This window comes from Thalia democratica, chromosome 6 (assembly GCF_965202585.1).
Source record: "Thalia democratica chromosome 6, ktThaDemo2.hap1.1, whole genome shotgun sequence".
NCBI lineage: Eukaryota > Metazoa > Chordata > Thaliacea > Salpida > Salpidae > Thalia > Thalia democratica.
Genome location: NC_139170.1, coordinates 41413415 through 41485503, shown reverse-complemented (window position 1 = coordinate 41485503; position 72089 = coordinate 41413415). Strand labels below are relative to the sequence as shown.

Genomic DNA, 72089 nt, shown 5'->3' with positions numbered 1-72089 from the left:
TAAAGTTTATTTTTAATTTATTTAAATATTAACTAGTTTGTGTTTAGTTTATTTTAAAAATGAAGTTTGTATTATTTGTTTAACTGATATTATATAAACCAAGACTAACACTGTTCTTCTAAGTTTCTAAATTTACATGATTTTATATCCCCATTTTTGTAACGAGCGGTTATCGTAACATTAAAGTAAGCTTTTTTATCTTTGCTTTCAATAAAAAGCATCAAATAGCATTTATTCTTTTTCCTTTTAAAAATATTCACTACATACACCTCTTCAGAAAACTTTCTTTTTTCGTTATTTTTGAAGCCCATAGTAAACTCTTGATTAAAACGATCAATATTAGATTCAACTGTCCATACAGACTCGTTACGTTCTTGGTAGACATCACATAAAACTTTTTCTTGAATCAAGTGTGTCTCCGTTTTTTCATCTTGTAGATGTGTTAATCGAAAATTTCTTGTCGTTTTGCAATCATCTAAAACGTTTTACTTTTTATGATTCTAAGTTTTTTTATTTTAGAATTTTTTAGTATAAAAGTTCTAAAAAAGTATAAAGCTTAAGTTTGTTTGTGGTAAAATTAATAGTTAATATGTTAAAACAACGTAATATTTAATCAACTAAATAGTATTTTTGTTCACTGTTTGAAAGTTTTTAGTTAAAAATATTTCAAATAGTGCCAGTGGTAGTTGAATTAAACTACATACGAATAAACACTGTAGATATACAACTAATTCTTTGTAAACTTAAAAAATAAAAACCGCTGAACAGAAAAATTAAGTTTACTAAAAAATTAATTTTTACCTCGATGAAATTTTGAATTGACTTCTACAAACATAACTAAAAATATGCCTACTAGAAAGTTCATTCTCTATTAATTTTTGCTATTTTAAATTTCTCAAAATAAGCAGTTTATATTGTTATCATTTTATACAAAAGCAATAAAAAAAATTATCGTTGAAAGTAGATTAAAAGCTTTTCATAGTACAAAACAAGATTGTTAATAATTAAATTCAAAACAATGACTAGATTAGTGGCTGAAATTAATCTATAAAAGTTTGTTTGGTTTTTGTTTGCTTAATCATTCTTTTTAAACTATTCACTATTTGATTTCCTTACAACAGTCTTTTTTGTTGATTTTAACTAAACTTAATTAAAATATGATGTCTAATGAAACTTAATTTAGTTTTAGTACAGTTACATAATGTTAGAAATAAAAGCTCAACTTAAAAGGTTGATAAAAACTAAGATATTTTGTAAAGAAAAATGTTAAACCTACTAATATTTTAGTTTTATTTCATGACTTATTAAAGTAAAATTCTATGTAAAAGAAATAAAAACTTAAATTTTATAAATTTTTTCAAAAGTTAAAAGTTTTTTTGAAACATAAAGTTTATATAGAATACGTTGGTAAATACTATACTTTCCTTGGCCAATTTATTTGCAATATTGTAAAGTATACTATATTTATACGTTACTACAACCATAAAACACTTTGTTCAATTTAGCTTCGTTAACTATAAAATGTTCATAACGAAAACAAAACTACCATACAATACTTTGTATAAATAACTTAAGCACAAAAGACTATCTAATTTTTCAAAAGTTTGAAACAATTCAGTTTATGAATTCAATATGTTTTACTTTTATAACTTTCTACTCAGGGGATTTTGAAACCCTGATTGTAACTTTAGGATTTTTATTTAGTTAATAATTTTTTTGTTTTTTTCTTAACGCTTTAAACGAGGGTTTCCTAAACATTTTTTCAAATTGCCCCCTTTTAAGGAATTAAAAAGGCTATTGCCCTCTCCAACAAGACAATAAGACTTTTTTTTTTTGTTCTTCATCTGCAACTCAAGAATATCTAGTGCGAGTTTGAAAATGTTAAAATCGCCCCCCTTTACAAATTATTACCCCCCAACTTACTAAAATCGCCCCCAGGGGGCGGTACTGCCCACTTTAGATACCCTGCTTTACACCATTGTAAACTATCGATGATATTTATAGATACAATGTTGTATACGATTTTATTACAAGAACTATTAAATTATAACTCTAAATATTTGAAAACAAACTAAGAATAACAAAAAATATAAATATTAATAAAAATACTTTGGTATCAACATTTTATTAAAAAGGCTAAAGTGCATTGTTTTTATCGTGACATATTATTTAAGTTTAAAACTTAAAAGAAAATTAATTTAATATTTCATACAGCTAAACACTAAATTTAAATATAAAAAATTAAACAATATTTTGATATACACTATGTATAAACTAAATACTTTTTTAATTTTAGTTAAAAACTTAGTTCGAAACCTAAACAACTAGCTTTTTCTTAGTTTTCAAAAATCATATATAATTTAAAGAGTTGTTTTCAAGGTTTATTTGTTTTTATCTAAATCAAAGTGGTTTAAATTTTTAATTCAACATTTACAAATCTTCAATAAAATGCTATCGTGCTTGTTTTAGACTGCAATCAAGAGAAATCAAATCCTTATGAAGAAAAAGCATCATTGTTTTGAAGAAAAACGTTTTATTTATTTTCAACACTTGTTTTAATAGTTATGTTGTCTGAAACTTTCGTAAAGTTTTAGAAATTTTATAATATTAGATTGGGAGCAGGTAGCCTTATATAAGTAGTGGGAGATTTTTTTAAGGTTTTTCGTAGGCCGCAGTATTTATAAAAATTGTTTTAATCGACAAAACAAATATCATTTATAACCAAATATTAGATTAACTAAGTAAAACGAAAGCGTTTTAAGTAATTACTAATTACTGTATATAGAGCAAAACAGTAAGTTTTTACCGCAAAAACTTTGTATAACACTAGTAGAATTTATTTTAACTATCTAAGCGTAATTTAAACTTGTTTGTCTGTTATTATTATTAAAATGATAGCTTTGTTATTAAACACAAATTTACTTAGTGGCAGCTAGTAACGATAAAATGCAAACGCTATTTTTCACCGAACAAATTTAATTCAAACAAGTACATTTAAGTGTGGGTTTAACCTTAGAAAGATATGTTTTAATATGATTTTTTTGTTCATGACGTCGTAAAGTAAATATTTTATTTTATTTTTACTGAAGACGTCGAAACGATTTAGTTGCTACGAATCATAAATCTTATCAAATTAATTTAAGACTTAAAAGTTAAAACTTGATGCTTAAATAAGTTTTTATTAAAATGTAAACTCAGTATCTGTTTTTTAATCAATATGTAAGTTGTGTTATTTAACTATCTTTTTGTAAAGTTAATGTTTTAAATACAGTTTATAATAATTAATATACTATTACATTGAAAACCTAAAAGTTTAAATAGGAAGTTGACTATTAAAAACCAACTGTTAATCACACAGTATTTTTTTTTAATTTCATAAATAAAATAAGCCTTTAATATTTTTAATATCAATAAAACTAATATAAAAAAGTAAAACTTTCAAATATTTAGAAATAAAAATTATTTATGCCTACAACAATTATACTCTAACCAAATTGTAACTCAAAATTTTTTTTTTTTAGAATTTTGTTCATTAAATTTATTGAACAAAAACGAAATAAAAAAAAACGATCAAAGTATTTTTCCAAAAGAACATTTCGGTCATGGAGTCGTTCGACTTGATTTTAAAACTTTTAAAATTTAAAAACTCTGTTTTTCAGGTAAATTCACAAAATATCGATATTAATTTTTTAAACTTAAAACTTTCATATATGTTTGAATCCGAGTCGTTAAATAACTCAACAAATCAGTTTGTCTTTTATTATAAAGGATTCATTATCAAATATTCATCACTTTCTGTTTTAGAGATTTTATTATCTTCTTCTACTTTTCCATCTACTACAGTAGTTTTTAGATCTGAGTAAAGTAAATTAGTTATACTTAAAGCATTAAGGTCAACCTTAAGAAATATTATTTTATCTAAAATGTTTGTGATGTAGTTTTTATTTTATTTCTTTTTAACACAACAATAATAATTATAATTTAAATTAACTTAACGTATAATTTTTTTAATCAGTTATTTCTAAATAGTTTTAAAACGTATTTAGGCTTTAAAGATTGATTCACAAACCAAACTTACAGTTTTATACTTAAAATGTGGGATTGCCACTTAAATATTTTTCTTAAGCTTTCTCAATTTGTATTAAAAAAAAGTTTATAAGTAGCGCAGTATATTGAGTTACAAGCCTATTTTAAACCGAACTTAATTATCAAAATGATAAAATTTTTGAATCTAATATCCCTTTAGTTTATTAGCTAAAATTTCAATTACCTGAAATAATATGGTATACATTTTCTTCTTCGTAGGTATCAGCTTTTGGGATATTAGTTCCTTCATTTTTAACTAAAAACCAACACTTTTAACTATAAAAATGTTCACTATCAAATTATTTATAGTAAAATGAAACTTTAACAGTAGAATTTTTTATCAAGATAATAAACTTACAAAAGTCATTTAAATATAAAACAATTATATTTTGTTAATTAATTTAGTTTTATACAAAATGTACAATTATACTTAGTTAAAAAAAGAAGTTAATAACATATCATTAAAATCTAAACTGCAATTTTTTTTTTAACTTTGAAAGACAAATAATGTGAAATTAAATTACATTTAAACTGAAAGTGAGCATCATAAAACTTATTCACTGAGCACATGAATGTTATAACAGAAAAACATGACTGGAAGTAATTACTTATAAAGTTTAAAATTTTAAATAGACCATTAAATAAAGTTTTAAACGACGATGCGTTAGAACGTTGATCATCAAACAATTTATATAATAAATAGATTTTAGAGCCTATTTAAAACTTATTTTACAGCAAAAACTTAATGGTTAATGTTTGAAAGTTTTACGATTAGAAAAGTTCAAAACAACATTCTGTACTAGCTCAATAATAAAAATTTCTACAAGGTCGTAAAATTTAAGTCATAGTTAGTATGCTATACCTTTTATTTATGATTTTTACATGATATAAAAAGTTCAAAGTATAAAATTCTAGAAATATATACATTTTTTATGCTTTTTGAAAAATACAAGTATTTATTATTGTTTTCAAACCATATTAACTATTGTAAACTGAACAGTTGATTTGTAATTTAAAGAGCTTTTTTAAAGTATAATAATTACTTTTTTTGTCAAAAAAAAAACTAATTCAACGTTTTACCTGGTACCTTGCTGTACATATGTTGATTTTCGTATCTTTTAGATTGTATATCATTTTTATAAGGATCTAATAAGATAATAGTTAAAATAAGACAAAGAGCTTTAAATTTAGTTTATTTTGAACTACCTTGGTCATTTTGCTACTATTTGATAGATTTTTATTTTAGTTTTTAGCTCATAATAAAAGACACAACACTCTTTATAAAAAGTCTTTGTTTTTTTTGTTTATCAATACAAGTAAGACTTCAAAATGTTGAAGAAAGTTTCAGAATGATTAGTAAAACAATTTTTTTTAAATATATAATTGATTTGCACTATTTAATTTACAAAAATTTTAATCTTTTGCTTAACTTTTTATCCTAAATATAGCTTTTTAAGTGTCATTTCAAAACCATATTTTACAGAAAATTAAATAATTAAACTTTAAATAATCAAATTTTAAACAGTTTTTTATCAAGTTGTGATAAAAATTAATAAATGATTTTCCTAGCATTTTAACAAGTAACAAATTTAAAATTATTAAACAAAATTTTGATGATATAGACATACACAAACCTATTTTTAGTAACTTTTTTCTTTCAGGCACCAAAACAAATTTTCTTTTGAAGTTTTCAAAACGGAAGCAAAAGAAAATTAAAAACACCAAACAGCAAACAAAGAGTACGCCGAACGCTATTGTCAGACCAATGCACATCATTTTAACTTCGGACAACTGTTTCGCTAATAAGTCTTCATTACTTCTTAAATTGGTTACACGACTACTGTTATTTGCTGTTAAAAAGTCTTCCTTATTTGTTACATTGGCATCTGGACTACTATAGCTGTTTACTGTTAGAAAACTACTAGATAATAATTCATTATAAGTACTTTAAACTTCTTTAAAAAAAAATCCATATTAGAACAATAGAAAAATAACAGTTGAAAAAAAAGAGCCTAAAAAGTGTATATTAAAAAAACATTTATAACAGTTTAAGAAATATAGATTTCATATAAAAATTTTGTACCAAACAACATACACTTACTTTACTCTAATTTCTAGTAAAATAATATTGTTTTTTTGTCACATTTTTCAAAGTTAAAAACAAAATTGAAAGTTCATTCAAAACATTTATATTGTATTTAAACTTAAAAAATATCTATCAATGTAGGTATTTTTAATTTACATATTTTGTACTGTATAAAAAACTTTTAAACATTCTCATAAAATCTGAATAAAAAAAAGTTTGTTTAAGGCTTTAAGAGGTAAAAAAAAGATAAACTAATAAACACAATAAATACTTTATCTAAAATTTTTTTAAACTGATATTATAAAAAAGCAAGACTAACACCGATTGCTTAAGTTTCTAAATTGGCATGACCTTATTTTTCCATTTTGGTAATAAGCAGTTATTGTAACATTGAAGCGGGCTGTTTTATCTTTGCTTTCAATAAAAAGCATGGAAAAGCATTTATCCCTTTTTGTTTTAATATTTATTACATAAAGCTCTTCAGAATATTTTATTTTGTTGGTATTTTTAAAACCCATGGTAAACTGTTGATTGAACCGACCAATGTTAGATTTAACTGTCCATATAAAATCTTTACGTTTATTGATAACATCACATGAACTTTTTTCTTGAAGAAAATGAACCCCAGTTTTTTTGTTTTGTAGGTGAGTCAAATTAAAGTTGCTCGTCGTTTCACAGTCATCTAAAAGTTAAAGTAATAAAGTTTATAGTTTTCTTGCTTGGCTGATAGGTTAATTAATGTAGGATGTTCTGTTAAGTATAATAAAACTTTAAACTCTTTTATGGTAAAACTTACATTTAAAATGTAAAAAAAGCAAATACGTATTCAATGTTGGCTATTTTTATCACATTTGTTTTTTTTTTTTTGTTTTAGAAAAATAAATACTTTATTAATATATTTTTTATTATTCATTAAGCAAACTAAATAAGATAAACAAAAAAAAATAAAATAAAAACAAAATACTTTACCTCGATAAAACTGTGAGTTAACTTCTAAATTAAAAACGAACAAAACTAAAAATGCACAGACTATGAGTTTCATTGTATAAAAGTTTTATTGTTGTTTTTTTTAAATAGCTCAAAATAAAAATTTATGTAACTACAAAGCATCAATTCTTACTTGAAAGCTTAAAAGTAGATTAAAGTCTTTTTCGAATACAAAACAAGACTATTATTAATTAATCCAAAACAATGGTATGATTAACTGCTGACATTAGCTTAATTTTGTTTGAATTTTATTGTTTTTTTTACCGTTTTTAAGTCAGTCGATTATTGATATTCCTTACAACGACTTATTAAGCTATTTGTAATTATACTAATTAAAGTTTGCTGTTTAATGTAACTTAAATTATTTTTAGCTCAGTTTTATTGTGTTAATTATAAAAGCTAAGCTTAAAATATTACTAATGCTAAATTAGTTTAAAAGTAGTTATGCTAAACCTTTTTCTCTTAATATTTCATGACTTTTTTTGAATGGTAGACTTTATTTAAATAAAGAATAATGTAATACCTTCAGAATAAAAATCTTTTGAAAAACTTATGGAAATTGTTTGAGTTTTAAAAGCAAACAGATAATGTAAATCTCGTTACTACATTCTTGGTGAATAAATTGTGTAATAATAAAAAATTGTGTAATAATAAATATAAACATATATGATATAAACAAAGCTGTTATGGTTTTAATTATGTTTATAGTAAAATTGTGGATATGATAATCAACTATGGTTTTGTTAGTATAAATATACATAAGTAAAACAAGACTAGCATGTAGTTCTTTATAGAAGTAATACTAAAACACGGGCTTGAAAACAAGAATGTTTTTTACATATTGTTTTTTCATTTAGACATAAACAATTTTTTTATGCTATTTAGTTCATATAAAAATTAACGTACAACTTTTAACATTCAAATTAAACTACAAACATTTCTTTATCACTTACTTTTTAACATTTTAAACTATTTTTACTCTCGTTTTTTTTTTGCTCAACATATTAAGAGAAGAAGTTTTAAATGTATTTTTTATTTATCTATACTTTATACAATCTTAATTTTTGTTATTTAACTTTATAGCTGTTTAACTAAGAAAAAGCTTATTACTTTAGCAATTACAGAATAAATTTTAATTAAGAGTTTTGTAGGTCTAAGCACTTTAATAGTATTTTGTACAATTAAGGAAAACTCATAACAAAGTTCTCTATTAGACGTACATTGATCAACAATAGGTGCATAAATTAAGTTTGTTTTTATTGTTAAATTTCAGCTAAAAATGTTCAAAGAAACTAAAAACTCTTTATTGTTGCAAATGTGGGAAAGTAATAATCTAAAGTTGCGTCTTCAAGGCTTGTACTTCTTTGTATAACTTTAAAGTCTAAGATCAATAATTTTACAAATCCTCGATAAATGCAATACACTGTTTCGCATGTTGCAAATTTTGAACCAATAGTTTAAATAAAACAGCTGATATCTTACTTATTAGTGTTAAATTGTTTTATGTACAGGAACTTATCGTTGTACACACAAACGTTTGTTTTAATTTATGTCGTTTAAATTTGTCCGAAAATGCTTACAGTTTTGTAATTTATTTTTTGTACTTTTTGTTTTAGATTATATATAAAATGTTTTATCGAATCATTTAACTCTAAATTTCTAAAGTTATTTAATTGAAAAATCTTAGAGCAATTTGAAATAACTTTTTAAGATTTTAACGATTTTAATATCATTTTTAACAGTTGCTAAACGTCAATATCTACAAACAAACTACAAGTTTTAACTTATTTTACGCATGTAACCAATGCCATTAATATATGTGTTCTTAATTACAGTACTTTTTAACACCTACAAACTGTATTGCTTGGTTGGTTTAAAATAAGTTGAATATTATACAACCAAATGAAACATCGGCGAAAGTCCAACAGAGCCTAGACGTGGTCTTTCGTATGCAATGAGACAAGCTCAAGTTAACAAAAAAGTTTGATCATACCACTTTGATCATCAGACCTGAATGTTTTTGTAGACTGAGACCCGGGTTTCGATACACTGCAATTTAGGCTTTTACCATGAAAAAATTGACTATAATAAACTTAGTCTGTATTAAACAGTTTTAAAAAGGTTTAAGGAAACACAATTTAAAAAAAATATTGAATTGAGTCCTACTTTATTATTACAGAAAAAAAAACCTATTTTTTTGTTGTGTGCAAAAAACTAGGAATATTATTTTTATTTTTAGCTATTTTTAGTTTTATACTAAGCAAACCAATAAAACTTGAACAGCTTTCGACCTTTTTGAAGTATCTAAAACAGCTCGATTTATAAGTGTTAATTCTAGATTTGGTACATGTAAACTAATGAATTTTTTTGACTTCTATCAAGTTTATAGTTGTAATTTCTTAGTCATTAACTTTTGCTTATTAGCCTTTATCAAAGATATACTACAACTACAATTATAATTTGACATGGTTGTGAAAACCTAGTTTCGAAACTTTTTTTTGCTTTAGAACATACTAATAAGTAGTACTAAAAATCTTAAAACAAAACTACTTTAAGAGAACTTTAAAGAACTAGATACAGTATTAGAATCATTACAGCATTACAATAAAGATAGATTTTACTCTCAATTGTTATATAACAAATGTTTCTGCTGCAAAATTCTTTTTTCTAGCTGATAATGTAAAAAATAAATACGTACTAAAATGTTTTTTTTTTCCATATAAAATCTACCGGTATGTGTATCATATTTTTTGAATACAGTTTATATATTATAACTTTTGTTTCAAAATGTACTTTTTCATCCTCTGTTTCTTACATGTTCATCTTCAATACTAAACATCTTCCTCCACTCATACAATGAGTGTGAATTGCAATGACCAATAGTATTTGCACTATCTCTACGCACCACATACACTGGCCGCATAATTCTCTGAGCTTCTTCTCCAAAAGACCGCATGTTTTTGTTATTGTTTTCGATTGAGTTATTAAAACTCGTACGAGAGTTGTAACAGTTTTTCCGATCTGTAGCCATTATTGTTTATCTACTCAAATTAATTTCTAATATACTTGTAAGACTTAAACTTGATGTTTATAGTATAAATGTTTAAAGTTAACAAGTGAGTTTTTAAAAAGTACATTATTCGTTCTTTGTGTACCAGCAAAGCAAAAAATAAGCTTGAGTATAAAACAACTTAAAGTATAGCTAGAAAAACTTTTTTTTTTACTAGTTAGTAAAAGTTTTAACTGCTGTAAAAGTTTTAAACAAGAAAAAACTTTGTTTTCGAGTTTTTCGTAAAGATTAAAAAAATCACTTAATCTTTTTCTCACAGTAGGAGTAGCTCAGCATTTATATTGTGTATATATTTTGTTTGGGAATTACTACATACTTATCAAATGCTAATTTAACAAATAATAGTGTTAAAAAAAAATTATAATACAATTTGAAATCTTAAAAATTGCATTTATATTAAAAAAAACAGCTAGGATTTGTGATTAGTATACTGAAAAATAAATTTTATCGAAAATACAAGTGTAAGAAAATTAAAAATAATCCTAGCTAATATTTTTAGCCGGTTATTTGAGACTAGAACAACTTTTCTAGTTGGAAACTAGTGTATTTATTTATAACGCTTAAGCACATAGTTAAAAAAATGTCGAAAACAAACACAAAACCTGAAAAGTACTTAACATTTTTTGAAATTAGTTAATTTTTAAATACTAAAAATGTTTAAAAGTCATTAACTAAAACTTGTCATTTTTTTTGCAGCACAAAAATAATAAGCTTTACATGAATACTACAAAATTATATCTTAATTTCTGTTTTGTGTTCTTATTTACAAAATTTACAGCATAATAACTATGTACAATGTTGACATATTTTATTTTTAAAACTAAAATACACAGAGCTACTAAACTTGCAAAATTAAAAAAAAAAAGTTACTTATTGTTTTATAAACTCTTTGGTTGTTTGTTTAAAGTTTATTTTTGCCGGTATTTTTGTTAACCATAAAAATTTTATTTGTTTGTAATTGCTTTTGATACTGTAAGATAAATCTAAGTTTTAAAACTATTGTTTATGAAAAACAAACAAACTTTAACGAACTTAACTTGTTTATATTATATGAGAAAGCAAACCTTAAACGGTTTTAATCTTAACCTATTTTAACACAGACCATATATTGACCTATTTTTTCCTTTTAAAACTATATAAATAAAGTGAACAAATATTTTAATAAGTAAGTTAAATATTTTAAGTAAAAGTTAATAATTTTTAAAAATTTTGGAAACTTAAAAAAAAAGTTGAAATCATCAAGCTAAAAAATTGTTAAACAAATTTGTTACAGTTTTTATTTATATTTTTTAAATTATTTATCAGTTATGTAAAAGAACTTTTAACATTCATTTAAATCAATAAGTAGCTGCAATTAGATAACAAAGCTACAACCTTATACTTTAAAATTATTATAAATCCGTATATTGCTTACCATAAGGAAAAAAGAATATCTATTTCAAAGAATAAAAAAAATAAGCTTAAAGTCACTATTAGATGCATTAAAAAAAAAGTTAGAGGATATTGGACTTTTGAAAATAATATATTAATAGTTTCTAAACAAAGTTGTTGATATTTTTTTTCAAATGCGCTGTTTATCGTTTATTATTTTATTTTAAATGAATTTGTGTTTAGATTTAAGAAGTTATAAATTAATATGTTAAGTTTTTTTAAGCTTTTAAAACTTTTAACGATTTTTGAAACTTTTGAAAATAATTAAAAATTTTTTTTTTACATATACAGTTGTAGCTAACCAATATTTTAAATATACTTTTTATATGCTAAATTTATTAATTTAGGTTTTTCGACTTACCTTTTTATTGTAAGTCTGACGTAGATGCATACTAAACAATAAACCAAATTGTCTTTTGTTTACAAAGTTACACATGAAAACTTTTAAAGAAATTAAATAAATGCAATTGATATCATGTAAAGCCTTATAAGTTCATTCAATGAATTTGATAGTATTTGATGTGATTTCATTTCTAAGTTGTTCTATATTTTACTCATGGTAATTTCAAAGCTGTCCATAGGTCCCTACACCATCAGTCCACACTTGCTTTATAAGTGTTTTTAAGTAAAGATAAGTCACAATTTTGACTAAAAACACTAATCTTTTTGTGAAAGCATTTAGTTTGCTGTACAATGCACACAATAATAAAACCTTAATGAGTAATGGCAGTGTATCCTAATGATGTAGGGGTCCTAATAAAGTGTTCGCAAACTCTCTGAGTTGAATGTTGCTAGATTAAAACTTATCCGTCAACAAATATACAAAAAAGTGTTATTGTAATATACCTGCTTCATATATTTTTATCAAATGTCTGTCTTAGTGGCGTATAAATCACAATGACTCCACTGAAAATTGCAAAAATAAACCTTTGATAGATTCAAAGCTGCAACACATAGAAAACAAACTTACAAATATGCTTAGCAAAATAGTTTTTCTAGTTTTAGTAGTAAAAAATTATTATCTACAATAAAGCATCAGTTTTATACACTCAGCTTTGAAGAAATGAAACTGCTGGGTTAGTAAATTATAATAAAATAAGTAAAATAAAAGCATCTAAGTTACTTTAAAATATTTAGGCTGATTAGCCATTTTACATTGAAACCTAAAAGTTGAAAATTTTCGAAAAAAAGAACATATAATTTTTAACAAAAACAGGGTTTCTAAAAAACCTTCAATCCCAGAAAAACTTAGACTGTGAGAACTTTTTAGAAAAGACTGGAAAAACTTGGAATTTTGAACAAAAATTGTTAAAAAACCTAAATTTCAAATAACTTATACATGTAAAGTAATGAAATTTTGATTTTAAACAAAAAATTTTTCTTAAAGATATTTTTTAAAATCATTAATTTTTTTGGTTAAAAACATATTTAAAATAGCTTAACAGTATATTTTCAATGTTTTTACACAATTGTAGTCAGTCTTTAACTAATCTTAATTTATACTAAAAGTAAACCAAAAAACTGGTAGTTTCAAAAACCTAGAAGAAATTCAGAAACCTGGAAGAAGTTTCACAAATACTTTTAGCAACTGCAAAAAGCATGGAAAAACTTGAAAATTTAAATATCTTTAATGGAAATTAATTAACTGAACTAAGGCAATAAAGAACTATACATATAACTAATAGCTTTATAACTTTCAGAGATGTATTTAATATTAAACAAATTTTAATTAGCATTACAGTATCTTTGCCTTATTTTTCTACTAAATATTTTTTTTCACTTTAGGATCAATCAGTTAGTACTAAAAACCTTGAAAAATAGTAAAATACCTAGGCTACCCTGTAACAAGTAAATAAATGTTTTATAGTCAAGGGGACTCAAGCAATAACTTTGAAAAATAAACATTATAAACTTTAATAAGAGTAATAAATAGTTTTATAAGTGCTCAAGTTATAATTATAATTGACAGTAGTAGAAACAAAGGACCTTGTATTAATGGCATAAGGGGTAAAACACTTTTTTCACAATTTGATCTTATTTTATATAGTTTTTACTAAGCTACAAAATGCTGTTTATGGATTTTAAAAATTCAGAATTATTTTTGAGATATAGCCGGTCAAAGTTGAAGGCAACAATCAGTTCCTTATGGGAGTCACAAACTAAAATGGCGAATATCTAGAAATCACTAAACACCTATCTTCTAAGCTTTTTGAGATAACTACCTCCAAATTTCAGGAAATCTTCTTTGCAATATTTAGAAAATTCTATCTGAACAAAATTTTAATAAATAAAAATATTATAACTAAAAAATCCCTTAAAGCTTAAAGTATAAAGTATTTTGATTTTTGTTGAAAATAAAAGTTTCAATTAGCTTTTTAGATAGTTTGTATTTATGGATAGTTAAGAAAATTTCTTAAATTAAACAATCATTAAAAATCTATATACCTTAATGTTTTTGGTCTTAAGATCTCAAATATTCAGAAAACTTTTCACAAATAGTTGGAAAAAAATGTTGATATTTTAAACAAATCATAAACACATGTACTTGCGATAAATAAGGTTGTTTAAATTTTTTTAATTTAACATATCTTTTTTTTAGTTATTTAAATATTAAAAGTGGAAATAATATGACAAAAAGGTTGAAAAACAAAGAAGAATATTTTTAAGATTCGTTATTAAATGAGATAGTCTTTTTTGCCCTCTTAGTTTGTCCCTTCATTAAAGATTTTATTGAACTCACTGATTTTAATTGCTTAGATCTCAAAACTAATTTTAATAGTATCTAATTGTAAAGAACAAGGTTGACCCCTACATCTTAAATTTCACAAGTTTTAAATATAAACATGGTAAAAGATTGTATTACTAACAAAACCTTATGTAGCATCAATTCATATAGTATCAATTCATTAAGTAATTTTCTTTAAGCATGTTTATAATTTTAGTTTTAAAATTACCATTGTAGCTTAACATTAAATTCACTGGAGTCTTAAACAGGGCATTGGGGGAAGGGGTAAATCACTTTTTTACAACTTGATCTTTTTTGTAGAGTTTTAACCAAGCTGCATGTTGCATATTACAGATTTTTAACATTCAAAATCATTTTTGAGATTTGGTTAGTTAGTAGTTTTCTTATAGGTGCCATAAACTAAAAATACAATAAAAACTTAATATATAGAAAATTAATTATAAATGAGCTAAAAATGATAATGAGCTAAAAACTATAAACAACTATTAGGGCATAGGGTGTAATATTATACAATATCTGTCATAACAATTTTTTTTACTTGAAAAATAAGTATGACAAAAAAAGTTGCATGTTTTAGTCATAAAACTTAAATTTTTATTTCAAGTTTGTTACAACAGATCTTATACCATATGCCTATTACACCCTATACCCTTAGCTGTTTTTTTTTAGTTTTTAGCTCATTATTTTATTATTAAGGACATAAGGGGGTAAACACCCTTTTTTGGTTTTTGATCTTATTTTATATAGTTTTTACTTTGCTACAAGATACTTTTTACAGATTTTGAAAATTCAAAATTAATTTTGAGATATAGCCGGTCGAATTTGGAGCCAACAATAGGTTCCTTATGGGAGGCGCAAACTAAAACGGCAAAAATAGACTATTTCACTAAAAATCTATCATCTCCTACGTTTTTTGAGATAACTACCTCAAACTTTCAGGAAATCTTCCTTGATATATTTAGAAAATTCTGTTGGAAGGAATTAAAAAAAAAAAAATATATATATAAAAAATAAACAAAAAAACAGTTTTTTTTTTTTGTTTATTTGTTATAAAATTTTTACTTTTTAATTTTTTTAAATTCTCTTCTGACAGAATTTTCTAAATACTGCAAGGAACACTTCCTGAAAATTTGAGGTAGTTATCTCAAAAAATGTAGGAGGAGATAAATTTTTAGTGATTTCTAGTTATTTGCCGTTTTAGTTTGCGCCTCCCATAAGGATCCTATTGTTGCCTCTGACTTTGACCGGCTATATCTCAAAAGTTATTTTGAATTTATAAAATCTGTAAAAAGCATCTTGTAGCTTAGTAAAAACTATATAAAACAAGATCAAAAACCAAAAAAGGGTGTTTTACTCCCCCCTCCCTATGCCCTTAATATTTTCTAGCTTTTGTAAATCAGATTGGTTTATAGTCTTTCACACTGATGGCAACTCTTGTATAAATTATTTTGTAATGTCACTATGTATGTCTTAAAGTAGTTTTGAAAATGTTTACAAAGTTTCATAGCTACAGTTCAAGTAGGCTTGTTTTAATAACAAAAATGCTACTTTTAGTTTGAAGTCATAGTTGCTATGTATATGGAATGTTTTGAAATTTTACATATTATGTTTTCTGGTTTTGGGGCTAGTTACAAATACTTGTAACATATAGGTATTTTTTTATATATTTACACCATAGAAGATGCCTAAAGGACAAATATTTTTATTTATTAATTGTTGGCTCTTGTAATTTAAATCTTGTAATAAATTACAAGAATATTTTGTTCATTGATTTAGTTATATAAGCTTATTAATTTATTAAGGAAAAGTTGATGTTTTAATTTTTGTATTATATAGTTATTTGTCTTAACTAAAAAAGATTGCTCAATTTACTGGAATGTATAGAGCTTATTTAAATAGAGGTGTGCAAATTAAATATTTTATTTGCACACCTCTATTTATATTATGAGACTTAAATAATAATTTTTTTTGATAAATTTTATAATTTTTGCATAGCCAATTTGATAATAATAAATATATATATTTAGTTTTTGGTTTTAAAATTGCTTTAAATTATTTTAACTTGAATTAAGATTGAAAGGTGGCAGAAAAATTTTCAATTTGTGTACTTATAAATAAATTAAAAAGTTTTCCATAATACTTAATACAATTAATGATAAAATATGTGGCCAAATTCTACAAATTTTAAGGTAATAGGGGGGTAAGCCATGTTTTTTACAAGTTGATCTTATTTTATAGAGTTTTTTTTAAGCTTCAAGATGCTTTTTATCGTTTTAAAAAGCTCAAATTATTTTTTGAGATATGACCAGTCAAAGTCGGGCCGCATTATAGGTTCCCAATTTGAAGGGAAAACTAAAACAACAAATAAAGACTATTTTATTTAAATTATATCTCCTCCTACATTTTTCATGCAATCTTCTTCAAAATTTGACAGTCTAATATTTATTAAATAACAAAAAACGTTACTTTGGACTTTAAAATTTTTTTTTTTTTTTCAAAAAAAAAAATTTTTTTTTAAATTTTGGTCGTATTTATTTTTTTATTATTAAAATTCATAAGTAAAGGTTTTTATTATTTTAATATAAGGCATTTCCTTATATTAAAATTTCCTTAAAATTTAAAGAAGATTGCTTGAAAAATGAAGGATATAGATTTTTAGTTATTTTTAAAATTTCTGTGAAAAATAGACCCCAAAAAATTTGCAGTCCATACGTTGGTATGTCAAACTTTTTGCAAAAAATAAAATATCTCAAAAGTTAAATGACATTTTAAATTCTATAAAAAGTTGCTTGTAGGTTGTACTTGAAGCTTTTATAAAAACGCTTAAGTTAATTTTTGTAAAAAAATTGTTGGACCCCCCTATGACGTTAAAAAAAAGAGATTAAGCTAAAAACAGTTAAAGTTTTTTACATAATGTATTACTATTTTTTACAGATATTAGTTTAAAATGTGGAAGTTTTGTATAGCACTTTTGTGCTTAGCTCTTCTAGTTAATGGCAAGACTAAACAGGTTTGATTTAATTTAGTACAATAACTTTTTAGCGCATTAAGCTTTTCGTTTTAATTTCAAATTTTCTTACTTTACACACTAGTATGTTGATTTTAAAGGTTTTAAATTTTATTTTGCTTTTAATGAAAAGTGTTATAAAAATAGGTTTTGTTACTTATATTGTTCAAAAAGGTTTGAATATTCTTAATAAAATTTGAAATTTTTAATTCCTCAGTATTATTTATTAGATTATATTATGACTAAGATGATGTATTTTATTTGATTAAAAGAATACTTTTGTTTGTACTAGGTTTTATTTGAAACTGTTCTTACTATAACTATATCAGTTGCTTAAATTATTTCAAGTTTTTCATAAAGTTGTTTTTATACACAAATGTTATATTCTAAAAAAGCTTCTATTATTGTTTTCCAGTTACAATTTATGAACTATTTTACCTATCATCAATTTTTATATGTATAATATTTTAATTTTTAGGAGATTTCAAATTGAAGTTAGTCATTATTTTCAAGTCAATTATTTTATAAGTTTAAGATATAGTTAGTGTTATTTACTAATAATTAAGTTCATATTTATTGCAAACTGAAAATATTGCTATATATAGTATTTATTTAGGATGTATTGGAAGAAAAAGTGGCTCAATTGTCTGCGTGGGCACAGAGAAAGCATGTTATCAAACTATCAGCTGCAAAGTTCATGACCTATGTCAAGTTAGATTTTTGTTGTTTATTTTCAAATAGTTGTTGGGGTACATGTGTAGTGTAAGACTTTGTCTGTTAATATGCCTTCATATTTTTACTTTAATTTATTCATTACTTTTGTCATGCTAATTATTCTTGTGATTTCTGAAATTACTGTATTTTGCTATTTTTTCTAACATGTTCTTGTATTTTACTTTTGAATAGTTTTAGAGCAAAGTGTTATTTTTGTTCAAAAGTGTTTATAAAATTTATTTATTTATCTGGAACGGGTCAAGTTTACTCAAAGACATTTTTGCATCAATAGTCAAATATACACAAAGGGTCAAATATGAACAAAGAGACACTTTTGCACAAAGTGTCATTTTTATTTAAAAGTTAGAAATAAGTAATAAATAAAAATAAAAGTTTAAAGATACCAAAAACTAAAAAAAAAACTAAGTTACTTACTAAGGGTAAGGGTTAGGAGTAAAAGTGATAATAAAGATAAAAAATATCTAATACAAATTATTAACAAAAAAATAAATTAAAAATCAAAAAAGGAGAAAACCAAAGTTATCTACCAAGGGTAGGGGGTAACATTGGTAGTAAAAAAAAACTTATAAAGATTAATAATGAAAAAAAGTATATATGTAAAAAATAAATTAATAAAAAAGCAAAAAAGAATTTTAAAAAAGTTACTGACTGAGGGTTAGGGATAATAGGAAAAGTGAAAAAAAATATTTATTAATAATATTAAATTATTAAAAAAAAAATTATACCTGTGCAAAAGTGTCTTTGAGCAAAAGTGATCCTTTGTGCATATTTGAAACCCACCCGTATTTACCAAGTGCAAGTCACTTCAAAATCTGAAATTTCAAATTCAATTATTTCAAACTTATATGAATTTTAGTTGTGTCTTCTTTCCCTTTTCTTTTTTTTACCATCATATGTTTATAAATTATTATTTTTTAAGTAATATTGTGAGGTTTGACCACTTAAAGTAATTAGGTGCTTGTAATGTTGTAGTTTTAATGGTCATGTAGCAATATTTGTTTGTCACTTGTTTTTAAAGGCATTTTTATTAAGTTTTTAGGATTATTATTCCTACTATTTGCATTATAAATACAATGTTTCTCCAAAATAGTGAAATTAAAAATTACTGATGCTCAGATATCATTAAAATTTTAATTTTTAGAGAAAAGTTAAACATTCTTAGAAATAAAAAGTTGTTTAAAGAATATATTTGAGAGCTTATATAAACTTGTATTTTGTTGACCTTTTTTGTTAAGACTAAACGCAGGACAATGTAAATGTGATCATAATGCTATCATGAAATTTACAACAGCTAAAAACTAACTTAATTTGTAAGCGCAGTGCCTATAAGTAAGTACTACTGTACTTTGCAGCTTAGTTTATAATGCCCTAAAATTAATTGCATTTTTTGACCTATAAAACTGTCTGGTAATATAAAAAACTCTTAAATCTTACAGTTGCAACTGTCTCAAAAACTAAATATATAGTTAGTTGTTATAAATAGTGAACATTTTTTATACAGTACTTAAGTTCCTTTTCAAGCCTTATGGAAGTTAATAGTTTGATAAAAAGTGTATTGGATTTTGTATAATATTTTTGCTCAAGTAGAAGCAAAATATATATTGTAATGAAATAACTATAACAAAAAAGTTTTATGTTACAAAAAAGATTTTATGTTGAATAATGTTATTAAATTATTTACTGTAGCAATTAAAAAAAACCTTTTAAAACCAATCATTCATTAGCTGAAAACATGTATTTAAAATAACTATCATAATTTTATAATCAAATTAACTTAAAGTTGGTATTAAAATTTAAATCTGTGAAATAACAAAAGAAACTTAATACAAATTATGCTATAAACGTAAAACAAAAAATTAATAAAATAATTTCAATTTTAATAATTTTAACAGCTCTTCCTAAATTTTCGCACAATTACACAAAATCAATAATGAAAAAATATTTATAAGAAAACTTACTGTACTGTTTAAAATACTCAGTGATCTTCTCACCACACAAACCCGCCCTAATAAAATAAATTGGTACTTATCTTATTAACATTTAAGTATCTTCACATCCTCAACACAGGAGCCAGTCACGCAACTACTTGATGATGACATAACTAACGAAGATAGTTACTTGTTATAAAATAAATAAAAACAACTGATAGAATTTTTAAAACTATTTAATCAATCAATTACATGTAAAACAAAATTAATTAAGACAAACCGTTTATTAATATGTAAAATTAACAAATCCAACCTCACCACAGAAGACTCCCCTGGTAAAATTAATTGGTAGCTATTTTATTGATACACAAGCATCTTCAAATATCCTCCTTCACAGGAGCCAGCCACGCAACTACTCGATGATAGTTCAGTTCACTGCGCTCAACCCGCAACGAAGGTGCACGGTGTGCCACGAAGCAAACGAGGAGTACAACATACTGGCCAGGAGTTACAGGTACTCCTCGAGTTACTCCAACAAGCTGTTCTTCGCCACCGTCGACTACGATGATGGCCAGGAAGCTTTTCAGAAGGTTCGCTTGTTTGATATTTATAAAATTGTGCAAAACCAATTTTGCATACTTTTTAATGTTTTGACACTTTGTATCAACTTAATCAACTATTTTTGATATGTCAGGCACAAAGTGATTTTCTGACTTTTATAAAAAATGGCATAAACAATTATGATTCAATGTAGAGAAAAAAAAATAATGGCCAGTTTTTAAATTTTAGTTTATGCAATTAATCATCACAAAAATCTAAATCAAATGTATATGTATGAATTTTTTTTTGAATAAAATAATGTGAATTTAAGAGTATAATTCAGGAGATTATACAAAAACGTTTTTGAAACCACGTTTAATTTACTTTACTAAAAGTTGTGTTCCAAATTAGATTTTAGATTATTTATTTAGAAACAATTACTTAGTAAAACTAAATATTTTACTACAGTAACATATCAAAAGTACTAAATATATATATATATATATTCAATTAAAGTTATCGTATATTTGATGTTTATTAGCGTAAATACAATTGTTTTATATGTTTTTTTGTGTCAACTTAATTTAGGTTTATTATGTACAACCATTATTTTAAAACTTTTGTAGCTGAAATTTACTTACAACAAGATTTTAGAAAAACATGCGTTTCTTTGAGCTTGCCTCCCAATGCGTTCATAATTTATAAGTGGTTTCCCAACACCAAATTTGTACATTAATCCAACATCAAGTTTGTACTTTGTCTCGATAATAGTACCCGACGTGATGTCGAATGTAGCCAATCTAAATTGCTAGGGGTAATTAAATGGGGATAGATATGGTTAGATAAGATAAATACATTTAAGATACTTAAAAGTCAACAAAAGTTTATTTACAAATATAAAATAATCACACGACACACTAAAACTACAATTGAACACAAGTAACAAGAAGTATCTTAAACTAAAGAAAACGAAGCATTTTAAACTTAAACTTAAACATTCTATAATACAACATTTCGAGCTCTACCAAGCACCAATGATACTGCTACTGAAAGTAAATGCAAGTAAAATTCCGTTTTAAAATTCTGAAACAAATGTAACTCCTAACAATAAAACATGTTTGTTTTTTCAATACTGGAAGCACGTCACGAAATCTGCATAAAACAATTTACAACATCCGCTTTTAAATGAATTTGGAAAAGCTTGTTTTGAGAATAATGAAAAATGTTTTGGAAAAGCTTTTATTGTTACAAAAAATTACGTATTTATTCACGAGCTTTAAAAAATTATAATGAAATGTTAGTTTCATAACACATTAACCCAACACCAATTTTGTACAGTACATAAAAAAACAGTTAGGTCTGAACTCGGCACCGGCTTACATCCACTTTCCGGCCAAGGGTAAGATAAAGAAGGCTGACACGTACGAAATACAGAGGAAGGGATTTTCAACCGAACAAGTTGCCAAGTGGGTGCAGGAAAGAACTGATGTGCAGGTTTGTAACTTTGTTTTTGTTGCCTGATTAGGCTTCGAATTATTTGAATGTTTTCATTAAGTTAAAGCCTGGTAAGGTTGTTTTTATTAAAATTTAAAACTTAATGAAAACAGTGACATATGGCTTTAAATTGAAAAGTTTTATTAGAAAGGTTTTTCAACATCTACACTTTGTTGATAAAAAATTAATTGTCCTCCATACCTGTTTTTTTCCTTTATGATAATTTTTAAACTATAATTCTAAACGTCATTTTAAATTTTAAAACTGATATGAGATCAAAGAGTTGGTATTTTTAAATATTCAGTTAAATACGCGCTAAAACCGTGTACTATACAGGGTTGCCACTAGGTCAGGAAATCAGAAAAGTCAGGAAATTTTATAAAATTTAAAATAAAGTCAGATTTTGTCAGTTTAAATTTACAAAATTCCTTGTTTTCCAAAGCCTTCAAATGGTAACAATTAATTAAAAGTACTTTAAAGTCAGAAAAAAATTCCAACATTTTCCTAGAAATTTACAAAAATATTTAATTTTATTGCCAATGTCTTCATCTTGTATAGATTAGTAAAATATCCTTTATTAAATTGAAAAAATTTTCTATTAACATATTAACAAGTACCCTACTTGAACAAGCAGATTTTATAAGCTTTTTAGTATTGATGATCTGTAGCAAGGAAACTTCCATAGTGAAACTGATATATACACAAAAGTTTATCTAGCATAATTTTAGAATCAAAGTGTTTTTTGTTTAAGTAAATAATTGAGTTCTTTATAACTAAGCAGTTAGTTTAGTATTTTATGTAACAAGTTAATGTGCATACTTTACCTCTTTATGATTTTGTAACAGGATATCAAGTTGCACTTGATTACTGTTTAGATTTGGTTGGAAGTTTTAAGCTAAAAGTTCATCCAAGCGTTAAGAGAAAGCTCGCAAGATTAAGTTTTATACTGATGCAAGTTTAATACAGTTGACAAAAGGAGAAAATAAAGTGCAGACCAGAAGCCCTGATGCAACATTGAGTTAGGGAATGTTATATATAAGCTGATACATCAGACAGATAAGGAGATTCTAGCCACAGCCTGCTGCAGTAAACGTGATAATGAAGAATAGACATTTATATTCTTTTCTTGTGTTATATAAAGTGTTTTTTTGATTAGTACTATTTTCATAAGTATATCTTATTTACATTCTAAGTAGTTAAATCGTATTTTGTTTTATACATTCTTAAAGTATATTCTTGCTAGATTAAATCTTGTGTAAAGGTTTTGAACACATTTAAAGTGTTTTCTAAATTTGATGTTCTTTATATATTTGTAAGTGTTTGCAATTGTTCTTTATATAAAATATGTTAACTCATGTCATGCCTAGTTTTATATAGAGTAGCCTAAGTATTATTAGTATCATTATTTAGTATAAGTTAAGTTTCGTATTAAAGGTACCCTACATCTGTAAGTTACAATTGGCGTCCTCGTTTAAAGAATAACCAGTCTTTTAAATAACAGTTAAATATTACCAAGACACTATTTTACCCAAATAAGTTTTATTAGTGTATTACCTTTTATTTTGAAAGCAGTATTTATCACAATTTTATCTCACATTCCTATATTTTTGTTATTTTTTTTATATACTGCATTTTATTTAGTAGTAGATTTAGAGAAATTTTACAACAAATTGTGCATTTAATTTTTAAGAAGCAATACTTACATTTACCATATGCCCATTTAAAAGCCTTTGAGTTTGTACCTATAACCAGAATGAATAGGGGGTTAGGAAAACTAATAAGTCAAAATTGAACTGACTTAATTATTGTCCAAAAAGTCAAAGTAGAACTGACCAAGTTTAGTCCAAAAACTCAAAGTAGAACTGATAAATTTTGAGTCAACAAAGTCAAAACTGCACTGACAAAATTATTGTCCAAAAAGTCAAAGTAGTTCTGACAGAATTTAGAACAAAAAGTCAAAATTGAACTGACAAAATTATAGTTCAAACAGTCAAAGTAGGTCTAACAAAATTTAGTACAAAAAGTCAAAATGTAACTGACAAAATTATTGTCCAAAAAGTCAAAGTTGATCTGACAAATTTTAGTACAAAAAGGCAAAAAAAAAAAACTAACAAGGTATAAGTTTAAATAAGTCTTAAAAGTGGTGACCAATTTTATTTGAAAGTGAGTGATATTAGATTTATCTAAGGCTCTTAAATCTTAATAGCACAATAAAATAAGAAAATATTTATTAATAACTAAGACAGCAAAGACCAGTAACATGCTGAAAATTTTTGGAGTTTGTATTATAGGGGTTTGCATAGGCATGACATTTGAGTGGTTTTTTGTATTTTTGTAATTTACCTGTTTTTCAATACTGCAATCTTTATAGTAGAATGTGACTCATGTTTAATATTGTTTTTGAAGTTAAATAAATTGTTGAAGCTAGTAAAACACATTAACTTTTTTTTTTTGATTATCAAAAGTATAAAAGTTTAAGAACTAAATTACCATTTGTTAAAAATTGTTTAATTGTTTTATTTTCTAATTTGCTTTAAATCTTGTATGGAAAAAATGAGTAGTTTTGAGACCAATTCAAATTTTTAAATGTGTAAATTTTTTTTGTTTATGAAGAAAGGGTGTTTTTTATCTTCCAACAAAAAGGCAGAGGAGAAGTAGAGTGACGATTCTCTTTCAACAGTGGAGAAGAGGAAATGTAACAGGATATCAAGTTGCACTTGATTACTGTTTAGATTTGGTTGGAAGTTTTGAGCTAAAAGTTCATCCAAGCGTTAAGAGAAAGCTCGCAAGATTAAGTTTTATACTGATGCAAGTTTAATACAGTTGACAAAAGGAGAAAATAAAGTGCAGACCAGAAGCCCTGATGCAACATTGAGTTAGGGAATGTTATATATAAGCTGATACAACAGACAGATAGGGAGATTCTAGCCACAGCCTGCTGCAGTAAACGTGATAATGAAGAATAGACATTTATATTCTTTTCTTGTGTTATATAAAGTGTTTTTTTGATTAGTACTATTTTCATAAGTATATCTTATTTACATTCTAAGTAGTTAAATCGTATTTTGTTTTATACATTCTTAAAGTATATTCTTGCTAGATTAAATCTTGTGTAAAGGTTTTGAACACATTTAAAGTGTTTTCTAAATTTGATGTTCTTTATATATTTGTAAGTGTTTGCAATTGTTCTTTATATAAAATATGTTAACTCATGTCATGCCTAGTTTTATATAGAGTAGCCTAAGTATTATTAGTATCATTATTTAGTATAAGTTAAGTTTAGTATTAAAGGTACCCTACATCTGTAAGTTACAATTCAGACAGATAGGGAGATTCTAGCCCACAATGGCGTCCTTTTAAGTAGTGAGAACTACCAATCTTTTGATCAACAGTTAATTATGTCAGAATTTGAGAAAAATAAGATACATAAAACCTGTAATAAGAGTGGGCATTATAGCATTGACAATGAAAGCAGAGTAAACACCATTAGACAGAAGCAGTCTTCAGATTATGAAAGTTCACTAGAAGTGGAAGAATTGGAGATAGAGAAACTCACAAAACTAGTAGCCCAAGCTAGAATTTTAGAAAAGAAAGCCACCTTAAAAAGGGAATTGAATTCAATTTATAATAGATTAGATAAAGGTCAAAATAAATCACAAAGTAAGATAGGTTACAGTGGTAGTAGTCCTGTATATAATTCTTCCCACACTGTAGGGGCTACATATAACAGCCGTTTGAAACAAAGGACTGTAGAAAATTGCAAACTTTTTTCCTAGATTGAGGCCATAGGGGACCCTGTAATTGAATTAAGATTTTTTGAGGATAGGTGTAGTACTTATGGCATTACTGATGATACTGAAAAGTTTAAAATACTTCAAAGAATCTGGCCACGTCCTGATATAAAAGATTTTTTTGAAGCTTATGATGAGGACAGAACATACTTTAATCTTTTCAAATTTTTAGAAGGCCAAGGCAGTAAATTGCCAAAAATCTTAGGAACCCATCCAACATGGGAGGGGCCAGTAAAGTTCCAAAAATTGTACTTGTCAGCAAAAAAGTGGGCAAAATCAAATGAGCAAGATAGAATTAAGTATTTCATGTATGTTCATGCTCCTGATAAATTAAAAAAGAAAATTAAGGAAAATTTTGGGTTAAGGTATGAGGAATTTTTAAGGCACACAGAATCAATATGTGAGATAGAAGAACAGAGAGTTGTAGAGCAAGCCAAACATGTTTCATATGAACCTCACAAACCATACTATGGTAGGAACAGAAGCAAAAGACACAATAATGTAGGTTGGCAGGAAAACCAAAATCTGTTTCATAATAACCACAGTAGTAACCAGCCTAATCAAAATTACTGTAGGCTAGAAGATAACCAATGTACAAATAATGGCAGAGTCCACTATAACTACAAAACCCAAGACAATAACCATAATGTAAGTGATTATCATCCAAACCGTAATATTTCTAAAGTAAATGGAGAAAATGATAGAACAGTAAAACACTGTAATTTTGCAACCACAAAAACTCCTTCAGTTCATTCAACCAGAAAGGCACAAAAATTAAAACCTAAAGCTCCAAGAAAAATTATAACATATGGAGTAACAGGCCGAGTTGTGTGGTTTAATCTTAAAAAGGGCTATGGATTCATTCATTGTGATAATAAGGACAGTGATGTTTTTGTTCATCACACTGAAATTACCAAAAACAACCCTAATAAGTTTTTAAGGTCACTTGCTCAAGGTGAGGCTGTTGAATTTGATGTTGTAATGAGTGAAAGAAAAATGCCTCAGGCTGTGAACGTAACAGGTCCTAATAACAAACCAGTTAAAAGTTACAAATATGCCCAAGACAGGTGGCCAAGCTATAATCAGAGTTTTAACAGGCAACAGAAGCCTCAACAAAAATGTTATTTTGTCAGTGACTATTGTAAAGTAAAAAACCACCAGCAAAGAGAAGAGCAAAACTGTTATGTTAAAACACAACCACCAATTAACCCACCAGGTTCAAACAACTGATGATAGACAATTTGCAAAAGAAAGTACACATACTGATTCTCTAAATGATTTATTAAAAATTAACTCTACAGGCTATCAACCTATTAGCAATGAAAAAGAACAGTTTGAACCTCAGAGTGAAATTTTGAAATTAATTTCAGAAAAAGATGAATTAATTAAAGAAGGTCTCAAAATAGAAGAAAATGTTGAAAGTATTAAACTTAAAATTGACAAATTAAGAAATAAAGTTTTTGAAAGGCTAATGTGAAATAACATTATTCTAGGATTTAGTTAGGCATGACAGTAGAGTGATGATTCTGTATGACTAAACAAATGTTTTTTTTTTTGTGAAAACATTTTGATTCTAAAACCAATTGATACTATATTGCCAAAGATTTTTATTGAGTTTAATATTTTGATTAAGAGTTGTTTATCTGTTTATAGTAAAAATAATATTTGGAATTGTAACCGCAAATTTATTGATATTTCATTTTATTTATTGTGCAAATACTATTATGTTGATACCATTTTTTTTACCATGTTGTCTAAGATTTTTTTACTGAGTTAGTTATTCTGATAAAACTTATGTTCTTATATAAAAATTTTTTTTATTATGTGAAAACCAAATACTTAATTTTTCTCTCTCCTATTAATATTCTACTTAAGTTTGATTTTTAAATTAGTTCATGACTATTTTGAATTTATTTGTTCTTTACACTGTTCCTTTTATTTTGTTTTTTTGCTGTTTACCAATTAGATTTAGGTGAACATCACCTTAGAATTCTTCTAGCAGGAGGCAAGCAGAGGGTAGAGTAATAATCCTCTTCAAAAAAGGACTACAGAAGATAGTGTAATGAATACGTGCATTATTCATTATTCAAAGTTGAGCTCAGAGAATATTTTGAGTTTGACACGCTTCATTGCACTAGCCAATGAGAATCATCTGACGTGTTTCAAACTAATTCTGATGCAACTAAATATCAGAAAATGACAGTCAGTGTATTTGTAGCAGTTAGTTAGTTGGTGTGCAGCTGGAACTACCTTGTTTCGATTTGTGATTGTGTATTGTAAGTATTGTTTTGTGTTAAAAGTGAATATTTTAACTGGTATTTAATTGTTTTAATATTCAAGCCAGGTTTATAGTTAATAGTTTATTCTTTTACAGTTTCTTCTTTACTAAAAGTTTTATTTAATTTTTAGTTTATTGTTTAAAGTCTTTTAAAGAGATTTAAATAGATTGTAGTTTCTAAAAAGTTTGTCATAGTAATTTATAGTTTTGTATATGCTATTATTTCTTGTTTTGTTTTATATAAAAGATTCATCACTTAAAACTGTCGTGTTTAATTATATAAAGTTGTCTCAATTAGAAATTAGTATTTATTAGATAGTATTAAATAAGGCAGGGTTTAATCATGATGGGTAGTAATAATAACTTAAGTGTACCAACATCGGTAGCCCACAATTTTTTCAAATTTGTTTAAATTTATAAAATAAGTTATAAGAGCGGTATATGCCAGATTAAGTTTACTTAAAATTTGTATTTTTTGTAGAGTAACTAAAGTTTTTTAAGTAAATAAGAGTATATTTACTTGTGACAAATTTTATACTAAATGATAAGAGTAAATATTTTATAGAACAGATATATAGTTTACTTTTTATGTCTTTTTTTTACAGTTACTTAAGTATGTTCTTTTTTAATTGATTTTTAATTTAATGATTTATGTAGTAATTTATTAAACTAAGTGATCAATTTATATAAGTAAAGCATGTTTTAAGTAAATACATAATGTGGTTTCGTTTATTTAGATACATTTATGCTAGGAAATTCTAAAAAAAAGTGTGTTCTTTATTGTTTAAAGGTTTCAACTGTAAAAATTTGCTATTGTTTTAAGATTTCAGTTGTGAAAGTTCGTTATTAACTCAAGGTTTTAATTGTAAAATTTCCTTATATGCCGTTTGTTTATCTAGATACATTTATGCTAGGAAATGCTAAAAAATTGTGTTTTTTTTTTCAGACAAGCTGTGTTTATAAAGTAATAATACAAGTATTTTGCTGATAGAGCTGTTTATTACAAACATCAATCATACACAGATGGTTCAGTTTATGTGCTGGAAGTTTGATGATAGAATTCAGCAAAAAACTGTTTTTTTAACGGTATTAAAATTAGATTGAAAGCTTTATATAGTTTCAAGTGTTAGATTATGTATTTTATAATAAGTTTAATTTAAGAGTTTGATTTAGAAAAGTCAAGAAAATTTTGTTGTAAAGTCAGGAAGTTTATCTCAGCTTGATCAGTGGCAACCATGGATGTTTCCTAATCAAACTCAAATTTGTTATTAAATTACAACTATAAAATACACTATGTTCAATTAATATATTTTGTTACTTGAAACAAATAGTCTGTTCAACTTTACTTACCAAAACACAAGTTAAGTATACATTTCAAATTACTAAGTAACGTGCAAGAAAAGTATGTAATTGATGGTTGATTTTATTTAAATTTTGTATTTATTATTCAATATTTTATTCACAGATTCGTGTATTCAGACCACCTAACTACTTGGGTACAGCTTTCCTGCTTTTGATAATCGTAATGTTCCTCAGTTTCTGCTGGGTACAGAGAAATTCTCTTGATTTCCTGTGGGATAAAAAGAAGTGGTCCTATTTCTGCATTGTTAGTTGTCTATGATTTATTTTGTAATTATGAAGTATCTTTAATAAAACGATCTAGATATTACACTGTATTGTAGCTACTCTTCTTTCAATTCAATTTTTTTTTATCTGAGTTATTATTTTAGTTTTTCCTATTAATAAAAAGTATATAAGTAGTACAGTCAAAATTAACTGATATGATTAAAACTTGAAGTTTTGAAAGTTTTAAGGAAGTTGCGTGATTCATAGTTAAAAAAATATGCTGCTTGAGAAAAAAATGGAATTTTTTTCAAAAATTTAGTTTTACTTATTAGTACAACTGTTCTCACAGGTTCTCATAATATTCATAATATAGTTCTCATAAAGTGTAACCAAATATTAATCAGACAAATTCCTGATCAAATTCTCATATATCTTGAAAAAAACTCTGCTTTCTTCTAAAACCCAAGGCTGACATCTAAGGCCCATGATCTGTTTCATAACTTGCATCCAATCCAAACTGTACACTCACAGGTTCTTATCCTTGCGTTCACCTCGGGTCAGATGTGGAACCACATCAGAGGACCACCCTTCTACCATTCGAACCCAAGGACTGGACAAGTTTCATATATCCACGGTGGTACGCAGATGCAACTGGTTAGTGAAATCTACGTAGTAAACCTACATAAAATAATCACTACTGTTTTTTTTTTAACGCAACGTTGCTGTCTTTTAGTTAGAACTTAAATAATTTCATGTAACTTACACAATACCTATATAAACCAATATCACAACTCTTCTGCTTTTTAAGTGGTTTAGCTTACATGAACCTATGTAGACCTATTTAAACAAATTTCACATCTAGTTTATTTTTTAAACCGTGCAAGCTTATGTTTAAATACAAAGCTTTATTATTTTTTGTTTGAGTGAAACTTACAACCTATACAGAACAATAACTAATTATCTATTATATTACATATTAATTGATCCCCATAACATTATATTATTAGGTGAGTGAGACCTACATAGTGTTCGCAGTGTACGGCATGATTGTGCTGGGTTTCGTCAAAATTAACGAGGCTTTCGAGGAGAAGGGTGGAGAAATTAGCAAGAGAAGATGTTAGTTGTTTACTTGCTTGTCTAAAAAATGTTTTTTTTTATAGATTAAGTTGATATATATGTTGTGATTTTATATAGAACATATACATGTATTGTCAATGATTATGATCTTTTTTATCATCTTTAAGTTACATTTTTGTTGCTTTAATATAGTTTAATTTTTTTAGTGGGTTTAATAAGGTTTATTTTTTTTAGTGTTTTCTTAATATATTAAACATACAAATCTCCATTGTATAAGTTACGGACATTTTTTTATCATTGACAATGTAAATCTCTTTTTTTTCAGTTTGTAGAGTGCTACCATTTAACATAATTTTCAGCATTTAAACTATTATAAAAATGTATATTTCAATTGTAATGCTGTAAAAATGTATTAGATACTTTCTACTCTCGGCCTTAAAATTCCAATTCAATAATACATATTTATAACTATCAATTTAAACAATGTCCAATATCATTACAGCATCAGAATGTGTTTGGTTATATAATGATATCTTAAAGAAATAGTTGTGCAAATATGTTAGATACAGTGTACTGCGATAAATCAATTTTCACTGTTCAAAACGCACTGTTTATTACTTACCATCATTATAATCTACAGCATCTGCGTTCTTCGGAATGGGAATGGTTGTTTTGTTCTTCAGTCTTCTGCTGTCTATATTCAGAAGAAAATACGGAAGTTACCCATACACACTCATGTTCAAGTAAAATTATTCACGCTAAATTATCTTCAGTTTAATTGTTTAAGTAAATAACAGGTGTTAAACTATCTTAAATTATTTTAAGTTTTCTTAATTTTTAACAGACACCCTCATGTTTCAGTAATACTTACACACGAAAGTGTCTAATTATCTTCAATTTATTTTATATTTATCATTTTAAGCCTAAAATTTTTTACGATTTTTTATAAATATAATGCTTGCTAATAACGGAACTTTTTTAGTTTTAATTGTTGTCTACAATGTCATGTAAACTAGTATACATTCTTTCATAAGTTATTTTTAGAGTTAACGTTTTTTTCTACAATGCAGTCTAAAAGTAAAATATTAGTTGTCTAAAAAGCTATAAATAAATTATTTCTAAATTAAAGAAGGATAATGTAGTTTAAAGTATATTATATTTTTCTAAAATCCTCTATTGATAGTAATTTACTCATGAACACATGTAATAAAAAAGCTACATATTGAATAAACTTCCCTAACTGATATATTATATTTAAAAAGTTTAATTAAACTACTTTTTGGTAAAATATAGTTAAATTCTTGTTTAGATTTTTTGCAATGTTTTTGTCGTTATTTTATTTTATATAAAAAGTACTATATTAGTTGTCGTTTTTGTACATAGAATATTTTAATATCTTTCAGTGAAACTGTATGTTTAAATGTGTAAAACGTAAAGTAATGTGTTAATGTTTAACTTATAAAAGTTTAATTTTAGAAACACTTGTCAACTAAACTTATTTTTTTGTTAAGCATTAAATTATTTTTTGATTATATCAGTTTTACTGAAATGTAAGCCAAAAATAATAAGAATAAATAACTGTCAAGACTGAGCCTATCCAAAAAGTGTTTTGTTTTTAATTTTACAAAACTTTAAAATTTACAATATTGAAAAAAAAGTAAGGGAAAATGAAAAAGTAAATATATTTTATTGTTTTTTACAATGTTTAATATATTTTGTACACGATATGCTCTGTTAAAAGAAATGATTATTTTAAAAGATTTAAAAACACAACATTTTGATGAAATAGAAGTAGTGCAGTAAAATATATTCTCAGTATAAGAAATGTTCTGTTTTATTTTGATTAATAATAACAGGGTTGCCACGGGTGAGGCTAAGTCTGTTTGTTGGTAAGAGAAATGCTTAATCAGGGTTTTGGGTCAAAATAACAAAATGTCAGATTGTTAATGTTTCAGATTATGTCAGTTTAAATTTACAATAATCCTTAATTTCCAAAGTATTCAAAGATAGAAATTAATAAATTCAGACTAAAATTTTCCTAAAAACATGTTGAACAATTGTCTTATTTGAACAAGCAGTTTTTGTATGCTTTTACACGGTTGCCACAAGGTCAGGAAAACTAAAAAAAAAATAACAAAAGTCAGGAAATTAAAAAAAAAAGTCAGATTTTGTTAGTTTGAATTTACAGAATTTCTTATTTTTCAAAGCCTTTAAATGGTAAAAAATTAACTTTAAGTCAGAAAAAATTGCAAAATTTTCATATAAACCTACAAAATTATTTAATTTTTTCATCTGGTATGAATCTATAGAATATCTTTTATAAAACTGCAAAATTTTATAACTAACATTTTGAAATACTACCCTACTTGAACAAGCAGTTTTTGAAACACTTCAATAGTGAAACTGTTACATATACAAAAAAGTTTAACTAGCATAATTTTAGAATCAAAGCGTTTTCTGTTTAAGTAACGAGTTGAGTTCTTTATAACTAAGCAGTCAGTTTAGTATTTTATGTAACAAGAATTTTACTAGATATATTAAAAAAAACAGTGTTTAATTAAGTTCTTTATTGTTATAAGGTTTTAATTGTAAAAGTTCCTTATGTGTCGTTTTGTTTATTTAGATACATATATGTTAGGAAATGCTAAAAAACGTATGTCTTTTTTAAGACAAGCTGTGTTTTAAGGTAATAGTACAAGTATTTTCCCGATAAAGATGTTTATAGCAAATACACCAATCACAAACAGAAGGTTTGAGTGTTGTAATGGAAGTTTGATGATTTAACTCATCAAAAAAACTGCTTTTTAACCTGGATTAAAATTAGATTGAAAGCTTTATATAGTTCAAAGTGTTAGAAAATTTATTTTAGAATATGTTTTAATTAGAAAAGTTTGATTTAGAAAAGTCAGGAAAATTTTAGTAAAAAGTCAGGAAATTTTTCTCAGCTTGATCTGTGGCAACCCTGCTTTTAAGAGTTTATGATCTGCAGCAAGGACATTTTCATAGTAAAACTGTGATATATACAAACAATTAATTTTGCAGAATTTTAGTGTCAAAATGTTTTTGTTTATTTAAATTATTAAGTTCTTTATATTTAAGCACTTAGTTTAGTATTATATGTATCAAGTTTATGTGTACTCCTTTAAGAACTTTTTCTGATTTATTTAGATAAAATCATAATATGTTACTAATTTTTGTATTTTTAACGTTTCATTATAAGTATTAGAATTAAATATTTTGAAAAACTCAATAGAAAGTTTGTAGCTAAAGATTTTTAGTCTAAACAAAAAAGAAATCTGACCGGAAGTTTAGTTTTGGTTCTATAACGCGCTCTAAATAAGAGAATTTGTACTTAGTTAAAGTGCGTAATAAAAATGTATAGCTCTTCATATGTGCGTCGAAACCCGTACTTATTAAAATATGGACACCTAATAGGGAGGTAAAAGTCAGGCTAAGTCGGTCAAACTTTTAGAAAGTCAGGCGTAATTTTCAAAGATTTACATGGCAGTTCTGAACAAACACGAGTTAATTTTTCTTTTCTCCAGTTTTTGAAAGGCGTTAAATACAATGAGGTATTTTTCACCAGTTTAGAAATAAAAAAAGGCAATTGATCATTAAGTTAAACAAGACAGTTTTTAAGACTATCCTTGTTGATACTTTTCATTTCAAACTTCAGTTTAGTATAACATGATCATGTTCGTTAGTTAGAAATTAGGTCTTACTTATCTTTGTACTTAATTTCAATTAACTTTTTATAAGCGATATAAGGTATGGTATGTTATGCTAAGGCAGAACTAAAAAAAGTGTTAATGAAATCAATGTACTCGTAAATAAAGCATTTATGTGCATTCACTATAAAAAGTACAACGAGAGTGTAAGGAATTAGAAAATAACAAAAAAAAAATTTAATGTTTAAAAATTATTCAAATATTAGTTGGCAGTTTTTATGTTCAAATTTGTAAATAACTTTTTACCAGTAAATTTAAAGTGCTACTTTAGAAATATAACTTAAGTACATAGCCATTTGAAAAGGTCCTCAAAAACAAATTTTGTCTTACCAAGATTTAAAAGCAGTGATGGTCATAAACTACTAGCTTATCAAGGTAGTAAGCTTTTGACAGACCTGCCTAATAATCTAAAAGACCAAAGCCATCTTGGAAGGTTCCAGGTTGAACTAAAGGATTGTTTATTAAATGATCAAAAAAATAATTAGAGTTAACACAAGATAAACAAGAATTTTTTCTGTTTATAGTTTGTTAGTATATTAGTAAACAATTTCTTTTAATAGTCTGCATTTTATCTGTGTAAACAAAACTATTAATTTCCATATATATTTTTGCCAGAAAAAAGAAAGCTAAATATTTAAATCATAAGCTGAAATTACTGATAAAATAGGATGACTTATATTATGTTTATTTTTTTTTTATCAAAAAATGTTATAAGTTTTTTTTGAGATTGTTTACATTATTATTTTAGTTAAATTAAACTATTATATTTAGATAATTGTTCAAATATTAAAAAAACTGATAGTTTTAATAAAAATGATATATTTATTTAATACTTTATTTAGTTTAAGAAAAAAAATCTTTTGATTTTTTTAGATACAGCTTTAATAAGCTTTTTTTTAAATATTGCAATTTAATTTTTTTTAATGTTATAGCTCTACTTTATTGTTAGATTGTTTTAATAAGTTGATAGTAGAATCCAAAATCTTTAACATACTTTTAAAAACTTCAAATTTATTTACTTAATTTCTGTTTTTAAAAGTCATATAAAAGGTCAAATTATTTACTAAAAATATTGATAGGTTAAAAACATTTTAGATTAAAACGTATAGTTCAATATATATTTTATGTGTGTACAGTTTTAGATACTATCATAACTTTTTTTTTGGAGGTTTTTGTTGAGAAAAATATTAAATGATGTAAGGTTTAATAACCTCATTTTGCATAGAGTTTTTCGTTTAAAAGTTTAAACATTGACTGTAAAGTTTTTTTTTAATTTCTTGATCGTTATAATTTTGTTTAAAATTGGGTAAGCAACTCGATGACCGAGAGGTAGTTTTTGTGTATCCATATCTTTGAACCAAAAAATTTTTTATCAATTTTTTGTTTTGTTCAATAAATCTCTTTTTTACACAATAACACCAGTAAACTACAAGACCTTTCTTTTTTTGATAAGATTCGTAAACAAATCATACATACAAATACTTGAAGAACGAAATAATCAAGAAAAACGTCTGTATTTAAGAAATATATTTTTATTAATTTATTATTTCAATAAATTATTCAACAAACTAAGTTTCGGTCAAAGACCTCGTCAGTGCTTAAATAAATCCAGAAAGATATGTGACAGTCATGGAAAATAGCAATTTAACAATTAAATTAAAACAAAATTTTACTCTTTAATTTATAAAATATCTTTTTATATTTAAAATAAAAAGTTTTTTGAAAAGACACAAGTAAACCATCAACCACAAATAATTCAGTTTTAGAAATCTAATATTTTTATTTTTTGAAAATTGTCGACTAATTATGATTTTTTTGTCAACTAATTCCTTAAGCCGTACTTTGACAAAACTACATTTTAACAAATTCCATTAAAAAAACTAACAATAGTTTAAAAAGTTTAATTCCACGTTTTCATTAGTTATACAGCAGCTAATAATAATAAACGAACATAAGTATATTGTTCAAAATCTAATTCTTAAGCTAATAACAAAGGTTTATCTGGATTTGATTTAAAAAATATCCGAACCAGTTGAATTCTTAAGTAAATAATAAGTATTAAACAAAGAAAGTTTATTTCGATTCGATTTGATTGTTTTACTTTGTTCTCTTCGATTAACTAAAAAAATATGTTAGACAGTATCTCTGAATGATAGTATTTTGTTTACTTGACTCTAACTTAAATCAACCCAAAATAAAAATTAAACTGCCTAGTCATTTTCATTTAAAATATTTAAGTACCAATTAACACAACAACTTAGATTTGTTAGTGTCAAGAAAAAGTACTTTAATGAGTCTTAACTATTTTTGATTTTTTGTAAAGGAATAAGTTACAAATTTTGAAATTTTATTTCTTTTAACTCTTTAAGTTACTTAAAAGTTCAAGTTGAATAAGTTTTTAAAGTAGGGGTGGCCAACATTTTTACATGGAAGGCCAATTATGGAAAAACTAAATTTTTAGCGAGCCGAAGCATTTCAATTTCATTTAATTCGGAAAGGTTTACATTTAAGTCAAAATACTAATTTTCGTGACTTTTCTTCACTATATCTAGTGTAAGCTTAAATTTGATTTAGTGGTTCAAGTATAAATTCTCATGGGCTGCAGTAACACCTTTCGCAAGCCAATCATTTTCACTCCAGGAGTTAGAATTGATCTGCGGACCGCATTTCGCCTTACTTTAAAGTAAACCTTTTAATTACACATAAAAATTTGTAAAACATTTTTTTAAATTTAACTTTACTTTTACTTTCACAAAGGCAGTATAATAAGATATTTGGTATAATTCTGTTTTAACCAATTTTCTCTGCTTGTAGAAAGTTATTTAAATAAATGACTTAGCATAATACTTACTGTAAACAAATTTTATTTTATTAAAAATGTAAAAAAGTAACTATCATTAGACTTAATAATTATGTACGGTCTCAGTTTCTTAAGAATTGAATATAAGTAACAACATTTGATATAGAAATTAAAGTTAATATAAGCAATTTATAACTTGCTAGTTTACTACAAAAACTAATTTAAGCAGTTTGTTTTAGGTTTTTGTTTGATATTTTACTAATAGAATAAATTTGGTAATATTTATCTTTTACCCCTGTTATAACTTTTTTTTTGCACTTTATGAAGATACTAATATACTTTGTAATTGTAGTTTTATACACTTTCAGAACATAATATGCTATTTTCTATGAAGAACGAAAAATATTATAGGTTTGTTATAAGTAAATATTTCTTTAGTAGGAAAATTATCAATTTTTAATTTGTTGTTTTGTGGTGAACTTAATTACAAATTAAAATTTATAAATTTATTCAAACAGCAAATTATACTGTAACTTTAAACAGTTTTAAATGGACTTTCCTGCACTTAAATCTATGCAAAAGAAAATATTAAGTGAATTTCGTCTTACTTTTTTTAATCTAGTTAATTCTATCTGAATTAACAACGTTGTTGAATATATAAAAGTCTTTGTAATGATGTAAATTTTATTCCTGACCGCGTTTATTAGAATTAAACATGTTTAAGTAATAATTTAAGGCATAATCATTTGAATACCTAATGAATTTGCACAGTAGTTTAAAACTACAAACAATTATAACAGTGTTTTTAATTCGTTTTCTATGTTTAATGCGTAATCTACACAAAAAATATTTTATAACATTTATTTATTATTTTATTTCATTGTGCTGTTTAAAGCTATATTAATTTATGACCTGATAACTCATTATTTTAACTTTGTATTAATATAAACAACTTACCTTACAAAAAAAAACCTAAATAGCGTAATAGCGTCTGTTTTTGATAATAAAGGTTTTACATTTTACTACACAACAACTACCCAAATGAAATACACTGTACGGAATACATAAACATTTAAGTTGACAACATAGCACTTGGCTCAATACAAACTAAACAGGCGACTTTGTCAGTAACTATTCCAGTAAAAACTACGTATATTAAACATAGCTATACTTAAACAATATATAATTAATTCATTTTTACACTTCTCTTTTACAATTAAGAAAGTAGTGAAGTATGCGACTTTGCTACAAAGTGATCAATGTTTAGCTAAAGTTTTTAACAGATTGAATTTAAAATAACTTTATTATTTGTTTTTTATTAGTATTTTATGTTACCGGGAACTGTGTATACTTCTAAAAATAAATGACACAGCATTAAAAAAAGCAATAACTAATATTTAGATATAATAATAATCTATATACGACTATGTTATTTCAATGCATATATTAGTACTTAAATAAAAAATCTGGAAAACAAATTTTGATTAGGTTATTTTTCTGTATTTTAACTGTCACTATTATATGGAATAAAAAAAAAAGCTACCAGGCCGATTGGTGTTCTCTATTCACTACTTTGTATTATTTCAATATCAAACACCTTTCTGTAATCTAAGTCAGGAAGTGATTATTTGATTTTGTTTATTTTTAAGGCTACAAAAAATTTGTTGTTTTCAATAAAAATAGCTTAAGTCTAAAAAGTTTTAATATTAATATAAGGAGTTTATTACTTGTAATTAAAGTTACATTTCAATGAGCAATGTTAAAGTCTTAAGCAACTGAAATATTGTATGGAATAGAGCTTGATTTTTGCAAAAACTAAAACTTCTGAAACTTTATGAATTTTTTGAAACTTTTGTCTCTGAACATAAAGCAAACTTATAAATTTATTATGAAGTATACTTTACAAAGATTCTAATAAATGCAAAAACTAGTTTTAAAACTTTTAAAAGTATCGTCTTGAAAAGATTCTTTATAAAGGTTTTGCTAGTTGGACTTTAAATTCAGCTGTTTTTCAAAGTTTAAAAACAATAAAAAGATTAAAAAGCTAAACAGATAGAAATACAGGTTAAATAACTTTTATAAGCCTTGTAGTAGTCTCTATTTAAAGTTTATAACACATAGATAAATATTAAAAAAAAAAACGATACTGTGCATGTAGAGATGAAAGGAACTTAAAATCTCTTTCTATTAAAATGTTTAAAGCTATAAGTATTTTAAAATAGAATTAAGTAAGTTTTTAGTAGTCTATGAAGCTATCAGAGCTTTCAAAAAACAAAAGTTTTTTTTTATCAATATACATATTTTACACTTTTTTAGTTTATTAAAATTAGTTTACACTTATTTAAAAAGTTTGAAAAAATCTACAGCTTGTATTAACTTTACAAAAATACTTTTATGTTGAAAATATAAAATTAAAAGTATCACAAAGTTTTCTTAAAACCAAAACATATAATATTAAAAGTATCACAATAACTTTGTGAAAATTTTAGATTATATAAAGAGTTGATAAATTTGTAAGTTTACATCTATCTTATTGGTATAAAATTAAGGTTTGTTTAAAAAAAAAACTAGTAGTACAATTCAAACACAAAGTTTCAGTTGAAGCTAAACTTGTAGCACATTAAAAGCATGTTGACTTTAAGTTTACATTTCGCATAGTTCGTATTAAAACATAACACTACAAATGTTAAATAAGCATAATAAAAGAATCATGCTAAAGTGACATCTGTGGTAAAGTATCTATCTGTGCTAAAGTATTACTCCGTGCTAAAGTGTCACACTATGCTTAAGTTTCATTCCGTGCTAAAGTGTCATTTTTTGCTAAAATGATACTCAGTTTTAAAATGTCACCCTGTGCTAAAGTGTCACTCTGTACTAATGAGTCACTCCGTGGTCATTTTGTACTAAAATGAAACTCCGTGTTAAAATGTCACCCTGTGCTAAAGTGACTCCGTGCTAAAGTGTAACTCTGTGCTAAAATGTCACCCTGTGCTAAAGTGTCACTCTGTACTAATGAGTCACTCCGTGGTCCTTTTGTACTGAAATGAAACTCCGTGTTAAAATGTCACCCTGTGCTAAAGTGACCATGTGCTAAAGTGTCACTCCGTGCCTAAGTGTCATTTTGTGCTAAAATGAAACTCCGTGTTAAAATGTCACCCTGTGCTAAAGTGACTCCGTGCTAAAGTGTCACTCCGTGCTTAAGTGTCATTTTGTGCTAAAGTAACTCCGTGCTAAAGTGTCACTCTGTGCTAAAATGATACTCCGTGTTAAAATGTCACGCTGTGCTAAAATGTCACCATGTGCTAAAGTGACTCCGTGCTAAAATGTCACTATGTGTTAAAATGTCACTATGTGTTAAAATGTCACTCTGTGCTAAGTGACGCCGCGCTTCTCTGAGCTTTCCCACCCAGGCTAATTTTAATCAGGCTAACTAGGTTTTTTTTTTGCCAAGTTATTTCTAAGTTGGATGTTTTTTCCTCCTAATTTTCTAGCTAATTTTTATTGGTCTATTTTTATATGTTTTGCTTATAATAATTATGTGCTCTAATTTTATCGTAACTTAAACCTACCTCAGTCTAGTTTGATGCAACCAAAGATTTTTTTAATTACTTAGATTGATTTTTTTGCTTTAAAAAGCGTCAACTATGTTTTAGTTAACTTTCAGTCTTATTGGAATAGTATTTTAAGTTTCCTATTTATATTTTTCAACAACAGAAAAAATCATTCTTTTCGTTTGAATGTTAAATTTATCATTTAAAATAACTTAAGGCCATATAAGGTTGAGAATACTTTCCAAAAAGTCTAACATTGACTTTGGTTTTAAAACTTATTAACATTAAGAAACTTTCGAAGGCAATATAAAATTTAACTAGTTAATTATTATAGTGTTAATTTTCAAACTTAAAATATTAATTTTAAAATACTTTCAATAATCTTTAAACTCGTCAGTCAATCTATTAAAAGGTTTTTCGGTTGTGGCTGACTGAAAATTTTCAATAAAAACGAAAACCTGGTCTGTCTCAGTCTGTTGAAAGCATTTGGTCTGATAATCGAAGAAGTATAACCAAACTCCAAAAATTTATAAGATTGATTAAAATAATAAAATTAATCAAAACCATTTAAAAACTTAGTTGAACTTTATCATATATATACACAGCTATATGGAACAAATCTTTAAGCAAATTTTTGTGTACATCAATAAATTTATATTTGTTTATTTAAGAAATTAAGTTTTTAAAAGGAAGTAAAATTTTCAGTTAAGCGAAGTAGAAGAAAAAATAGTTGATTATCATGAATATCACCCTAAAACGAGTTAAATTCATAAAAGGATGTTATACGCTTAGTGAGTATGATAATAAAAGAAAACCGTTTTACAACCATTGAGAAAACTAACAAAATAAACACACTCTTAAGAAAAAATAGAATACAATAAAAGTAATTATGATTTCAAGTTGAAAAGTTAAACTCAGAACCATAACAAGTACTTCTGTAAAAGATTGTCATTTTATAAGATTTAGTTTAACAAACATCTAAACAAAACATTTTGAAAGATAATAACTTTGAAAACTTTATTTTGAGAAAGACTGTAAGAAAAGTATTGCCTGAATTTCACTTGATTTTGAAAAATTATAACAATAAATAGAGTACCGTTATAAAAAGCACTTGATTTTAAATAAAGAAAGAGCAAGTAAAATATGAAAGATTAGAACTGCATGATAAAAAATAGTAGAGCACCTTAGAAGAAAAAATAAATTTAAATAGTAACTAATAAAACTCAGCTCTTAAAACATGCATTGTTTGTTATGTGCAAGCAAGTTTAAAAGTATACGGAAATATAAATACATTTTCACTGATAAACAACAACAAATCATTTATGGTGTTAAATTAGAAAAAGGCATGAAAAGTTTAAAAAAATAAAGCACCGTATTTAAAAGGAAACAAAATACTAGCAACAACCGTCATAAACTTAAAGTAATGAAAAGTAAAACTTGGAAACTTTTAGTCGTTGATTTAAATATCCAAACGTTAATTGAATGCAGTTGTAATGAAAATTTATTTTTTAGACTTGATTATAGGTTGGAGTTATAAGTTTAGATTATTAAGTTTAAGTACACTGCATTTATTTTCAAATGTGTATAAAACCCTCTGTATAATTTCGCCTTTTATAACTCTTCCAAAACATTCTCTTCAGCTACGTCATCGTAGACAGGTTTGTTTTGCATTACGTCACCAGGTGGAGGATTTACTATTACGTCACCGTTGTCAGGTCTGTTTAAAAAAGTACTATTAAAATTAATTTTGATAGATCATTTTCGTAAAAGAGCAAATACTTCCACTCTGTAAAGTTGATTTTCTTTTTTAAAGCTATTTTGAAAATATCAATGTTAAGTATTATAAAATTGATTACAACTACCAAATAATAAAAAAGTTACCTGTTTTGATCATCTATGACGTCACCACCGGATTCCTGTGAAGTGACATCATCAAGAGAAGCTCTGTTGACCATCGGCGTGTACTCGTCCTCAACTGTTACGTCATCACGTTGCTTAGTAACAGCTACGTCATTGCCAGTGAGGTCATGACGGGAACCCTTCATCAGAGTGTACCTCCTGCCCATATTGGCTCCTGATTGGTCTATATTGTCGATGTTAGTCGGTGATTGGTCATCGTAGGTGAGGAGGGATTGTTGGAAGAAATTCGCATCTTTCGGTGGTGGAATTGCTGTGAATGGAATTGTGAAGAAATAATAAGTTATGGTTTGCTTGAGTTATACAATAAATAAAACAATTGAATAGTTTGTTTTAAAATCGGTTTTTCCAACAAACCAATATCTATACTTAAACCGAGTTTTTTTTTAGTGGCTATTAAATTGAATACTTCTTTATTTTTCCTTCGTATCTTAAAGCTTAAAAGAATAAGAGTCATTATCCAGAAAAATGTTTTGATGTTAAACTTGAATATTTAATCTCAGTCCTAAACCTCCTTTATAACAATCTGGATAATTTTCAATGAGAAACCACACACTAGATAACAATATTATATAAGTTTAAATACTTATATATGTATTTATACTGAAAAGTCTTTCGACGAAAATTTTGATAAGTATTTTTTAAGATAAATAAAATAAAAACAAATTATACATTAATCTTCCTTTATTGTACCAACATATGTTTCAGTGTGTTAACGAATCAACACACTTCAACTGGGTTCTGTAAAAAATAATTACTGTAATGTAAGAATAGAAGCATAGAATAAAGTAGGTGTGTACATGTTTTCATTAAAATTAATATAATTTCTACATGTTTTTACAGGTTAATAGTTAATAATAGGTAAAATACTTAAAGTTAAATCCGACTGTTATAAAACTGTACAATTTGTTTTTATTTATATTCCAGTGAACTCGTTTCACCAGGATCTTTTGTTAGCAAACAATTAAATCTATATTTTGAACAGTTATTTTTTTAGATATAAATATTATTAGATGTATATAGTTATCTTATTATAAATTACTTCCGAAAGCTGGAGTCGAGGGAGGAGTCGTGATTATGCCGTCATCGTGTTGTTGAGGCAGCAAATAACCGGCGTCGTCAGTTTCGTCAGAATTGTTCCTGATGACGTCAGAATTTTCTATTACGTCATCGCGACGAAGTGTGCTGCTTTGTGATTGGTTTCCTGATAAAATCAAATTTGAGTTTAAGTTTTTGAACAGTTTAAAAAAATTATAAAATGTGATAATGATAAAGCTGTGTTTAAGGTTATTGAAAAATTCTAAATATTGTTCTCCATAAATAACATAATTAATTGTAAAAAGTTGGCTTAGTATTTAATTCTATTTAACATATAACACGCTGAATTTTAATTACTCTTTTGTTGTTCTAATTTATGTATTTAAAAATATAATAAATAAAAACTGATCGTACCTTTGAAACTGAACATTGTACTGTTCTGGGTAGATGAAGATTTTTTAGAAGACACAGAATTTCTTGGGGGCAGTATTGGACCTTAATTGATAACATAAACCACATCAATACAACACTTTATAATAATAATTTATATAAAAGTAAGTAGCATAAGTTTACTAAAGCAACAAAAAAAATTATATGAAAGTAATTAGACAATGACGGTATTGATATAAACTTACTGACAGTTTCATTGAAAAACTTAAACAAAATCTTAATAAATAAACAAATACGTTACGATTTTGAAATGTTAAATGGAAATATTTTAAGTGGATTTTGGATTAGTAATAACTAAAGCCTCAAAAAATGTTACGAATAAAGATAAATGTATTAAGTTTACAACTTTACAAACTATTATTACAAACCAGGAGAAAATGGTGTCTGCGGCTTCAAACTGGTTTCTCTTGAAAACACTGGTCTGTTTGTCGGTGGCACATTTTGGTACACTCGGTCTTCTGCACAAATATTTGTTTTCAAGTATATTTTAAAAGTTTTTTGAACAAAATATTGTTTCAAGGGAGTTCGCTTGGTTTTGTCAAGTTATCATGCAATCGTTTTTATTCGTAACTGTCCTTCAAGAGGTGCTGCAATGTATTTTAGCTAGCTCTAGATTTTTCAAGTAAGCAGCGACTTTTGAAAAACTGTGCGACTATTTTGCCTAAAACAAGTTCTCAGTACTTTAACTGAATGGGTTTGTTAAATATACTTTTTTTAAAGAAAGAAAGTTATAACGCCAGTAAGTATCTACTGGATGAAATAGTGTATGAAAGATTTAAAGTTTGATAAAATTTTTAAGTCTACCCATTTAATAACAGTTTTAAAAATAGTTTAGACCAGGGTTTCCCAAACTTTTTTGCTAATGGCCCCCTTTAAAGAGTTTGAAAAAGTAATGGCCCCCTTCAACATATAGATTACTCATAAACTACAATATAGTACACGTAAGACCTTTTTTTTTTTTTTTGCTCTTCATCTGAAACTCGAGAATATCTAGTGTAAGTTTCTAAAATGCACATAAGACCTTTTTTTTTTTTTTTTTGCTCTTCATCTGCAACTCAAGAATATCTAGTGTAAGTTTCAAGTTATGGCCTCATGGCCCCCCTGTGGCTCCTTTACTGCTCATGGCCCCCCCTCTTCCCCCTTTGCTACTCATGGCCCCCTGAGTATCTGTCATGGCCCCCTAGGGGGCCACTTGGCCCACTTTGGGAAGGGTGGGTGTCAGAATGACACAGCGACAAAATGAAACGGTGCGTCACTTTGGCACGGTGCGTCACTTCGACACGGAGGGTCACTTTGGCACGGCGACAAAATGACACGGTGCGTCACTTTGGCACAGCGACAAAATGACACGGTACGTCACTCTGGCACGGTGCGTCACTTTGGCACAGCGACAAAATGACACGGTGCGTCACCTTGGCACGGTGTGTCACTTTGGCACGGAGGGTCACTTTGGCACGGCGACTAAATGACATGGTGCGTCACTTTGGCACAGCGACAAAATGGCATGGTGCGTCACTTTGGCACAGAGGGTCACTTTGGCACAGCGACAAAGCGACACGGTGCGTCACTTTGGCACGGAGGGTCACTTTGGCATAGCGACAAAATGACATGGTGCGTCACTTAGGCACGGTGCGTCATTTTGGCACAGCGACAAAATGACACGGTGCGTCACTTTGGCACAGCGACAAAATGACACGGTGCGTCACTTTGGCACAGCGTCAAAATGACACGATACGTCACTTTGACACAGCGACTAAATGACACGGTGCGTCACGATAGCATGGATTAACAAACTTATATGCAAAACTAAACTTCTTCAGTAATATAACTTTTAATTGTAAAATTTTGATAGTAATTAGTTAAACGAAAGATTTATTATACTTTTTCCAAACTATAGTAGCTTGATACATTTGAAACTATATATGTTACATTGCTTTAAAATTTAAGTCAATGTATAAAAACATAAATTTCTTAAGTTTGTTTTTTACGTTTCACGACTTTTCATATTTATGTAATGAATAAAATTTATTATTTTTTGTTGTTAAGTTTAATTAATTATTATCAGGAATTGTTTAAAAAAATAACTAAGATTTAAATTAATACAGAGTTATTCCGTAGTAAGAATAAGTCATGCGTGTTTTAACTGTAGTTTTTAAAAATACAGAGTTAAGCTGCTTTTGTAGTAACTAGCCATTTATATTAAATATGTATATATATTTATATTTAACAAAAGTTAATAAGTTAGGATGTTTACTTAAAACTCTGTATTGAAAATATATAATAAACTTGTCTGAAAACAAATAATTAAAATAAACGGACCTGGAGCCTAAATTTATGAAAAAGTTAAAAATAGTATTATGAACAGTTGAGAGAAAATTAAGAGTCTGATGCAACCATTCATGCGCATTTATATATTTATCACTTTAAAAAAAAATCACTAGAAGAGGTTATACATACAACATTGCTGCTGCAGCCTTCTAATTAAAGCTGCAGCCATTCTATTAAAGTTAAAACTTTAAGTCTTTTTTATTTTTACAAAACTTTTTAGTCTAAAATATATAAAAATAAACTTAGAGTATGACAGATATTATAGTATTTTATTGCATATAAGGAATTAATTGCATTTATATTTAATACAAAATCAGTAAATAAATTTCATAATGATACAGTGAAAGCAGATTTTAATTTGCGTGTAAAAAATTTCTTCTACTTTATATTCTTGAGTTTTATTACAAAGTTTTAAAAAACTCGGTTTTGTCTTAACTCTGTTATGGAAATAATATTTAATTTTTATTTTTAATCTTGCAACCTATTAAGTCGCCAAAATAGCGCAAGTATTAATTTTTTTGAGCATAAAAACGTAAAATAAGAACCGCATTAGAATTTAGAATTACAACAGCAGAAAAGTTGCTTTCGATACGTCTGAGTTTTAGTTTATAAAACAAATTTTCCTCTGTATTTACATCTACTAGTTTATTGTTTTGATGTACTGAATGATTGATCTAAAATGAAGATTGTATTTTTTAAATCAGAATGTTGCTGAAGTTTAAAAAATATGTTTATATGAGTTTTTATCTTTTTAGTCGTAAAATGGCAAGTCATTTTCTAATTTTTTTTACTCGTTTCAAGTTCTAGTACTAAACTGTGTTTAAGATTTTCCATTCGAAAGTAATCAAAAATAAATTTTCGTTAATTTTGGCAGTCGTATTTTGTTAAAAAAATTGCTGCTTTTGCATCTTTGTGAACGTTGTTTGGTATAAACAACTAGTTGTTGTTTATTAAGCAAAGCTTTTAAGCACACCTAACACCTTGCTATTGCTTAAAAACGAGCATGTTTTTTATAAGTACGACGATGAGAATAGAAGGTATAAACATTACGTGTTTCACTTTATTTTATGAAGTCACGATAAAAAATTCCTGCGGTCTTTGTTTTTAAAGTTAATCAATGTGATTGTTGATGATTCTACAAAACCGGTTAGAAGACAGGAAACCGAAAAGTTTCCTAGAAAACTAAGATCGTTGTCCATACCAATAAAGATTGAAGTTTCACAACAAATCGTTCCCTCCTTTATTAACCACCGTGTCATTTTGTCGCTGTGCTAAAGTGACCCACCGTGTCATTTTGTCGCTGCGCCAAAGTGACGCACCGTGTCATTTTGTCGCTGTGCCAAAGTGACCCTCTGTGCCAAAGTGACGCACCATGTCATTTTGTCGCTGTGCCAAAGTGACCCTCCGTGCCAAAGTGACGCACCGTGTCGTTTTGTCGCTGTGCCAAAGTGACCCTCCGTGCCAAAGTGACGCACCGTGTCGTTTTGTCGCTGTGCCAAAGTGACCCTCTGTGCCAAAGTGACGCACCGTGTCATTTTGTCGCCGTGCCAAAGTGACCCTCTGTGCCAAAGTGACGCACCGTGTCATTTTGTCGCCGTGCCAAAGTGACCCTCTGTGCCAAAGTGACGCACCGTGCCAAGGTGACGCACCGTGTCATTTTGTCGCTGTGCCAAAGTGACGCACCGTGTCGTTTTGTCGCTGTGCCAAAGTGACCCTCTGTGCCGAAGTGACGCACCGTGTCATTTTGTCGCCGTGCCAAAGTGACCATCCGTGCCAAACTGACGCACTGTGCCAAGGTGACGCACCGTGTCATTTTGTCGCTGTGTCATTCTGACCCGCTCCCCTTTGGGAAACCCTGGTTTAGACGATGTTTCATGCTTATTTTAATTTCAAAATTGTGAAGACCAAATTACAACTTCATAACATTACAACAATAATAAAATATGTAAAATAAAACTGTAATTAGATAAATAATTTAAAATCTTTGCGACTTTAAACTTCAAGTACAAATCTTACCAATAGTACCACTTTGAAAGCTGTCGTATATCGCTTGAATCTTCAATGTGAGTTCGCTGAAATCAGGTCTTTCTTCTTCCTCGATTATCCAGCATTGCATCATTATTTCGTATAATTGAGGCGGACAGTATTCAGGTCTGCGGAGCCTCCTACCCGATTGAAGGTATCTGGATAAAAATTAAAAACTTTATTTTCTGATTAACACTAACTGTCAGTGTTGTGCTGATGTCGTTGTTAAAACGATTGTTAAGGTAACGCTTGTTTTATATATAGCTTAAATGTATGTTCACATTATGGAAACGGGTCAGTTTTGCACTGAGCGTCTTTTTTGCCCGAGTTTAAAATGTTTTTCGTTTAGTACTTTTATAGTTTAAAATAATTCAAACGTTCTTTTCCCATAAACAAAACTATAGTTTGCTAATTCATTTAAAAATTAAAATTTTCAATTAAACTTTGTTCTTGGAAAAGTGTCGCTCCGTGGATTTCTGACACCAACACCACACTACTTATAAATACAAAGGTGAACTTTTTTAACTACTTTTAAATGTTGCTTCTAGCATAAACTTTTTTTACACATAAATATACTTGTATCTACATGGGAACGGGTCTAAATTGCGCGAAGACAAAATTGCACGAGCGTACAAAATTGCACGAAGATAATTTTCCACAAAGACTAATTTGCACGCGGGCACAAAATTGTACGAGGGGACAAAATTGCACGGAAGGTCAACTTTTGCACGACAGACAGTTTTGCACGGAGGGTCAATTTTGCACAAAAAGTACTAACTTAAAATAACTAAATAAAAAATATATTAAAACTTTTGTATTTTATAAAAAAAACACCAATAGGCATGTATTAGTGAAATTCATTTTAGTTTAGTTAGGTTTAAATTTTTTAATTTATTTAGGTTTTTGTTAATTTAAACTAAATTATTGCATTTAAAAACTAATATAAATTAATAAAAATAAAACTAGAATTTTGTTTTAAATGAAAATAACCCTTATTAAAGAATAAACATGTATTGATGTGAACTTAAATTAGATAGAAATTATACTAAACTTCAATATATAATTAAACAAGATTTGAAAAAATAATAAATAATACTTTTATATGGGTAGATGTTAAAATTGCACGAGGGGACAAAAATGCACGAAGATACTTTTGCACAGTAAAAAATGAGCATGCAAAATAATGAAACAATTAAATAAATTTAGAAAGGAGAAAATCCGTCTGATGAAATTTTTATTTTGCATTGTATAGAAAATTCTGTTATGGCTGTGTAGTTCCGTAAATTATACTTAAAGTAGTTTTTGTTGTTTTATATTTAAGTTTTCAATTAGATACTTTAGTTTTCTTTTAATTTTTGTAATTTAAAGTTTAACTTTTAATATTTCTTAAAATTATCTTACATTTGCTTTATGTTTAAAATTTTTAAATATACTTTCAATACATCCAAAAGTATAGTTTTTATTTTAATTGGTGTGGGATCAAGCTGTGTTAGTTATAATAAAATACAACCATTTATAAAAGTAGTTTGTACTTTTTGAATTTAGTGCTGCTTATTTTATTTAACTGTGGTTCATTTTTAGAATAAATTGGTTTACTAAAACTGTCTGTTATATATTAATTAATGTAAGTTGCCTCAAAAATGTATAAGATAGTAATAAAGTAAATCCTTAAATGATTATAAACAATAGTATTATTAAGTAAACCATAATCCCTCTGTGGTCAAAATTATAATATCAAACTTAATATAAATAATATATAAGTAATTATTTAAAGAGTGATATACGAAAGTCGACTAAGTTATTCTATTTAATAACATTATACCAATGTTTTAGTAACAAAAAAATAATGGTTTTTAACGTAAAGTTGAAGTGTCATGCTAGTTATAAATAAAAACCTTAAATGTGGTCTCTTGTTTTATTTTAAACTATTATAACTTTGTTTCGGTAAATTATTTTACAGATCTATACAAAGAAACGTTAAATACTTAAAGGTTATAAAAGTTCAACAACTTTCTTTGGGAAAAAAAGACACTAAACTTTACATCTAGTAACAATTAAGTGTAATTTTTGCACATGATACTAAAAAAAAAAGAACATCTATAGAAAATAGTAAAATTAGTTTAAATAGTGCGAGCGTACCTTTTGTACACGATAACCTTATCTTTTGGTTAAATTATTTTTAACAACTTTTATATATTTAGATAAATAATTTTAATCTAAAATAAGTTCCATAATAAAACATGCATGGTTGAGTTAGGCTTATTTAAAATATTTTAAAATCTTAGTTTAAGTTAATAAATAATTTCATCAATTCATTATTAATTTTTAATTTCATAATTCTTATTTATTTTTTGATTTTTTTAAATTTGTTTATTATTTAGTTATTTGAATTTTTTATTCTGACTTTTTTTGTAATTTTATTTTAATCTATTTAAAATTTAATTTATTATTTTCTACTTAATTTTTTTTTTTTTTTTTTTATTATCTGATTTGTTATTTTTTACTCAAAATTTTTTACTTATTTTTTTTTTGTTAATTAGTTATTAAACTTTTTTATTTTCCCTTTTTTTTAAATATTATATAAATTTTCTTCGTGCAAAAGAGTCTTCTCGTGCAATTTTGTCCCTTCGTGCAACAATGTCTACGCGCAGTTCTGACCCTTCCCTGGGCAGGAAACAAAACCCGTGCAAAATTGACACTTCGTGCAAAATTGTCACACGTGCAATTTTGTCATCGTGCAAAAGTATCTTCATGCAATTTTGTGTTTTCGTGCAATTTTGTCCCCTCGCGCAATTTAGACAACTACCCATCTACATACATACCATCATCTTATTAGAGAAATAATTGTATAGATAATTCGTAGTGTTTTATCAATACTGAATTCAACAATCAAAAAAAATTTGAAACAAAAAACCAACGGCAGCATGTCGAAGGGGTCAACGTCGGGGTAGGGCATCACGCCCCTGGTGGTGAGCTCCCACAACAACACCCCGTACGACCACACGTCCGACTTGGTGGTGAACTTCTGGTATTTCAAGCACTCGCAAGCCATCCACTTGACCGGCATCTTACGGGATTCCCCCTCGTTAACTTGGTAATACTCCTTCTCGTACACGTCACGCGACAAACCGAAGTCCGCCACCTGGTGTTAGGGGGATTTTTATTTGGTTGTTAGCAAAAAGCTTTTAGTTGGTTTAAGTTCAGTTTTGTTACTGACATTGCAATTAACCTGAACCTGTCTTTTTGAACTTGTAGAAAAATATCGTTTTAATTTTTTGATATCATTTTAGTACCATGTATTTTCTTTAAAGTTTGTTTTTATAAGTCTACATTTGTTTTATGTCATTAATATATTTTGTGTGAGGGGATTTTTTACTTGGTTATTTATGTTTTGGTTTACAACTTAAAATTTCCATAGGGTTAGGTATAGTTTTGTGCTCACATAAGATCTAACTTTGCCTTCAAAAATGCTTTCATCTAAACTTTGATGACAAGCATTTGCTTATACCCTCATTTATTTATATGTTGTTCATATTACCGTTGTGGAATATATTCTTTTATATGTAAAGGGTTGAGACAAAATGTACTACTTTTGTTAATTTTAAGGTTAATAAATACTTTTAGAGATTAAAACAAATTGTTAATCTTTTTTAAAATTTTAGCATACTCTTATCGTTAAACAATTTTTCAAACTCAGTGACAGTTTTTAATATTTACTTTGGTAGAAACTGCGTTTTAGTATTAAACTAAAGAAAATAAAGTCACAAAGTTGTTCAGAATTCATTTTACTTCGGTAATAAAAACCTTCAAATTTTGATGCAAGTTTGTAAATAATACATGCAATTTAAATACAAAACTTAATTTATTTTGTTATTGTTTTTTAGTTGAAAGTAATAAAATATTCATACGAGTTGAGAAAGGAAACCACTTTAAATTGTCTCACTAAGCAAACAAAATTAAATTGTGAATTTTTCAGGCTGTATTAGCTTTTGCTTTTAAATAATTTAAAACACGTAGACCAAGATAGTATTTGGGAGAAGAAATAACTTAAGTGTTTAAGTAATATAAAAAAAAATATTTAAAACAATTATGATTTAAATAATCTTATTCATGAATAAACAAAACGGGTAGGGATTTATTTTAATTTATCAAGTATTTCATTGTAAAAATTAAAGCAAATGTTTTATGATGCTATCTTTAATGTTTTATAACCATAGACAACTTAATTGCAGTAAGAAAGGTTTATTAAAGGTTAACATATATTTTTTATTTTATCATTTTACTTTCATACAACAGACGGTATTACGTAAATTGAACAACAACATAACAAACTTTATTGGTATATATAATTACTGTTAATTGGTCTAAGATTATCACTGTGTGCTTAAATAAAAACTTTGAAAAAAAATAACTTAACCAACCTTGAGACACATTTTATCATCTAGCATGCAGTTTCTAGCAGCAAGATCTCTGTGCACGAATCTTTTACCGGCAAGGTATTCCATACCCTTACAAGCTTGTAAACCGTACCATACCAAGTCTTTCAGTGTTGGTCTGTATGATTATATATCATTTTAGACTTTTCAATAATCATAAATAATATCTTATGACTTTTGTTTTTGAAAAAAAGTTGAAATCGGACTGATATGCTTTTAATATTTTTAGTTTCGATTTGTTAACGATTATACTTTAATGGATTTTTAAACATTTCAACAGAAACAATGTTTTATCTTTGGTACAAAAGAAGTACATAATAATTACATCTTTTACTAAGATTATTTTTTGCTTTTAGACACTTCGACGATTTACCGTTTCTACACAACGTATTAGCCCTTTATTAATTTGCATAATACAATCTAAATACTTTCCAACAAACTTATTATCAGGGTTTCTGATGTAATTGAGAAGATCTCCGTGCTTCATGAAAGGAAGCACGACTAACGGTTGCTCCATTTCCATACAAATACCAATCAGGTTCAACACATTCTCATGTGAGAAACTTCGCATCATTATTCCTGAGTGAATATGTATATTTTTTTGTTGTAGAAAAATTAGTATTACACAACTAGTATAATTATTGTATTAACTCATTTTCTACTTTAATACGATTCAAAACAAGTTATTAATATTTTATGTTATCATCATTGGTTTTGTTTTCAAGTTGTGTAAAAAATTAGACAATTATTTTATTTTAGTTTTTTTTTTTCATAGAACAAACTATGTATTTACTAAACAAAGAGTCACCTTAAAGTAATTAGCTTCTACTGACAACTTAATGTTAAAATTTTCTAAATTGTTTTTTTTTTTTTTTTTGTACACTTATGGGCAATATTTTGCATAGAGGTTAATTTTAAAAGTAAATAAATTTTGATAAGTAGTAAAAATATAATATATAAAAATTCTAGATAAAGTATGTATGTTTTTTATCTTATATTGGTTAACATGATGTGGTTTTATCAGTTCTCAACATACGCAATATGTTGCAAAATAAAAATATAACTAATAGTGATATCGTCTGTGTGTAAAAAGAAGTGGTTTAACAATCTAATTTGCACATATGTTTTTCTATTTTTGTACTGTGCACTGCATAGATTTTGAAAAATTAGGAAGCTACTGATTTTATATCCTCGTTTACATACTTGAGGTTTAAAAGATACTATAATGGTGTATAACATTTGTTTTTATGAAAACCCATGATGTAAGACTTATAATAAGTTTGTAAGATAATTTAAAGGTTTAAAAATTTAACATGCATGTTTAAGGATACATATTAAGAAAAAACCTTCATTAAGGAACTTCTCAACCGAGTCCGCACTCTCAATCCTGGACAGAGTTTTCACGGCAACCTTCAATTTGACATGCTCCCCAGATACTGGGTTAGTTTCACTCGTGGTAAATTCCCCCTCGTATACTGTCCCAAAGTGGCCTTTTCCTGTTTGTTCATTTAAATGAATAAAACAGATGCAAATTTTTAATTTAAAAATCCTAACATCTTTAATTTGTTTCATTTTTTTAACAGTATTTTGTAAAGTTATTGTTAGTTTTAAAAATTTAGAAGAAGATAATCTAAAACTCTCTTACTTAAATCATAAAAAAAATAGTTTTTAACACAAGTTGTCTCTTATAAAAACATGTATGAAGTGAAATTTAAAATAAGTTAAAACACTATATAAACTTATGATAATGTTTAAAGCTATCTAAATACAATTGCGTTAAGCATTGTTTAGTAAACATGTACATATTCTATATTTAAACATATCTAGTTATAAAATTAATAGAAAATATTTGATAATATTTACGGACAAACTATGATTTTATTGTCCGCAAGCTTTTTCTTAGCGGTATAAAATTAAAACTTCTGGGATGTTTATTATGAAATTTGCAATTTTAAACAAACCAATAACATTATTGTAGTCGATGAACAACTTATCATCAGATATAAGTACGGGTTGTATTTCATGCAAAATATCTTCACTTAATTGCAATCTCTTCATTAAATTCATCATAGTTTCTTCATTCATTTCGTTCGTTGCCGATCTTTTATGTAAAATAGTCATTACAAAACGTTAAATAAATTTTATAAGACAACTTTGATAAATTATATAAAGTTTTACCTTGGACAGCTTATTCTTTTATAGGTAATAATGAACTTTTTAATTACCATAATACTACAGTTTTTAGCTAGTTTATATAATATCTATACGATTAAAATTCTTATATTTAAGTTTAAAGAAAAAAATATTTAAATATCTAAAAATTTTAGTAATCAACCTTTGTAATAGTTTTTCAAAAACGGTTTTTTGTGAGCAAAATAACAAAGAAATTTATAGCATATAAAATATATATTACGCAAACATATTGTAAGAAGAAAAATACTGTAAATTTTACCGCATTTTAAAGATACGAACGATAATTTTATAATTACAATTTAAATCTGAAAATGACACCATAATAAATTACTTGTGCGTTTTGATTATTTTCAAAACAAACATCATAATGTTTGAGGTAAAAAATTGATTATTTTATTTATGCATTTTATTTTTAGTGAAAAACACGTTTAAAGTACTGTTTGAAAAAACATAAAAGTTTAGTTATCAGTATAAGAAAAATACTTCAAACCTGTTTCTATTGTTAGAATGTGAATACTCGTTTTCAATATTGCCATTATGATTACTTAAGAGTTGCATTTCATGTAAATCGCCATTTTCATTTGTCAAATTTGTTTGTCTTTTCTTGTTGTTTTTCCTTCTTCTCACAAAGTACACCACAGCTACTAGAATCACTAAGATTATCTGAAAATTAAAAGTTTTTATATGAAAAAAGTGTATGTAAACAAAAACTATACTCTTTAATAACCTAAAATCTTAAAGTGTTTCAACGTTTACTTTTTTCTATGTTAATATAAAAACTTCTATCGAACCTAAACTTTTTAAATTTATATACTTAAATATTCAATTCATTAACAAAAAAAAAGGTATTTTTAAAAAAGCGGTTAAAATTTTTAGGAATTTCTAAATATTGTAATCTACCATCTTTGATTTTTTATATGTATTAACTTGCATTAAATACGACATACTAACTAATAAAAATGGGCACATTTTACGAAGTATTTCATTACTGCTTCATAGTGGTGTATACATAGTAAATGAACTATGACCTTGGAGTAAGCAGTAAACTTATCTCTTAAAAATTCCTGGGCAGTATAAAACAAAAATATAAATTCAAATTTACTTCTTTTGTTTGTTGTTATTTAATAATTTTTACAATTCTAAAATATAAATTGCTTTGTAGTTTATAAAAAGTAAACACAATTTAACCTTTATACATAGTTCTAAATAGTATTGTGCAAATAGATTTAGCTGTCAACTTATATTACAAGAAGCTTAAATAGGATATGTATGCACAGAATACAGCTAACTTTCCTTAATAAAACAATTGTTAAAAAAAATACGTACAAGCTTGTAAAGAAGATTTAATTATATTCTTTAAAAACTCAATATCAATAAATAGCAACAACTATCACTTAATCTAAAAAAATTACTGTGTACAAACAAAGTTTAAAATACAATTCAATCTTTAAAAACTTTTGTTTTAATTTGTTATAGAACAAAAAAGTAGTTTGTTCAGTGTTGACATAACTTAAATTTTACATTGACCCAAAAAAAAAATTATCAATAATAAAAATTTAATAATAAATCTTAGTTTAAGTTATAAAAAAGTATTTGTTGAATACAGGACATACTTAAAAAAAATTCTAAACTTTTAGTTTTCATTTAGTACTGTTTGTAATGTAAATAAGGATAAAACAGTTTATATCCTTATTTATAATACAAGGTGTAATAAAATTTTACGACCTACACTATGAAAGAAAAGTAACCTTATTAAACAAATTTGTAGTGCATTATTTCATAGTGCAAACATGAAATTTGGATTTTTTTCAGACAATATTTGAAGTCTTTTTTTGGAAAATGTTTTCTTTTTTTAATTTTAGGTATATACAATATGCTAGACAGTTATATAACAGTATATTATAAAATTCAATAACATAGACAAATTTAAAACTGCATTGAAATTAACTTTTAAAATAATTTACTTTGTATTTTATTAAAATCTATTTTTATTTCAACAATTTTATACATTGTTTTTAAAGTCTAGGTATATAAAGTTAAGTGTATAAAATAAATAATGAAAAATATACATTTTTATTTTAATCTAGAAGTAATGTAATAGTTTAATAAATTTATTTCTACTGTTACAAAGAACATTAGTATACAATAACATAACTAATAAATTACTTCAACAAAAAACAATTAATTAGCTAGTTTATAAGCTTAAAGCAAATTAGTAACAAAATATAATAGCAAAATAAAACAAACTTATTTTTAACTTCACAGTGTCTATGGAAGATTTAACAAATTTTTGAGAAAACATACATATTTGAAAACAATAATAATTTCAAACAAACCAAAATAACAATAATGCCTATGGCGGCTTTTGATGTATTTGTTTCATACTGCAAATCACTAATAACAATATATTGTTGATGATCAGATGTATACTTGATTGTGATATTTACATTCACATTTCCATCTAACTTTTCTTTCAATTCTGATTCTTTAACAACCAGGTTTATTATCACTTCCTTCTTGCTGGCCAACCTTTGCTCTGTAAATATAGCATAATTTAAACACACTTTGTTAATTGAAACATTTTAATATTTTTTATAAACATAAAATTTTAATAAATACATCTGAAACTTTAGTTTAGGTTCAAGCAGACTGGTTGCTATTTTTGAATAATTAATTAAAGCAAAAAAATTATTCATTTTATTTTATTCAAATTCTCACTTTTAACAAATTATATCTGTTTAAATTGAAAAAAAAAATTGTTTGTGTAAGCAGGTTAACAACAAAAATGATAAGTCTAAAACAAGATACACAGTAGAAAAGCTAATTAAATAAAATAAGTACTTTTAATTTGTGTTGATGTTTTTGTACTTGAAGCGCATGATTAAAAACAGTGAACGGTATTTTGTGAAAAATTTTAACTATTTGCTTTTAATTAGAGAGAAACTAGATAGAAAATCAGTTTGTGCAACTATTCGGTTTCAGTATGATGTTTATACTTTGAACAAAAAGTATATACATCACATTAACAATATTAACATCACAATGAAAAAAATTTAAATTTAACCTATTGTCATATAATCAAAAACTCATTTAAAGTACTGAAAGATTAAAAAGATAAAAACAAAAAAAAGACTAAGTTCTAAGAAACAGTAGTTTAAAACATGGTTGTAATGTTATCTAAACTTGGTGATGCTTTTCTTATAAATTAAGAATTAAGTTATTTCTGAAATTGGTTATTGATTTCAAATAAAATTGCATTGAATACAATATTTAATTAAATAGCTTTAAAAAAATACAATATTTGACAAAACTAAAAGTAATAAAACTACTTTATAGTTATGCTTGGGTTTAAATCACATAATACTTTTAATATACTAGATTGTATATAAAAAAATATCAAGTGTTTTTATAGAAATTAACATTATGTAGATGTATCTGAAAATCAATATTAAGTAGCTGAATTTGTAGGATAGAACAGTAGTAAAATATAGCTTCTTTGTAAATGTTTACACAGTAATAAAATTGTCAAACATCAATCTAAATGCGTGATATTAAACATATGGTAGAAACATATTTTCTGATAAATTGTTGTAAAAAACAAATTGAATTTATTAAAAACATAGTATAGTCGTTTTAAACTATCTTTTAATATTATAAATCGTTGTACAAGGACAAAATAAATGTTCAAAAGTAATAAAAAACTTTCTTACCATACTTTTTGTGTACTATATAAATTATTAAATCACTACTTTAAAGTTATAAATTTCTCTAGATATGTTTGGAGTATAAACTTACAGAGAAATTTTTATTTTAACAACTTTCTGTTTTAATGAATTTGGTGTTCTAAAATGTCATAAACTTAATAAAAATAAAAATTCAGTTCAAAACATTTGTAACAAAAATACACTAAAAACTCATTATAATGTAATCAAAAAAAAATTAGTTAGTTAGAACAGCCATATGTTTATACTATGTAGTAGTATTTTATTAAGAAAAATTATTGATATTATTTAAATTAAGGCTAAAAGTACGTAAAATATTACTATATAACCAATACAACAAATTCAAAATAACTTTTGCAATAGATGTACTTCTTAGCTTTTGTTTGGGCTAAAGTTTTGTTTTCAGTGCATTGAAAAGGTTTATTTGAGTTTACACCGCTTATGTAGTATTCATAATCGTCTACACACAAGAATTCTTCTTTGCCATCTAAAAATATATACAATAACTGTTGTGGTTTTAGTGCTACTTTATTGTGTGTGGCTTAAATTAATCTCTTATTGTTTGTGTAATTTGCACAAATATAAAACAGAAACTGTTTTTGTTTATTGTTCGTAATCTTACTTTACTTTAACCTAAAAGAACAGTTAAAAATAAACTAATGTTAAAAGATAAAGAAAAATTTAAATATTAAATCATAAATTTATCATTATATACCTAGTATCTAAAACATACAAAAACATTTTTTAAGGTTCTAAAGCTTGAGTAAATTTTAATATATAGCTTTTTAACACTAGTTAAAATATTTGTAAATATTATTAAAATTTAATGACATTTTTATTTACAAATTAAAAACAATTTTCTATAAAATTCATTTCACAAAAATAAAAAGACAGAAAGGTAATTTAGAAATACAAAACAATTCATTTTAATATATTTGAAATCTAGTAAAATCGTTTTACCATTTATACGTAAGTAACCATTACAACTATATTAAAACATTAAAATAAAAAAACACAATGAAAATTTTGGTGTAGTTTTGAATTCAGTTTTCTTGCATGTAGTGTTTAAGAAAAGTTTTAAACCAAGAAACTATAAATAATTGAAAAGCTAAAAATTTTGCTTAAAAATATATAATATTAAGTCATTCAAAACAACTTACATCTAAACTTGAAGCTTATTTTTGTTTCTTCCTTTTTGTTTTCACTTTTTTCCAACTTATTTTCCACATAGTCCAACTTGATGTCAGGGAAAATATAAAACTTTTTGTCTTCCTCGTAATCATCAAAGTGAAAAGAAATTTTAACTTTTCTGGACTCAGCTTCTTCCCATGCTAGAAAAAAATATTAAACTTTGCTTAAAATACTAATTGAAAGTTTTCTTTTGTCTTTTTTAAAGTTGACAAACTTTTTCTTAACTAATACTCTAACTTAATTATGGATCTAAAAAAAATTATTGTAAATATCAAATTAGTATCAATATAATTCTGCATATATTACAAAATATAAGTATATTTTGAATATAAGTTTGTTGTTGTTGAAAAAAGGACATAAATGATCAAAACTAAAAAAAGTATTTTTACCTGATTATTATAATCATGATCTTTTACAACTTAAACAATACTTAGCTTTAAAAACAAATATGCATGCAATAATACTTTTTTTAGTCATTCCTTTTTCAAACAGTAAAAGTTTATTGTGCATTTAACCACTTTAATAAAAAATAAAAATATTTGATTTAAATATTTTTAACAGATTTTAATTTTTACTTTTTTCTTTGATTATATGCCATAATGATATATGTATATTTCTACTTTACCTTAGTTAAAAACAAATCTTATTACATTGTTTTTTTCTAAACTATTTAAAGAGTTTAAACCATGGGTTATTAAACGACAGCTCACAAGCTAAATATGGCCTTCAAGATGCCATTTAGCTATAAGCTAATTAATATAGAATAGGTGAAGTTTAAGCTTATTTATAATAATAATATACACATATGTTTCTTTTTTGATTCTATGAGTAAATTTAACTACCTGTACTCAGGGTTCGTGCGCGAAATTCCTTTTCATTTAGCCTGACAGAGACCTATTTAGCCTGACATTTTTTCAAAGTAGAAAAAATCACCTTCAGAAGGCATTTTGGGTATCGGGGGGTCTTAAATAGCAAATTAACGCAATAAAAGTATTCACAAAACTACTTTTAAAGAAAATAAAAATTTAAATGATTTATTTTTCAACATCTATCAATCGCTTACCCAGCAACTTGAATATTTTTAACTGGTCATTATAATTTCTACTTCAATGAATTCAAAACTTTATTAAATTTTAAGGCTTAGTTACATCCACCACTTATCACCCATATACAGGGTTCGTGTCAATTAGTACTTAAATTCGTCAATTATAAGTTACATGACTGGACCAGAAGCTTTTATTAAAACAGAAATGTGAATAAGTCTGTAAAAGAAATACAAAATGTAATTAAACACATCTCTCAAAAACTTTATGTTATCATTAAAGCATCTTAATTTTTAAAATAACTAATTAAACTAATCATGATATTACATACGTTATTTCAAAGAATCCTTTTAAACGAATACATAAAAATAAGTATTAAACACATGATCTGGACTCTAAAACTTATCTTTTCATTAACAACATAATTTTTAAAATAACTACTCAAACTAAAAAAACAGTTTAAGCTTTTTATGTTAACACATAAACTATTCAAAAAAATCTTTATAAACGAATGAATAAAAAACATTTATATTAAAAATAATTTTATATTTAAAACTGTTATAATAAATAAATGTCTTTGAACGAAAAATAAACTTTAAACAAACACTTTTGGATAGACAAAAATTCAAAAAAGTTCTAATCATTTTGTCACTTTTTTAATTTTTGTAAGCAATCCAATCTCTTTATCTAAACTTGCTAATTGACGCTTAGCTTTTTCACGCTTGTTTTGTAAGTCCTGCAGTTCTCTTTTCCTAACTTCTCGATCTTCTCCCTCTTGCTTTTCTAAAACTAAGTCATCTCTTTTTTTTGTCTCCAACCAAGCACGATAGCGCTCTCGTGCAAACGAAACCGAGTTCTTTAATTCTTTTGTGATTTTTACTTCATATGGCTTTAGTTTTTTTGTGTTTGCATGAAGTCTTTCACTAAGCGTCTATTAACTACAGTTTTTTCCTGCATGTTATCGTTCAGGAGAGCCTATTGACACTAAAACCTCTTTCAACTTGACTTTGACCGTGAAAGAGAACTAAAATGCACTTTATGACGTGAGAAAGCGACTCGTATACTTGTACATTTAACTTGTTAAAAAAAAAGCTGTCTAACCTCTCTGTAGAACTATCATAACTATTAAACATTAAAATATTGGCTTGTTTGGTTATTAGCTGCTCGAACTCAAACAAACTTTTGTCTCCAACATGACAATTGATAATTTTCTGCTGTGATAACTGTTGTACTAAATGTTGAAAGCGCAATAAAACAGTGTCTTTCCCCAAAGTTGACAACATTAATGGGTTTAAACAAGTCGTTTTATGAAGAAAAGACGATCCAACTAGCAATCTTGACTTCAATTTTTCCATAATGTTGATAACAAAAGTTTTTGCCGATTCATTAATACCTAAATAAGCGTTTTCGTCAATTTGATTGGTTTTTTCTAGTTGGTCTAATTCAAATTGGCCAGAACAACCAAAAAAGATAGTACGCTTCTTGGCACTGGGTTCATTAAAATTGAATTTTTTTAGATGTTTCGAGGTGAAAACGCCAGTAATATGGCCTGCTTTATAGACAATACCCATTAAAGTTTTGATTATATCAAGAGCATGATCTGCCATTATTGGCACCAACGGATCACTGCTCTGATACTTACTTAAATAAGGCTTCAACACAGAGGCAATATAACTAATAAATTTAAGTTTTACTGTTACTGATGGGTCTTCAATTGCACTTGCAATAACTTTAAAGTTGTTGCCTTGCGGCCTTTTACTTGGGACTCGTGTCTTCCAATGTTTAATCATGAATACTATACTTGGCCAAATATCAATTGCCCGATCAGCTACTTGCTGGCTTTTAATCCAACGATGGGGACAAAACTTTAATGGGAATTTGGTCGTTTTAGTTTGGGCAATATAATCACTCCTGCGTGATGGGGCATTAAAAAAAAGTGAATGCAAATTTTTCAATAGTTCTTTTATGTGCCATTTTGTTTTAGTACATCCAAATTGGAAGGCTCCATGAAAAATATGGAGGCTACAACTGCCAATATTTATTAGTGCAGGCAAATCTCTTTCTTCTCTACTAGAAGAAATAGTCTCATAAATAGACCAATTAACATTTGGTCCATCCATGGAAAGTTGGACCATTTTGCCTGGATCAAAATCTTCCATTGCCTCGTTTAAACAGATATTTAATTCTTCTGAAGTGCAGTACTTGGGAAACTTGGAAGTCAAGTACTGTACACAAGATTTCTGCGTAGAAGAGTCCCAGTATGACACAACAACATCCATTTGTTGTTTTTTAACAACTTCATTGAGACTTTCATCAAAGGATATTGAATAGAAAGGCGACTTTTTTACACGCTCAACTAATTCATTGTGGAAAAATGGACCAAGTCCAAAATTAATGACATAAGAGCACTTTTGAGCTCCCATGGTAAAGTAGCGATGAACTTTGCAGTCTGGAAACATCGTTTTGAAAGTTTCACTCATGTCATCGCAGGAATTTGCTGAAAAATTCTTTTGTGCCACGGTCAATGCCCAAGTAATTTCAGAACAAACAGCATCAGCAGGAACATTAATAGTGCTAGTCTTGCTGGAGCTTGGTTGGCTGCTTGAAGAAAAAAAAGAATTGATACTTCTGGTGCTCTTTATCCGCTTCAAAGCATTCTTGTGGCTATCTCGCTTCATATGGTTCCTTACTGCTTTCTCACCCATATTAGAGAGCATGATTTTTTTGCAACACCAGTTGCAGTAGAAAGCTAATTTACTGTTATCACATTTTTTTATCCATTCAGAATACTCTTGATTTATCAACCAACTATCATTGAAATAAGTTTGTCTCAAATTAAACTTTTGACATAATGCTATCACTTAACTAACTATAGTAAATTAACTAAATCTGAAAAATATTAATGTTAAATTTACTATAAGTTTATCATATACCTGTTTTTAAAATACATGCTTTTATCACTTATTTTGAACTTTTTAAATAAAAAACTAAATTTTAAAATAAGCTTCATTTTGCTAAGTAAAAATATCTAAGCGTTATAATAAACTGAAACATTTAAAAAGAGTAAAATAAAAATTACTATCAACTCATTAACTTGCAAAATATGATTCTACTAATTATGAAACTTATATCTTTAAGCTAAGTTTTAGTCTTGTGAATATTTCTAATAACTTTGAATAAACAGAAAATAAAATATATGAACAAACTGCTAAGAGTATTAATCTAAAAAGTATTTGTTATAAAGCCTTTATATTAGATATTAAAACAGTTTAACCAACTAAGCTCTGAAAAACAAAGCTCATGTAAACAAATTCAGACAAACAGCTAAGTTGTTGAACTAAACTGTAATGTTTAAACTGTACTTTTTTATGAAATTTTATAAATATGACGTATATAATCTACTAAAAATAAAATAATGAAGATTCTTAAAATTATTTTAGAGATTCAACAAAGGGTTTTAAGCACTTATTTTTACAAATACTAACTGATTTTGTCTTTAATAACTAAATCTTTATTTAGAAATAAATTCACATCTCAATTTGATCTTAATTAAAAAAAATTCATGCATTTGAACTGACAAAAACTGAGATTCTCAAGTTTTTAAACGTAAAAACTGATTTAGCCTGACGTTTTTCAACTTTTTTCAAAAAAACTGATTTAGCCTGACTTAGCCTGACGCGCACGAACCCTGTGTACTGTTTAATTAGCTAAACTATATACTATTTTGCTTTAATTTTAAGCAAAAATAATATTACCAATTAAGAATCTTTTTATAAACATTGTTACATTCTCATAAAAATACTGACCCCTAGTGTAAACTGTAAAAAATATTTGTAGTAAAAGTATTAAAACATAATTTTGAACAACATTTAAAGCAGTAAAAACTAGAAAATACTAAAGATATTTAAAATTGAAACTTATCACTGTAATATATTAAGTAAATTTAGCATAAAGTAATTTATACATGAAACTTTTATTAACTTTCAAAAGTATTTTGTTTATATATTTCTAATCAAAACTGAATCAAAATTTTTTAAAGACTTATAAGCTGTGCTACTGTAAATAACTTATTCTTATTTTGAAAACTGATTAAAAAAAATTATCATAAGCTTTCAATTTAAACTGTCATTTAGGAATTGATAAGAACTTCAAACAATACATTCAAACTTACCAAGGGAGCTTTTTTTATTTTATTTTACAATTAAACATAAACCAACAAACATCAAATTGTTTAAATTAATTTTAATACATTGCATTGTGTAAAATTGTATTACAATTTAAAACTCACATTTTAAGGCATTTTTAAACGATGGTGTTCTAAGGACAGCCACTGTACTATTTACAACTTCAAGCATGGTATTATTTACAAGTACTTCTTTAGTTGTTTTGTTGTAAATATAGTAAAATGGATTGGCGCTAGAATTTAAGTTCTTTCCTCTAATATAATGAATACAGCCACCACTGTTATAAATTTTTCGTTGATTTTAGTTATCAAATAACAAAAATTTTTTAATTACTATAAAATTACAGTGTACAGTACAGTATAAAAACTTTTTGACCCTTTGAATAAATCCTACTCTGAATATAACAAACAGCTAAGATTTAATTATAAAATTTAATTCACAAAATAACTTTAAGCCATATGAACTGAATTTATCAAAATCTAAAGCTAAAAAGACTTTTTCATACTAGTAAGGTTTGATAAAATATTATTAGTTTATTAGTGATATAAAAAATAAAAACTTTTCACAAAATTTATGAATATTATGAACATATATAACCTGAACATTCCGTTTAAACCATCTGCAGATAACATTAACTCAGGAGCAGGTAGGAAATCAAAACCAGCTTGAAACAAGGTCTTGGACCCATCAATGTCCACAAAACTTTCCTTTATATTGGAGCTTTCATCTTGGGGCTGCATTGTACACCTTATCATGTCTTCTTTTCTCTCAAACACTTTGCACTCTGTTCCAGAGATTTTGACAGCAACAATCAATCCTGCATTTAAAAATTCTCCATGTATTGAAACAATTGCACCTCCATTTACACTACCATACTTTGGACTGTAATCAGATACAGACACTTGAACAAAACTCATGTTTAGATTTTCAGTGTTTATTACTGTTTTAACTGTGTAACCTAATTCACACTCTTGAGTGCTATTCATAGATAAAGGGGTAGTAAAAATCTGATTTTGATGCACGCTAGTACAGTTTAAGTTACCTTGACTCAACCCACCTTTTAAGTCACAACTTGCAACAATATTGTCTTTTCTACTCGAGCTGTTGGTACCAATTATTTCAATCTTTTTCTCAAACTCTTTTGGCATCAAGCAACCAAGGTCACTTCCATACAGTTTAAAACTTGTTGTGCCATCCTTTGGAAAGAGTGTTGTTTGAATACTTTGCACTTTAGATACACAAACAGAGTCTGACCAGCTGGAACTTTTACAAGTGGAATTAAACACACATTGTGAGGTTTCAGAACAAAAACCGCAGCCTAGCGTTTTCCTTGAAAGACAACTTACACAAGAGTCTGCTGACATGCAAAACTCCTCAAACTTCACAACATGCAAATCATTTTCAGTTAGTGCGATCAGCAAGTCATTTGAGGCATCATACTCAAGTTTTTTAACAGTTTTATTGTCATTAAGGCTCACTATTGGCACATAGCCCATGTTATCGTGATGCCTGTGTGAATGCAAGTAGAGTTTGCCATTTTCAGTGCCATACACCTGAATAATGTCTTTTTTTCTTTGAATGTTGGTAAAACTTGTAAAGCTTGTTTGGTTGTCATTCATATAGCCTGAGTTTTCCCACAAATAATCAGTTTCCACTGCTTCAGAACTGTAAATCACCTGTATATCATTAGTGCTTCCTATCTTTGGACACAGTGTATATATAAACTTTGTTTCTGGATTTATACAGTAATCACCAAGAGCAGATTTGAAAATCCACATTTTGTTTTTCACTTTCTTAGGGTTGTATGCGATGCCATTACATAGTTTAACAGCTCTGTTTAAATTTTCATCGATTTCAGACAGTCTAAATGCACACAAAGATCTGTTGGCCCCAGCAAAAGTTGAAGATGACGGTAACTTCTTTGATTTACCAAACAAGACTACAACGTACAATTCATACCTGTTGTCTGGTCTTTCATACAAAATACCATTAGTTGAATTCACCAGCTGAGCGTCAAGCACAACAAAATTGTCATTTTTAGATGTTTTGCCATCAAATGCACACTTCAACTCAGTCTCAACATACGATGTCATAATTTGATCTTTGTCACAAACCCTTGCTATGTTGACCCCGTACTTCTGCTTTTTCTTTTTTGGTGACTTCAAACTGGTACTAAGGAAATAAGAGTACCCTCCGCTGTTAAAACCAAAGTCGTAGTACACTGGAACAGGAAACTTTTTGGAAGGCATGTACTTTTCATCCACAAACATGTGGCTGAAGGACCCTTTGATGGTGCGTGAAAGGTTAGCATAGGCCAGGTCTAGCTTGCTGAAGTTGTCAGTCCATTCTAGAAACTCAATTGAAGAAACTCCAGGCTTTGGTGACCTGGCCAGACCAAATTTGTTTTGGCTGGGGATGTGAAACCCCACATCAGCAGTAAGGTTTTTGTTTGGCAGCTTGTTTACGTTGATGCAAATGTTCTCCAAGTCATGACTGTAGCAATTGGCTTGTGTGCATGACAAAATTTTATTGTTTGTATAATCAAGAACAATAAGATTTACTGCATGTTGAGAGGTTCTGTCAGTTGTTGTATTAAAGCCAGTTGCAATGCATTTTTCAGATAAGTAGTTGTAAGATCTAATAACAGAACTGTTTACACTCAGCTGATGCAAGGTACTTGAAGCACCCAGAAGAATTTCATTAGTAAGCTTGTTAACTTCAAATGTCTGGGGTTTTATTTGGAAGTCACTAAAAATTCTAAACCCTTCTAAACAGACTATGTTTAACAGTAGATTCAATATCAAAAAGTATGGCATTTTTCCCTTTGCAATACATGCTTTCATTACTTACAAGTCTGCAAGATAAAAAATTATATAAGCTATAATTAAAAATTTATGTTTTAAAAATATATCTCCTTTTTTTAATATAAAAAACTCAAGAATAATATAAGCACAGAAAAAAGTACATAAACTAAAATGCTTAATTTAATATAAATACATTAAATAATAAAATTCTCCTTCAAGTAGTTTGTACAGAAAACACTTAATAAAACTAAACACATGTCAATGATTTAAATTTAATAATAATTTTAGGTACCAACTAAAATTGATGAAGTACAACTTGTAAATGAACCTTTATGGATTAAGTTTCAACAGATTTAACTAAGTAACGATTAAGTAAGAAATTATAAGGTGAGTTTTGTTGTGACAGTTAAAAATATTCAAAGTATAAACAAATAAGTTTGTTTATTATTCAGACCTTTTATTTTAAATTTTTTCAGAAACTGACAGTAAAAACAATTAAAATGAATTTTTTTTAAATTATGATTTTAATTGATTATAAAGGTTTTTATTGATTTATTGTTTAAATCTCTAAATTTTTTAAGTTTTTTTGCCTAATCTTTTCAGTTTCCAGGTAAAATGGCTACCTTGAGTTTAGAATGCTGATTTTATCATTTGTTTATATGTTTATAAGCATCTCTGTTTATAACTTTTGTTTTGATTGTTTTAGCTGTATAATAGTTTAAAAAATCATATGTAACAATAACGCCAGAAAAATTTTCATTGTGATTACAGTTTGTAAAATGGTAAAAAAGAACACAAATTAAATAAATGATATTGAAAATTGATGGATTAAACACGCAATGTGAAATTGAATAAAACAGTCAATACTTTTCATGTTTAAACTGATGCTACATGTACCAAGTTTTCATACATACTACATAAGGCGTCAAGTTTTAAACGCGTGTAAAGTTGTGTATGTTATAACATACATAAATAATGTTATATCTCTACTAAGCTTTGTATAGAGTACTTAAAACCAACATTTGTAAAAAGCTGAAAAATAAATCTTAGTTTTGACATTCCACTTTTTAATTTTAAATGAAATAAAAATTACAAAAACCAGCAGTTCCTGTAAATAATGCTCATAAATTATATAATAAGTAATAAATACATACTAAGGAATGAAAAGTGTGTTATGTTAAAGCAGACTCTGCAACTTAAACAGTTTTTTTTTTGACGTCACATATCTTCTTGCAATTTTAACTTTTTTTATACCAATATATAACTTAACAGGCAACTCAGCTATCAACAAGAGTCTTCAGCCTTTTTAAGTGGAAAGCCACACTCTATAGAAAATAATATATTCTTTTTGAGTAAGATTTTATTAAACTGATGATCTTGTTTGATTTTGTTCAAACGGGTGAAACATTGTTTTGGTAGTAAAATTAAAAATTTGAATTGATAATTTTCTTTATCATAAAGTTGAAATTTTTTATTGTGATCTGTAAAGGGAAAAGTAAAGAAAATAATTTTCTGCAGGCAGCAGTTGTTTTAAAATTACTGTAATAGTTAATTCAAAAACATTGTTTTAAAACAAAAATGTGATAAAATAAGAATAAAATAGCATTTGTGAAGATTAACAACTAATGTAAGAGCCTAATTGTAATTCTTAACCACAAAATTTTTAATTAAATGTTTAAAAAAAACATTTTTATCTGAAAAGTACCTTGCAGTCCAAGTATTTTTACTTTTTTGGCCAAATTTGGCATCTGGTCAGCTGTTAGCTGACCCTTGAACTACAACATATCTGTAAAATATGTATATTTATTTTCTTTTTTCAACTTTTAGTTGTAACTTCAAATAAAAGCTAATATTGTTCAGTATCATAAAATATTTAGACACTACCAGAGCAAAAAGCTTTACTCAAATTTTATTTCAAATTATATTTTCACCTTGTATTTTTAATTAAAGCTTAGAATATTTTGTCAAGTGAAAATATATTTATTGTCTTTGTGTAAACATGTAGGTCTCAGTTTTGCAAAGCTCAACTCAGAAAGTATTCAATCTGTCATAAAGATCACTAGGCCAACCCGATTTTAATAATACTATGGCTTTATTTTTTTACTTACAGTGTTCATTGGTTATATCATTTTATTTGTTATATTTCCTAATATAATAATAGTTTTAACCACTGGGTTGATTAGAAAGTTTGGAAAACTTTGTGTATATTCTTAAGTCTTATAAACAGGTTGGCCACTGGTTTTCAAGCAATTTCTTTCAGGTTTTCTGAATTTCTTCCATGTGTTTTAAAGTACGCATTTTTAGGTCTGTTTTTATTTTAAAGAAATTTTAAGGTTAAAAACTGTGTTAAATAGAATAATAACATTGAAAAGATACTGTAAAGCTACTTTATATGTGATTTTTAATAACAAAAAAAACTGATGATGACACCAAAAAAATTATCTATACAATATATTTTCAATATATTATTATATTTGTGTCAAATCAAAATTTTACTACATAACAAGAAAGAAAAATGTGAACGCTCACAACTAAGGACAATTGATTCGTGTGGAGAAAGACATTTTGGTCATTGAGCTGCACACCATTTACTTATAAGTAATACTTTGAGCTAACTTTAAAACAATAATAAAAAAAAACAAAATTATTAAAAAGTAATTATAAATATTTTTTTTTAAGTTTAAAAATGGTAAGCACCCTTTTTTAACCCATTACTGCCAATATTGACCATGGAAACCATAGTCTACCATGTGTTCCACACCGTCTCCTCCTCTAGATTTCTATTTTTATGATCATGTACTTTCACATTTTTCTTGTTGTTTCCAAGTTATCTCTCTATAAGAGCAACCACAAAAAATGCAACAAATATCTCAAATTTAAATAAGAGGGGAGATTTAGTAATGTCAGTATACATAAAGTATTTAGTATAGTCATAAAACTGTAAGAGCACCAGGTAATTTAAAATAGTGTCTTTAAATTTCTAGTATATGTGTTTGTAGGTTAATAAAAATTAGAGCAAAAATAAGAAAAAAAATGTTCAACTGCTTTATAGATTTGTAACCAATTCAGTTTTCATAAATAAAATCTAGCACCAATAATTGATTGAATTTGTTTAAACTACTTAAAATAAAATCACTCCTAAATTTAAACAGCTTAACTTAGAAAAAAAATAATAAAACTTGACAAATATTCTGAAAAAAATAAAGTAATAATAAAAATTATTTAATCAAGTTAAATAAACTGTTTGTAAATCTAAAACAAAACTTTAACAAATAATTAAATAAGCAGAATTTCTAAAAAATATCAAGTTCATACCCCTAAATTAAGAATCTTTATCTTTTAAAACAGATAAACACTTAACATCTAATAAACAAAAAACTACAAAATAGAATTTAAAAACAAAAATAATACATCTACTTGTTTAATCACACTGCCAATGAGGACAAAACAAAACTATCAAATTTTAAATACAAGAAACAAATTGAAAAATATATACAACAAACAAAAATAATAAAACCAACCTATACCAATCCAGCTTTACTTACGCCCAGTTTGTAAGACCAACAACAATCAGCCCAAAAAAAGTACAAACACCAATACAAAGATATAAGTTTAACTAATGGTATGTAAAGATTAAGCTTGATATTTTTCTGATTGTCTTTTAAGTAAATTTTCTCTCATTCCATATTGAAATGTTCCAAGATAGCTCTGACCTATTAAGTTTCTAGGCAATTCTTCCCATAGTTTACAACCAAGGTAGGATAATGTTTTAAAACCATAAAGAGTATTTATTTACTATGGGAAAAATATAGTTTGTTTCTGAAAACTTGTTAAATGATTATGCATTTTATTAATGT

General features: G+C 26.5%; 2 protein-coding genes across 2 annotated transcripts; one reads left to right on the top strand and one right to left on the bottom strand.

Moving 5' to 3' along the window:
• The first annotated feature begins 17338 nt into the window (after nucleotides 1–17338).
• Nucleotides 17339–32053, top strand: LOC145839447 (dolichyl-diphosphooligosaccharide--protein glycosyltransferase subunit TUSC3-like). The gene is made up of 8 exons (XM_082947016.1): nucleotides 17339–17416; nucleotides 18030–18124; nucleotides 20474–20666; nucleotides 21970–22110; nucleotides 29645–29785; nucleotides 30277–30399; nucleotides 30753–30861; nucleotides 31463–32053. The coding sequence occupies exons 1-8, from the start codon at nucleotides 17354–17356 to the stop codon at nucleotides 31567–31569; spliced, it is 972 nt and encodes a 323-aa protein (XP_082803142.1). The 5' UTR covers nucleotides 17339–17353; the 3' UTR covers nucleotides 31570–32053.
• A 9507-nt stretch (nucleotides 32054–41560) lies between these two features.
• LOC145839480 (hepatocyte growth factor receptor-like) lies at nucleotides 41561–68278 on the bottom strand. The gene is made up of 17 exons (XM_082947053.1): nucleotides 66026–68278; nucleotides 65533–65705; nucleotides 60171–60341; nucleotides 59363–59497; nucleotides 57625–57824; nucleotides 55779–55951; nucleotides 55057–55196; nucleotides 54442–54591; nucleotides 53536–53674; nucleotides 53081–53213; nucleotides 51578–51801; nucleotides 48651–48817; nucleotides 44675–44764; nucleotides 44271–44351; nucleotides 43861–44022; nucleotides 42783–43071; nucleotides 41561–42618 (listed from the first exon to the last, which is right to left on the bottom strand). Exons 1-17 carry the CDS (start codon nucleotides 68269–68271, stop codon nucleotides 42513–42515), a joined length of 4779 nt encoding a protein of 1592 aa, XP_082803179.1. The 5' UTR covers nucleotides 68272–68278; the 3' UTR covers nucleotides 41561–42512.
• Between the last annotated feature and the right edge of the window lie 3811 nt (nucleotides 68279–72089).

Coding starts and splice junctions, on each gene's coding strand:
- LOC145839447 (XM_082947016.1), top strand. CDS start 17,354: ATGTGGAAGTTTTGTATAGCACTTTTGTGCTTAGCTCTTCTAGTTAAT. Junction 17,417..18,029: donor TTAATGGCAAGACTAAACAG/GTTTGATTTAAT, acceptor GTATTTATTTAG/GATGTATTGGAAGAAAAAGT. Junction 29,786..30,276: donor AGTGGTCCTATTTCTGCATT/GTTAGTTGTCTA, acceptor GTACACTCACAG/GTTCTTATCCTTGCGTTCAC.
- LOC145839480 (XM_082947053.1), bottom strand. CDS start 68,271: ATGAAAGCATGTATTGCAAAGGGAAAAATGCCATACTTTTTGATATTG. Junction 53,675..54,441: donor TGAGAAGTTCCTTAATGAAG/GTTTTTTCTTAA, acceptor ATATTCACTCAG/GAATAATGATGCGAAGTTTC. Junction 44,352..44,674: donor GCAGACACCATTTTCTCCTG/GTTTGTAATAAT, acceptor TTATCAATTAAG/GTCCAATACTGCCCCCAAGA.